The sequence below is a fragment of the Phyllostomus hastatus genome, unplaced genomic scaffold (genome assembly GCF_019186645.2).
Source record: "Phyllostomus hastatus isolate PE091 unplaced genomic scaffold, TTU_PhHast_1.1 phas_contig_58, whole genome shotgun sequence".
Lineage (NCBI taxonomy): Eukaryota > Metazoa > Chordata > Mammalia > Chiroptera > Phyllostomidae > Phyllostomus > Phyllostomus hastatus.
This window is the reverse complement of record NW_025333916.1, coordinates 1,437,450-1,509,538: the sequence shown is the minus strand read 5'-3', so window position 1 is coordinate 1,509,538 and position 72,089 is coordinate 1,437,450. Positions and strand designations below refer to the sequence as shown.

Here is a 72,089-nt window from a genome sequence, read left to right as displayed (position 1 = left end):
GAAGAACTAAATACCTAATGTATATGTATGTGTATATATATATATATATATATATATATATATATATATATATATATATATATATATATAAAATTATCACATATTTCTACTCGAAATAATTATTTTATTAAATATAATTATCTAATGCCTTAAAATATTAGTAGGTTATCAAGAAAGCCAAATCAGTGAAGATTACTAATACAAGGCAAGGTCTTGTTAACCATACCAAAATTAAAAGATAAATCTTATTCACATGTTTTTGGACTTTATATTTACAGGGTTGAAGAGAGAATGTTTTTGTTGATAGGTTAATCTTCCAATGATCTAGCGAGCTGCCATGGGCTCTGCAACCACAGCTAGTGGCTCTCAGTTTAGCAGCACACTGGGACTTCTGGACAGCTGAGTGTTGGGTGATAAATGGCAGAAGGCAAATCTAAACGGGTTACTGGAAAATCAATGAACAGAGAACAGCAATGTCAAGTCATATATCTTTTATATGAAGGATCAAAAAGTTTTAAAACTTGAAAAAACAGTTATGAGATTTAGTCTGAATAAAAATTGGGTATTGTGATCAGTTAATTAGTTCCCTACAATTTAGTCAATGAGCTAGTCTTCATTCATGTTCTTTTAGAAAACACTATAATTTTAATTTATTTCAACAAATCATTTACACATTTCAATATTTCAACAAATCATTTACACATTTCAGCATTTCAGTATTTTATTTTATCCATATGTTTTACTATTTTACATACTATTCTTGTACATGAATTACTGAAGTAGAAACACTCGAAATAAAAACAAACTAAATAGTTGATATGAAATTAATCAAACAACTATGGGTCATTCTAATTATTATTTTTCATATATTTAAACAATGTATTTAAGTTTCTATGGTTAATGTTTGTCACCATATTATTATTATCAAGAAAGTTTTAGTTATAACAAAGTGAAAATAATACAGGCTATCAAAATTATGTGGCCTATAATGAGATAAAAAGTCATGTTTTCTGTTGGATCTACGAACTTGTGTTCCAGCTATAAATAGTAACAAAAATATAAAATAACCTACCTTTTAATCCAGAAATCTATTATTATTGCACCCATTCGGAATTCAGTCCTGTACTTAATCCAGCTATTCATCACATCAACAAGTAATTTCTAGCAGGATGATTAATACATAATCTAGCAGCCTTTTAAACATAACTGAATTTAAAATATATGTGTGAATAAAAATACTAAACATTTAAAACATATTCATAGAATGTATACAATGCAAACATACACATAAATACATATAACTTATGGTATATGTATATAGGCTACTGATTTAATACATTAAAGAGAAGTGAGTATAATCAGACTATAGATTTAATCTAATTTCTTATTGTGTGTACTTTTTAGAACTAATTTAAACTTTAAAAAATTGTTAGAATTTCTTTTTAAAAGATTCCAATTTAATAGAAGTTCTTTCCTATTTAAAATACTTTAAAATAGTTTCACAATTCATTTTAGTTTCTTTAAGAGTCAGTTTCATATTTCAGATGTCAGGGTTAGAAGCTGATGAAATAATATTTTGCTCAACCTGACATGTGCAATATGAATTAATCGATGGCTACACTTTATAAATTACTGTTGGTGAAGCACAGTGAAAAGAAAATTGGTCTACAAATATCTATTTAACTACTCAGGTAGTAAATACCTGCTGTCATCTATCTATTTCTCAAGTGTACTGACTTCATTTATCCTGCCTGAGATTCAAGACAGCCTTCAAGTTCATTTCAAAAAGCAGTGAACCCAGAAATCCACCTCAGAAAATTTTGAATAGAACCCCATTCAGTAATACAATTTTGGAGTCCAAAATTCATTAATTCTCACATTTTTTATCTGATGTATTTTGAAAGAACTGGACAAAACAGACAAATATAAATAAGCAACAAAAGTTAAAATAAAATTACAACAAAAGTTATGTTTTTCTCTTTGCACCAACTGGCCATATATCTTAATTTACTCTTCAGTAGGTCAGATAACACTCCTTTCTTAATCTTCCTTTACCAATTACAATAACTGAGCTTGCCAGTATCACCAAATGAAATGAACCAATAAATTGAATTGCCTCCACAATCATTTACTCTTAAAGTAGTGGCTATGACATTACTATTGGGAAATTGTTATCAGAAATAGCATGAGCTGCAGAAGTTTCATATTTCAGATAAAGGACTGTACTTAAGAACTAGATTTCATTAGCTGTTTGCACAGGAATCATTATTTCTGCTCATTCCCACTAGGACCTTTGCAATTCTTAATTTCCCTGCCCCCAGTGATATTCTGAGTAATTTCATGGCCGGGTTTTCCTTGGTCTTCATGTCTTAACTCAGATGTCATCTCACAAATGTTTTCCTTGAATTAAATTAGTATAATCTTTATAACATTTTATATTTTACAAAATTATCTTCTTGTATTTATTCAACACTTTTTGCATTTCATGTCAGCTCTATGGAGGTATTTTTAAAAATTAAGACTACTGTATTTTGTCATATATAATGCACACTTTTTGCCCAATTTTTTGAGGGAAAAATAAGGATGAGTATTATACATGGGCAGTACTAATTCTGTATCTATATAAATGTTTTCAGTTCTTTTATTTATGCTTATACATTAAAAGTGTAACTCTAGAAAGCAATCATGATATCTGTATGCAAAATAATACCCTGAATACAATAATTGGTTTTGATTCTAAATATAAATAAATTAAAAATTGAATTAAAAAATTAAATATTTTTTCCGAAAAATTTGGGCCAAATATGTGTGTGTCATACACAGCAAAACATGTAGTTTTTTAGAGAAATTTAAGTTCATAGCATAATTGAGCAGGTAGTTTCCTCCATTGTCAACATCCCCTTACCAGAGTGGTACATTTGTTAGAATTGATGAACCTACTTCCAGAAAACATAATCACCCAAAGTCCATTCTGTTCACACTTAGTGTTTTACTTGTACAGATTTGCAAACATACATAGTGATATGTATCCATTAATAGTGAGATATAAATTTATACCAAAAAACTGCACATTTTTTGCCCTGTCTGGTATTGCTCAGTGGATTGAGCACCAGCCTGCAAACCAAAGCGTCACTTGTTCGATTCCCAGTCAAGGCACATGCCTGGGTTGCGGGCCAGGTCCCCAGTGTGGGGCACATGAGAGGCAACCACACATTGATGTTTCTCTCCTTTTCTTTCTCCTTCTCTTCCCCTCTAAAAATAAATAAATAAAATATTTTTTAGAAACTGCATATATGTAGTTTACATAGTTTGATGGGTTTGAAAGCATGCATGCACCTACGATACCATCAGCATAATCAAGGTAATAAACATCTACATCAACTGCAAAAGCTTTTTCCTCCCCATTTGGTTTTGTTTGATTGTCTTGTGATAAGAACACTTGAATTGAGATCTACCCTCTTAAAAGAATTTTGAGTTCAATGCAGCATTGCTGTCTATAGGCACTAAGAAATACCTGCACTCCCAGGTTCACTGCAGCATTATGCACAATAGCCAAGATAGTGAAGCAACCTAAATTTCCATCTTCACATGAATGGATAAAGAAGGTGTGGTATCTACATACAATGAACTATTATTCAGCCTTTAAAGAGAAGGAAAGCCTGCCATATATGACAACATGAATGAACCTGGAAGGCATCATGCTATGTGAAATAAGCCCATCATAGCACAAATACTGCAGAATCCTACTTATATGAGTTATCTAGCACAGTCCAACTCACAGAAGCAGAGTAAAATGACAGTTGCCAGAGACTGGAGGAAGGGGGAAATGGGGATTTGTTTAAAAGGTAGACATTCTGAATGTATATATTTGAAATAGCCTTAGACATTACATTTTGTAAATAACTTTCCCTAACAAGGAACTGCATGACTTCTTTAATCCTAGGTTCCCAAAACCCATGGACACAATCCATTTGAGGATACATTCTTTCATCACAATTTTTATTTAATGCTGCAGAGTTACACAGAGCAGTGGAAATGGAGGCATGCTTGTGGATAAACAAACACTAAACACACTAAAAGAACTAAACCACTTTATATCATTTCTTTGTGAATTATACTCTTCAGTAATATTAAAGGATAAGTCTGTACAAACAAGTAAGACAATTTCTTACAAAACTTCAGGGACTTCTCTTTTAGAAAAACATATGTTTGTTTATATGGTGTTCCATCCTCCCCCAAGAGTTATTTTATAGCCTAGAGGCTATAGAAACATTCTATACAGGATGAAAAGATTTGAAATAGGAAAATGGAGGAGATTTACAATTTTCTCAGTAAGGAGATTCTAAATCTTAAGGCAACTGTATATAGCGGTATGATATTATAGTAGAAATGAGAGAAAGTGAGTGTTTCTCAAAGATGGAATTCTAGGCTATTAGTTAAACAATTTCTGCAAGATTTATTCATTTTTATGAATGTGAATAACAGTTCAATTTAATAGTAAGGTGTGTCCTCTGACACCAAATCCATACTAAGCAATATTATATAAAGTTCTCAAAATCATATGCAACCCTTGCAGCCTTCTATGCTGTCTAACTATCCTCTTTAACTCTGTGTATAATGTTTACTTCTAATAATTGCATTTCTTATCTTTGAAATGATTCAACTCTGGGTGATAAAGTTATCATGTAAAATGTATGAATAGCTCTCTTAAGGTTTAGAACATTTTAGTGCATGTCAAGCTTTGAAAATATCCTGTGGGTGTAATTATGCCACTACGTTCACATTTTGAGTTTTATACCATCTCTTAATTATTTGTTTTTAAAAGGATGTCCTCATCATGTCATAAGCTATTCTTTGTATTGCTGTCCATACCCATAAAATGTAGTGAAAGTGGAACAAAGAATCACTGACTGACTCAGGTTAGGATGTTAATTGATCTCTATTTAAACTGTAATGTCTACACACACTGTATTCACTCTGTGAACCCACCCAGCATTGTTTCTATAGTTCCTGGAGTGATTGAACTTGAAACACAGATCAGCAATGCAACAAGATGATGGTTAAATGACAGTAGCATGCATAACCATGCTCATCTGCATCTTCTTTCTCCATAGTCATACCTTGAACCCTTAAAGAAAAAGCTCCAATTTGGTGAAAAAAATTTTTCTGTGATCTCAAAGCATAATGTGATTTCAATTTCCTTCCTCATTTAAGAATTAATAAAATGTTTTCTTTCTTACTTTTTTCAGATAGAATGACAGTTTTCAAAACTGAAAGTTGATTTATATTTTGATTCTTACTGTTGTTTCCTAGTAAAGTGTCAGGCCTCCATCCCTACATGAGACCTCATGACCAGAGCAATTTCTTAAAAGTCTGTTTACAGCACAAGGGAAGAAATTGATACATGGTCATGATTAGTTGCTCTGAGTTAATAAATGGTTGTATTTCTAAGAGGTAACAGCTTGGGAAGAAACTCCTCCAATGATTCAGATAGACCATGTATAGGTGAACATATATATCATTCTAAAGTGTTTGGGACAGCAGGGGGTCTGTGGGTATGAACATGGAGAGAAGCAGAAATTTTCCTCCCCAGAATGTATCTATTTGCAAGGGTTTGATCTCCAAAATATATAAGGAACTCATACAACTCCACTCTTGGAAGACAAGCAACCCAATTAAAAAATGGACAAAGGACTTGAACAGACACTTCTCCAAGGAGGACATACAGAGAGCCCAGAGACATATGTAAAGATGCTCAATACCGCTAGCTATCAGAGAGATGCAAATTGAAACCACAATGAGATACTACTCACACCAATCAGAATAGCCATCATAAACAAAGCAACAAACAACAAGTGTTGGAGAAAAGGGAACCTTAGTGCACTGTTGGTGGGATTGCAGACTGGTGTAACCACAACGAAAAACAGTATGGAATCCTCTCAGAAAACTAAAAATGGATCTGCCTTTTGACCCCTCAATTCCACTGTTAGGATTATATCCTAAGAGCCCTGAAACACCAATCCAAAAGAACCTATGTTCCATAGGTTCATCCCAATATTCATAACAGCATAATTTACAATAGCCAAGTGCTGGAAGCAACCTAAGTGCCAACATCAGTAAATGAGTGGATCCAAAAACTGTGGTACATTTACACAATGGAATACAATGCAGCAGAAAGAAAGAAGGAGCCCCTACCCTTTGTGACAGCATGGATGGAACTGGAGAGCATTATGCTAAGTGAAATATGCAGATGGTGAGGGACAAATGCCATATGATCTCATCTTTAACTGGAACCTAATCAACAAAATAAACATGCAAGCAAAATATAACCAAAGACAATGAAAATGAGAACAGGCTGCCAGTGACCAGAGGGGAGAGGGAAGGGGATTATAGGGAAAAAGGGTAAAGGGTTTGCAGTAACAATTATAAAGGACACATGGACAATAACAAAGGGGGGTGGAAACAGGTGAGGGAGGTGCGGAGGGCTGAGGTGGTAGGGAGGGGTGGGGAAAAAGGCAGAAAACTACTTGAGCAACAATAAAAAAGTTAAAAAAAAGTGTCTCTTTGACATGAGAATTAATTATATTAGGTTGATTGTTTTCAAGAAATAAAAAGCTCAGCATGAGCTTTCTAACTTTCGTTTAACTGTCTAAAAGAATTTAGATAGAGGTTGCAGTCCAGGAAAAAAGAGCTATCACTAAATATAATCACAAACAAATACGGTTAGGTGTGTTAAGGAGAACTGCAGGGCTCAGAGATCAAATTTATTTCTGTGCTCCATTGTCTCTGCATGGCCCAGCAAATGTTTATTTACCAAACATTTGTTTTTCCAATTCCATGTTTGGAATTGCCTTTTTCTCCCTTAAAGTTCCATAGTCCTACCCCTTTTCCTTAGTTTAGAATAACATATAAGCCTCAATTGTCTCAATATCTGTGGGCCCCATAGTCTTATGTAGCCCCCATACATACAAAATTACATTTGCTATCCATCTGTTAATCTGTCTTATGTCAATTTAATTTTTAAAACAGCCAGAAAAACCTAAAATGGTAGAGGAGAAATTTTTCCTCCCCAACAAAACAAAACAAAACAAACAAAACAAAACTTAATAAAAAGCTGATACCAAAAAGATATGACAAAGAATTAATATAAGGTTCAGGATCTCGACATCAAAATGACCTAGGCTATGTACTTCTTCCCTCCCTTCCTTCCTTCTTTTTCTTAAAACTGCATGTATTTTTAAGATTTTATTTGCTTTTAGAGAGAGGGGAAGGGAGGGAGAAAGAGAAACATCAGTGTGTGGTTGCCTCTTATGTGCCCCCTACTGGGGACCTGGCCCACAACCCAGACATGTACCCTGACTTGGAATCAAACCAGCATCTCCCTGGTTCACAGGCTGGCACACAATCCACTTAACCACATCAGCCAGCACCCTTCCTTCCTTTTTTGAAACCTATGTATGTATGTATGTACGTATGTATCAAGTAGTAGTGTACATATTGTAATCTATCTTCATGTTTATATAATGACATGCAAATGCAAGCACATATGTAAATGATGCAGAGTTAGCCCTCATTCAGAAATACTGTCAAAAGTCTAAATTGTAAGCTCTGTATGATTGAGAAGCTGGGTAGGGCAAAAGGATCCTTTAGATCCTCCTGTAATAGTCATTGGGAGATAGTGTTCAGTTCCTGGAGATACTTTAGGGTTGTGGTTATTTTTTATCAAGAGGATAGCTGTATTCTTAGGTGGGCTGGGAAGAATCAACATAGAAAGAAAATAAATAGTATAGAACTTTCAGAAAGATCCTCCTTTATTCTTATAGTTGTGGAATAAGTATATCATATTTTGTCATAAGCATGAGCCTAGAGTATATATGACTACTAATTTTTAGAAGGATGTTATTTCTATGTCTATGCTCTTGCAATTAAAAGCAAAAGGCATTTATAAATTATTATAGTCCAAAAATCACTCTAGAAATGCTTGTAATCAGAGACCAACATGTAGGCAGGAAACCATGACTCTGTTTACAAGTGGGATCTGGGTCTTTGGAACAAGGGAATTATATTGGGTGGTGCTCATGGGAACTAGGGGAACTGACAGCCTGTTAATTACCAACAGTTCCTAGTAGGATACAGAGAGGAGCTGGCACCTTCTTAGAAAAATCCATAAACCTTTCTCCTCTAGTAAGTATTCAGACAAGGCAAATAAACTGTCTATAAATGTTGTTCTCTTTTTACAGGTATTATAAATAGTATGTTTTCATTTACAAAGTACTTTTCAACCATAGTATAAATGGCTTTAGCATTGGGACTTGGTTTTATATTCTGTTCATTTATTTTCTCTCCTTTTCTAGGGATTGTAAATTCTTAGGTTTAATCACTTAAATGCATTTTCTCTTTCCAAAAATGAAGTCCAAATCCATATTCACATGAATAAAAACTGACTTATTAGAATAATGGATTTGAAACCAAATCAAATGAAATGCTGCTAGCCACTGAGTTTTTCCTTAACAGTTCAAAATAAGAAAATTGAATTAATATTTAACCTTTCATTTCTGCAGCCTGTTTGAATATTAATTGTTTAAAGAGCTACAAATATACTCTTTATAAACATTATTCCATTGCTGAAAATCACATTGCCAACCAGTGTGTATTTTTTATTAGTTAAAAAAATTTACCTTCTAGAGTCAAACAGAATGCCTCAGGTGGTTTTTAATAGGAAATCACTTGCTAGGGTGGTTGTGAATGAAAGTACAAAGGACAGGGGCCGTGTTTAACAGGAAACCATTTACAACCACATCGTCATGACTGTCTTCTGTCTCAATGGAACCATCAATATTTATGTCTGAAGTTGTTATATAGATAATTCTTAATATTCAATGAATTTATTGGAGTTAGGAAAAGAGGGAAATATGTCAAATCTACTGAAATCTAATAGTTTAAGACCTGAACTAGACATTACAGCTCAGAATAGAATTGTTGAGCCTTACTTTAAACAAGCACAATTAAGTACTGAATTTACTCTCCATAGTTCTTTTGGATAATTAATAAACTATTACTCTTTTGTATATCTTGCTTCCATCAACTGAAAGTATAGTAAAATTATAATAATAAAAGAATTTTAATAACCAAAAGCATAAGAATTATATGTAGTAATAAAGACAAGTAGTGAGACTTTAGACAAAGTGAAACAATGCTCTTTATTTCTATTACTTTTGCTTGCACTGATTGAATATCAAAATGAGTGGAAGTTTGTTTGTTTTTTTTTTGTACGCTTAAAGGATTGGTAAAAATTATCATAGCTGTGTAGTAAAAGCAAATTCTGACAGCCATGCTCACAATCTAGGACTATTTTGATTTTTCCTTAAACACTAGTTTTGGTGGTCACCAATCATCTATGACCTAAATATTCAACGAGTCCTGTTATGTTTGATCTGGTGGGTGGTAATTTTTTAACTGACTATTTACAATTAAGAAAATCTCATTTAGAAATTACAAATGTTAAATGTTTCTCAACAAACTATAAGGCATACACCTAAAACTTCATGTGCCAGGAAATTAGTAAAGGTTATACCTATTAGACAGGGCATTTGTTCTTTTCATTGCCACAGTCTACATCTGTTCCTATCAGTTCCCTCCACTAAGACTGGATGTTGTTGGCATACATCATCATTCTTGTATGAATTTTTTAAATAACAGAAGAGCATAGCTTCTGTATTACTTTCCCAGGGATGCTGTAACAAAGTACTACAAACTGGGTGGCTTAATAGAGAGATGTATTACCTTAAAATTCTAGAGCCAGAAGTCCAAAGTCAAGGGATTGGAAGGGCCAATGTCTCTCTAAAACTTGTAGAGGAACCCTTCCTTACCTCCTCTAGCTTCTGGTGGGTGGCTGACAATTTTTGGCATCCCTTAGTTTGCAATTTCATAACTGCAATTTCTCGGCCTCTGCTGTCCTATGGTATTCTCCTTAGGTGACTCTGTATTCTCATGGTCATCATTTATAAGAATGCTAGTCAATAGATTAGTTGCACATCCTACTCTAGTATGACTTTTTCTTAACTAATTACACCTGCAATTACCCTATTTCTAAATAAGATCTCATTCTAAGGTACTTGAGATTAAGACATCAACATATCTGCATTTTTGCAGGTTGAGGGCACACACAACTCAACCCATAAGAGCTTACCATTTGGCCTCCCAAATGCATCTTTTCAACCTGCAAAAATCACTCACCCTGCCCCAATAGCAACATCAACTCTAAACCTTAGCTAAGTATCTAAAACAGGTGGCTGAGTTGAATTATATGTTTCATCCAGAGGCAAAATTCCACTCCACCTATAAATCCTCGAAACCAGAAGACAAATGATTTGCATAGAATAGACATTTACATTCAAAAAGGGAGAAATTGAAAGAAAAAAAAGGGGAGGTTATTGGCTTAAAGCAACCGGCAACACAACAGATCAAATTTCATTAGGTTTTAGGCCTAGGAATAAGGCTCTGTGGCTGGGTATGCCTCCTCCCTGGGCCTGCGGGAGTGGCTCTGCTGCTCTGCACCTGGAGCAGCTCATCTTCTGGAAACTAGCAGTCCCAACAGCCCAGGCCTTTGCATCAGTGACTGACTTGGTTTCATCCTTTCTCCATTTCATTCATCTCTGTTTCTTTCAGTCCAGGCTGGCAGTGTTTCTTCTGATATAACATTAAAAAAATTTTTTTGTAAGCTTCCTGTATATTTCTTGGGAGTCCAAGCCATCAGACAAGAGGGGTTTTCATAGATCTTTCCTAAATAACCACATCGCTATTCCTGGCTTCTGCTGAGATGTTTGACTGGATCCATAAATCACATACCTAATCTCTTCAGAAAACCGTTGCCTAGTCACAGGCTCTGCGCTGTTTCCAGAACACACAATCTGGATAGGCTGAGAATTTTCCAAATCATCATGTGTTGGTTGTTTTTTGGTTAGTGGTTCCTTCTTCATTTTATCTTTTTTTCTTGCATTTTACTATTTTTCAGCAAGAAAAAAAAACAAGGCTGTGTCTTCACAACTTTGCTTGGAAATCCTCTCAGCTAAATATCCAAGTTCATTGCTTATGAGTTCTCTGCCACTTTATCCAGTTACCTCCTTACCTCCAGTTTCCAAGAACATGTTCTTCAATTCCATCTCTTCCTTTAGAAGAACCACCTTTATCATCTATATTTCTGTCAATAATCTCTTCGAGGCAATCTAGGCTTTTTTTACCATGTACTAAATATTCTTCCAACCTCTACCCATAACCTGTTTCCAAAGCCACTTCTACATTTTTAGGTACTTGTTACAGAAGCACTCTAGTTCCTAGTACCGAAATATTTATTAGTGTTTTTAGGAGTACCATAACAAAGTACCCCAAACTGAGTGGCTTCAAACTACAAAAATGGAGTATCTCACAGTTCCGGAGGTTAGAAGTTTGAAATCAAGGTATTCAATTATGGGTCCATCCTATAATAGTATGATTGCATCTTAACTGATTTTACCAGCAATCATTTATTTCCAAATAAGGTCACATTCTATAGTACTGGGTGCTAGGACTTTCTTTTGGGCAGGAACCCAATTCAACTAATGATAATTTATTTACCCATATCTTTATCAAAAGTGAGAGAAACAAAATATATACTGAGAGAGCTGCTTGATTTTTCTTGAAACTTGACCACTTCTCACATATGTACTTCTTGCCTGGTGGTACCTCTAAGGATTTTGGTTAGTGGCTTGTGGCCAGAAAAGGCTTATATGGTGCGATATTGACATAGCTGGATATAAACTCACCAATAATTCTCCAGGCTTATAAATAAACACATTCATATGTATTTCACAGTAGTTAGTTGACATAACTAAGTAATACTGCAAATGTTATATTTAATATGCAATACAAGATTCATTAAGATGTTTAAAAGGAAGCAACCCTTAGCTCAAAATGAGATATGAGCTTGAAAATAATACATGATCTTTAGATCAGATAATAGTTTTCTCAACTAAAAAAATCAAGTGTAACAACATATGTTGATAAGGGAAATAAATCAATAAACCAACCCATGCAATAAAATGTCTTTTGAGATTATTACTATTTCTTAAAATCTGAAGTTTGTTTTTCCAATGAGTATAAAAAGTCTAAATTATCAAAGCACAACTATCCAAATGCCTATTTAATTGACATGAAGATGTTTTGTACATGAAAAAAAAACATGGAATGAATTGTACTTGCTGTTAAATTGTGTGTGTGTGTGTGTGTGTGTATAAAATTGAGAATAACTGTTTGGCACCATGATATCATGCACAGTGAAAACAATAAATTCTATTCTATAAATAACTGGTGAAATTTAATCTTCTTTAAATATAATTACAATGAGTTTTCTCAGAATCATTTAAAATTTTTCCCTGTCTTCTCTCTCTTCCTGTGATCATCATTACTATATTATAATATTGTGTTAGTTTTCCTCATGACCAAACAGACTGGTGCTGGTCAATTAGTGTCTAGAATGATATCAACCTTGAGCACCTTGTTATTACACCATGCGCTGTCTCAGAATGGAAGTGGGCGACAGGGAAATATCTAATCTGGGGAGTGACTAAATTTTAAATAAAGACAGATACACTTTGAGAAAGTAATGATTTCATTTGCAAACTTTTCCTAATATATATTTAATATATATTTAACCAATATAATAATTTAACCATCTCGAACTTCTTTTTTTACTAGGCTGAATCTGGGAAGCGTATTGGGTTAATTTTTTAACAAATCACAAAAGAACCATTATATACAATATTATAATATCCACTGTTAGCAATAAACCACTGAAAAAACCCAAATAATAAATGATTGTTTCTTCTCCTCATCTCTCTATGTTGTTCCTGTCGGAGATGCTCATTCTTTATCCTAGATATGGAGCCCAGCCTTCAAGGACTCATCCCCACCTGCCTCAGATGGCACTGTGCTGCAAGTCCTCAGGTTCTTTTTTGTTTGTTTGTTTGTTTGTTTGTGTTTTATTTCTTTTTTTCAATTTTAATCATTGTTCAAGTACAGTTTTCTGCCTTTTACTCCCGTTCCAGCCCACCTACCCATCCCTCCCCAAGTCCTCAGGTTCTTAACAGGCTCCTCTTGTCCTGCTGCTGTCATTCTTCACATCCACTCTATGTCTCCTCTCTGGCCAGCTCCATAAGTTTAAAATGCTAACATCATGTCTCACTGAAATTTCAGAAAACTTCCCCATTTCCTTCTTACAAGTTGTCCACTTCTCTAAGGAATCATATTTATAAAATACACTAAGACAGATTGCTTTAGAGGAAAAATCAGAGTGTATATCCAGGTTTTGATTCTTATAAAATTTGATGGATTCTCTAAAAAAAAAAAAAAGGAAGAACAATTACAACCATTAAGTTCCAAACTATATGAATCACAGTAAATAGCAAATTTCAGAAAATTGCAAATACTACAAGATCACATAATTCAGAAAAATATATTTTATCAAATGACTCACTATCTCTATAATACTAGTCACATGAAAACAACTTTGTAAATCACTATCAATGCAGACATAAAAATACAATACAGTCTTCTAGCATGGTTAATGAATTTTATTATTAAGCCTTATTTAGAAAAGTTTCTTTCAGATTGGAACTTGATAATGGAAATGTCACATGAACTCTAGGGTTATTTCCAAATTTGGCAAGAACATGAGAGAGGGCACAGCCACACAGACACAAAGAGTGAAGTGAAGTATGGGAGTGGGACTGAGGTAGACAAAGGAATTGGAAAATGTTTAGAGTCAGATAAGGAGGTGGGTCATACTGCCAAATTCTAGAATTGGCTAGAGAGCAACCAGAATGCTTTTAAAATAAAAGGTCTGTTGACAGATCACTAAATCTAAGGCAGATGATATTGTATACTGTTCAGCTCATTAGCATTAATATCAGCCACATTGAAATTTAATCTTAGTGCTGTCCTTGTGAATCTGAAAACTTGTTAGCAATAACTGAAGAATACACAGAAGTACCTGTGATATCACACATGCACATACACACCGCACACCTAAATTAATGTGTTTTCCCCAATTTAACTCTCCTTTAGTTGGATTCCCAAAATGACTATAGTTATAACAAAGGTACCTGTTAAAACAAAAATTACAGCAAAATTAAACTAGCAAGGACGACTTTATTCAAGCCTATTGAAATGAATCAGAGAAAACAGAATGCAATCTAAACTCAGCTCCACTGAAACATGTGAACTCAGCTCTACTGAAACAGAGGGCAAGAAGGTTTTAAGAGCTGAGGTGGAAAGGTCATCTGTATTTGCTAATTGACTCTACACAAAGTCAAAATAAACTTTCTCAAATTTCATTGACAGAAGGTAGTTTTACAACTTAGAACAAATGTCTACCAAAGATAGGATCCTACAGCCTTGCAACAAAGATGGGAAAAGAGGTGCACCATTTTCCTTGGTGATTGCATTGTATAGATGGGTTAGAGATCCTTGAGAAAGACATTCCTGGGCAGCAAAACAGGAGAGAGTCTTTTAAGATATGTACTTCTCAAAGGGGAAGAGCAAGAATCCACAAGTTCTAAAACAAATGCTCTAGCAAAAGGGAGTTCAGTGCCTCTTGTCAGGAAGAAGAGTGTCTAAAGTTTAGTGGAGTTGAGGGGAAGTTTTAAGGCTATCTTGATTATACCCAACATAAGGAGAATAGTGGAAGAAGGAGGAGTCTAGACAGAAAGACAGTGGACTGTAGCACTGTTAAAATATTTTTACAGAAGCATGTACTATGAGAAGACACTGCTAAGGCAACCTTGGTGCATTTGAAGGTGCCCAAGTGAAGGGTGCTAAAGTTTAAGGTTTCTTTCACATTCCAATATAATTACCACTGTGAAAGTATATGGGACATTGAATTAGAGTCAGGCTCAAATCCCAGATCTGTCATTTATAAAACACTCTCTTGGAAAAATTGTTCATGCTTTCTCTATCCTTTATTCTTTACATCTACTTCAACAGCAAGTTCTAAGATTTGGCTTCCCAGATGGTTCTCATTTCTTCTCTTCCATATTTGTAACTACTCTGCTGGTTGAGACATCATGACCTTTCATATGCACCCTTGTCAATGCCCCTGAGTCACTGTCCTTCCGTTGTAACCCATGTGATCTCCACACCACAGCCATACTTACCTTTCAAAGTTGTAAACAAGTACCGTCACTTTCCTGTTCACAGCTTCAAAAATATTCCCATTTCACTTCTAAATAAATCCATACTCCATCCCATAGCCCACAACAGCCCAAATGAGTTGTCTTCTTCACTTTGTGCACTCCAGAGACACTGATCTGCTTTTATGCCTTGAGCATGTTAAATTTTGTCTTGTGTGAATATTTTTTTTCAGATCCTCACCAGAGGATTTGTTTACTGATTCAAGAAAGAGGGTTGGACAGCGGGACGACACTGATGTGAGAGACAAACATCAATCTGTTGCCTCCCACACATGCCCTGACTGGGAATCGAACCCATAGCTTTTGGTGTATGGGACGATGTTCCAACCAACTGGGCCACCTCTCCAGGGTTTGGCTGAGCATTTTCACAGGCTGATTCCCCTACAAAAAACAATATATTTTTTTACATTCTATATTTTTAAACATCAATATAGATAGAAACAGTTATAGAGAGAAACAGTTAAACTTATCTTGATCATAGTTAGGTTAAATAACTATGTGTGTATTTATCATCTTGAATTATTTTGTATGAATTATTCACCTACTGTTTAGCTTATTATTTCTACTGTGCACAATTTTCAAATGCTTTTATTTAAATTTATATACATTTACATATATTACAAATGCATTTCTCAAGTTTTCATATTTAAAAAATTCCATCATTCTTTCTTGATAAGTTTCCAGAGTCCTTTTTTTAACCATCATTGTATTTAGGTTTACAAATAGTAGAAGCTTATGTTCATTGTAGTTGTTCTATTTTTCTCAGAGAAATGATAAGAAAAGTCACTAGCTGAAAGTTAGGATGAAAATAAACTGTTAGTGTTTTCAGAGAAAAAATAGGATGAGAAATACTAGGTTAGGAAAGGAGGCAATGGAAATAGGGAGGTTGCTGGGCCACACTAATGGATGATTCGACATTGATATATTATTCAGCAAATATTTATTGCTTCCTTCTATATTCTAAGTACTCCTCTGGGCACTTGTGATATAACTATAAACAAAAGATATTTCAGATCTCATAAATTTTAAATGAGACCAACTGTAATTTTCATTAGCCATGTCTATTGGGCAGGTTCATTCATAAATAAAGGGAACATGGAATTAACTAGAGCTCATATTTTGTCAGATATTGACATGAGATGAAAAGAGGTAAGGAAATTGAGGGTAAATGGGGAAAAGTAATTTTAATAACGAACCATAGAATGTTAGCTGGAAAGAAGGAAAGTGAAGACACCAGATTTGTGAGAAAAAGTGAAAACTGGCAGCATAAATGAAAGGTGGGTTGTGATGGACATCAAAAGATTGCTCATGTGGGGGCATGAGAAGAACAAGGCTAGATAGAATAAAAAAGTTATTTAAAGAATGGGATTCTTGAATTTGAGATTGTCGTGGCAGCAATAATTGATCATAATAATGTGAATCACACTGATTATTGATTCTTTTGTAAATTATAACAAATTAAAGCAGATCACAAACTTCAGTATGAGTCCTGAGCTTTCATATCTTTAATTACTCCCAGATTATTCAAATCTGTAGTCAGAGAAAAACATAGAGGAACTGACACCAGAGACAGAATCAGCTACATATCTAACAGCACTATAAAAGCACCAAGAATTATAGCAAGGCTAAAGTTGGACAGGGTGATGGCAATCCAGCTCTGAAAGCTAATGTTCTTCTTTGCTATGCAGGGCAGTGCACAGCATAGGGGAGCTATTGTTAAACACTGGGAACAGAGACTGTGGCGGTCCTCAAGGGGATAGTTAGCAAATTTATAGTTGATGGCATGTGATTCAGAGCTGCGTGATTTTGTTTTTGTTTTTGGAGGAGAGATGGCTTAGAGGCATCAATGAGAAATGCAAAGGTCTCTTCCTCCACTGTCAATCCCAAGGTCTGAGTGCTCTGAAGAAACTAAATACAATAACCAAAACATTTGACGTCAGCAGGCTTCGGAGAGAAAACAATGCGGATTCTTAAGGAAGGTCCAAAACTCTTAGGAGTTTTAGTGATCTCTAGAAGTTCATGACTTCCAGAACACAAAGGGGAGCATCCGAGAAGTTAGAGATTGTGGGAGTTGGGGTCAAAAAATAGATTCCTCAGGGCCACAAAAAGATGCAATGATGGGACTGTGGACTACCTACCATAGTAACAGATATGTACCGGTAGGCTTACTGTTATTGGTATCAGCCACTTAAAAATATAAACTGTTTTGTTTTGTTTTTTAATAATAGGCACTCTCTGAAAGAAGATCTGATTGTTATATTAAAGCATAAAAAACAAATTGGATTAAAATTTAAAATAATTTCTATTAATAAATTACAAAATTTACATAAGGAGTGTCCTAAAATTATACTTTTAAATATTTCCCTGAGCCATAACCTCTCAGGCAGTGATGTCTCACAAGACCAGTGGTCTCTGTAATTGGCTCCAACCCTGATAGAGACTCCAGGCTCTCCACAGCCAACAAAGATATTGTTATCCTTTTTCCTCTGTGAATAATGCAGTATTTGTTCTCAGTGTTTAACAATAGCTTGCCTATGCTATACACTGCCCTGCATAGCAATGAGGAAAATTAGCTTTAGAGTCTCAAAGACTTGGTCTAATTCCTGCCACTGTTACTCCCTAGCACGTGACCGAGAACAAAGAGTCTAGCTCTAATTGTCAGCTTCTCTGTTTGTAAAAGTGGCTTACAATAGTACCTGCCAAATGTGGGGGTTATAAAACTGATATAATCCATATACAATCAAAATACTTGGCATTTATTATCTATATAATAAATACTGCTACCTTCTTCATGTATCTTTCCCCACCACGCTCCTATAATGCAGATGCTATTACCATCACTTTATAGATGAAGAAACTGAAGGAACACTGCTAACAAATGACAGGACTAGCCTGATTCACAGACATCTTTCTCATACTGCAGTTTGCTTCTTTTCTGTTGGCACAGTGACAGATTATCTTAACTCTCAAGGTTGACTCATGAGCAGAGAAGGGTTGGAGTCATTGGTCTGGAACTTCTCCAAGAAGAGCCAATGTGAAAGGAGTCTAGACTGGCAGAGGGAAAGAAGCCTCTGTCTCACCTCAGTGTCAGGACTAGGCAACACCCAATGTCCCTGTGATCCTGGTTCCTCAGAAAACTAGGGGCAGAGGGTTACACATTCAAGTTAATACCTAGGGGAACCAAAACATATGGACATTGTATAGTTTCTGAACAGAGATCTATCAGCCAAATTCTAAGACATCCCGATACGAGCACTAATAAAAACAAATAGCATAGATTAATTTTTAAACTGCAGGCTCCTAAGATTTAGCGATATGGAGACTTACAAAGTGGTGTAGCAGTTAAGTTACACGTACACAGGATTGCTTCAGCAGCTGTTACTTAGAAAGCTATTTAGAGAACAGACTAGAAACACGGTACAATTTTCCTTGAAGCTAAAACTAGTTATATCTCCATATTATTAATAAAATTATGTCTTTTAAGTGAAATTGAGTAAGGCTAAACAGATTGCCTGTTATACTTTAACTTTCAAGCAACATTCAAATTCATTATTTTTCTTGGAATATGAAAATGTGGTACCTGCATAGATTTATTTTTTTATTATTTCTAAAAGAATAAATAAAACTAAGCAAATCCTAGTCTCTTCTAATGAATTTGACAGCTTCTTGAAAGAAATATCCTTTCTCCATCTATGTTCAGGTATTGAATTGTGATAAGAAAGTGAATATGTTATCATGACTAGGAGCTTGTTACTATTATGTCAGGTGATTTTGGGCTAAAATTTTGATACTACCACTTGAGAGAGTTTAAACAACTCTCTAAGCCTCTGTTTCTGCTTCTTTAAAATGATAAATGATATAATTAGTTCATAAGATTGTTGTGTTGATTAAATTGGATAATGCCTTAATATAGAAATTAGCATATAGTGATTACTCAACAGTATTTGCTATTAGTGACAGTAGGGATAATTGCTCTTCATAAAAAAAAGGAAATTAAACAAAAAGTGCTGCTTAGAGAATGCTATCTGTATTTTATTGTAAAGAGAGCCATATGCAGATCATTTCTAGCTTCCCCAAGCAATATCTGATGGAAAGTATGGCCTGCATGAAGAACACATTGGCTTGGGGCCAGGCATTGTATGCCTGCTATTACTTTTAATCAGAGAGAAAAATTCTTTTTACCAAATAATGGAGATGATGCTATTCATAGAGGTCAAGATTATGGAGGAAGAAAGTTAGAAAATGGCAAAAAAAAGTATCCTATCCTGTCTTTCCCTGGTTACAGAGACCAAGCCCTTTCTTCTATACCAAGCTGCCTTGGAAAATGTCTCAAAATGGTAACTGAAAGTTTTCTTTAGATAGGCAAACTTTCCATCTAAATGTTGGAATACTTTTATAGCAAAAGAGGGTATAAAGTATATTTCGCATTGCAATGGTAACATTATACTTTCTGAAAAATGGGAAAAATCCGTAAATCATAATTACTAGGGTCTCTTATTATTTGAGAAATATTATTTATTTTCCCCTAAATATAAAGATATTTATTTACTTTAAATAAAGTAAATCTACCATTTTTGTAAGTCAAAAGTTATCCAATATTGGCAGCTTTATAAAATTCCACCAAAACTAGATCTGAGCGTCACTTTACTTCCTTGTTAATTTGACATTTTAAAATATTTTCAAAATAAATTATATACTGGATGTATCACTTGTCAATGCTTGTCAAGTGATATACTTGAAAATGTGATTTATATTCCCTTAGCAAATAAAAAAGAGGATAATATTTTTATAGTTAAAGTTTAACTAAAAATTTACCTTTTTATCCTAAAGGAATTTGCTGCATGTATGTGCATGTGTCTGCAAATGTTAGATAAGATTTATGGAAAATTAGCAGAAATGAAATAATATTTAGGGAAGAGAGAAATGTTTGAGTAGTTACAGGAGATGAACTGGAAAGTGCTTGTGAATGCATATTGATAAAAATTATCATTTTAACTCCATTGAGATATTCTCTTTCCCTCAAATTGCTTCATTGTCTTTAAAACACATCCCATTACAGATGAAAATATGAAACTTATCAGTATTAAAAATGAAATAATATAGCCTAAAAATAGAACTTATTACTAAAATTTATGACTCAAATGAATAAATAAATATCCTACTTATAAATTTATCAAACAAAATGTCATAAGCTAAAAATATGCCTTCATGTAATTTTTCCATAAAGAAAGGTACTCTATAGTGTAATTAAATTTTTACTATTAGTAATGCTATGAATATTAGTGTTATTTTTGAGGCAATAGGTCAGGAAGACTAATAATATTTTAGAAAGAAATATTTATTCATGGTTATTTGTAATGAAAAGAATACAAAATCTGCCTAAGTTTATTGAGTCTTATATTTGTGAAAATCTCAAGATAGGAACATGCTCTGTAGCACTTTATCCTATTAATTCATAATTTATCTGGCAGCAGAAAATGTTTAATTGTCCTCAAACATAATTTCCCATTTCTGCCAGGTAGAACATTGTGCTCAGAGCTAGATAAAGAATTAGACATGTGCGCAATCTATTTGCATCAGCTCTTCTCCTTAATCTAATGTGTAATTTAACACTCCTGCAGTCTTGCTCTTAAAATACTATTGACTTTCTCAAGGGACGAGCGATAGCAGGAAAAAAGTCCCAGTACCCAACAAGTAAATCATGTGCTCAAGAATTGTTGCTATTCCAGTAGTGCCTTCAGACCTTTGAGCTAATGAAAATCATTCTGTCAAGGGCTCAAGTTACCTTTCTTTACTGATTCTTAACTTAGATATTGATTTTCAAATGTAGCAAGGCAGAAACTAGGTTAATTCAGTGATAGCTTCAGGATAGCCAGATACTTCATTTTGCAAATGATGATATTTAGATATGTAACTAAAATATTTGAAGAGGATAGACACAAAAAGAGATCTTTTATCTTAATATTTTTCTTTTTTAAATCTGGGGCATGACTGAATTTTGGGATGAATCAGAATCATTTTCCTTTGCTCATTACTTACTCTTTAAGTGATAAAATTAAATCTTGGAAATTAAAATACATTTTTGATTTATTTTCATAAAGAGCTAAAACTAATGGTTCATCCTAGCAACTTTTCATTCTGATCTCTACAAATATCAGACCATGTAGCCCTTTATATTTATTGGGCCCTTCTATTCAGATACCTACCTCATTGACAGAAAATGACAAAAGCACATCCCACATGGATATTTAGAATAATGAGTAGCAACAAGTTAAGCTTGAGCCAGCATCTTAATGCTGTTAGTGGGATATAAAATATGCAAGAAACACTTATACAATTCAGGACAAGGTGGGATGAGCCTGGTGATTATCTGAAGGGTTTAGTATGAGAATTTCTAAAAGGATTCTCTTAGATGGAAATTAATATGATAATATTAATGTGAGATGAGACTTTGACTGGAAGTCACAAATCCCACTTAACTACAGAGAGACTTTTATTTGGGTGGAGCTCATGTAATTGTAAATGTAGCAATTTAATTTAAATCATAATTTGGTAGAATAATACAAGAATATAAAAATCTCTAAGAATTAATTCAGTTAGAACATGTTATAACTCTAAGAAGAAGAATACAAATCATCCTTAAAACTGTATTCCACAAAATACATTCCTTAAATTTGATAAAGATACTTCTTAAATTTAACATGGACAAATAAAAATATGATCATGAGTTAAATAAAGAATTCACTCCAATAAAAAGCAAACCAAAAATATTGTGTGAATGAAAATAACTCATCCATCTTCCTAATGGTGTGTACATAAAACCTTTATTACAGCACATAGTCATTCCCTCATTGGAGCACTTTAAAGTAATGTATTGAGTATCTCCTATGCATTCTAAGCACTGGGACTACAAAGATGTATTAAGCATTCAGGATCCCAAGGCCCTGAGGGGATGGACAAGGAAGACAGACATTATATTTCATGATAAATAGCTTAGCTATGTTATGTATGGGTAGTTGCCAGACCAAAAATGTTGATCATCAAACTCAGTCTGAGAGAGAATTGGGTTCCAAGAGTTTATACTAAAACTGAGTCAAGTCAATAAAATAAGAATAAGATCTAGAATGGAAAGGAAATATTCTTTTAACAGACAGAAACACACATATTATGCTTGTTCAAATTTTACATCTTCTTGTAATAGATAACTGAAGTCAGGAATTTTGTCATTTTTATTTTTATGTCTCTGACTTTGTAGAATTCTTACACACAGTTTGTGTTCAATCAAGATTATTAAACAAATTAAATGCTAAATAAATAAATTCATCTGATCAGTCAGTGAATGTGCACACACATACAAAAACTTTTATTTAGTTGATAATACATATATTGAATGAAAATGTAAGCTATCAAAGAATAGGTTGAAAACAGAAAAAAACATAAAGCAATAAAGAAGTACACCATGTTAAAAAATTATTAGAAGTGATGTTGACATGTCAAAAATAGGAGTTTGGAGAAAAACCAAAGGCTATTTGAATTAAAAGAGGAGAGAGAAAGAGAAATGCAATCATGATGTAGGAGTAATCAGGAGGTATTATTGCTACATGCTGTATTCCTGCTATTGATGAGAAACCTGCCATGGCATCATATCAAGGCTGAGCAATTTGAATGAACACAGAAAGACATAGTGAATGTCTCAGATACAAGATAGATGATGATCATTAACATATAAGAAAATTAATTAGAAAGCTGAAGTGTGTAATGAGTTACCCTCCTGGAAAGCAGAAACATAAGGAATTCATCTGTCTACAGCTTGGGACAAATGCTGTGACTAAAGAAAACTAGAGAAAGAACATATTTAATTCCCCAGGTCCCACTTTATTTCTGACTATTCTGTCCAGAAGGATATTCATGAAGCTTTGAAGAAAGTAACAAATCATATTTGGGGGAGCTTGAGTCCAAATTAGAACAGAGGGCCTTAAGAAACAGACACATGGATCTAAACACATTGATTTGGGCCAATTACATTCACACAAGATTATTATTATCTAGAGATAAGATACCTGAACTGAGGTCAGTGAACTAAGAGGAAAAAAATGGAATGGGAGAGATAAAGAAATGGAATGGAAGACTGGAGGTGAAGAAAAATAACCCTGATAGAAATAGAGTGTAACCTTCAAAAAACAAATTTTGAAATTTTCATTGTTCTCAAAGAGAATTCTGTAATGAATAATTTAAAATATTCTTCTCTTTAGAAAGAGTTGCAAATATGAAGGGAAGCCAACTTGGTTTTTTCTAGAAGTGGTCATAGAAAACTAATGTATTTTTATGTTCCTTCACCTATTCATTTCTCTGCTAAGCAATATTTATTGAAGGTTTTCCATGTGCTGGCAAGAGTAAGAATTTAGAGTTTTCAAAAAACAAAATTGCATTTCATGTGAAGTACCACATTTGGGCTCAAGTACTCAACTGTAAGCATGAATAGTTTTCTAGTCTTAAAAATGGGAGGGCATATACTTTAAAAAACGTTTTAACAATACATATTTGTTCCAAAAAGCCATTGCTAACATTTCACACCGGTCAGAATGGCCATCAAAACCAAATCAACAAACAGCTTCTGGAAAGGTTGTGGAGAAAAGGGAACCCTAGTGCAGTGTTGGTGGGAATGCAGACTGGTGGGAATGCAGACTGGGAATACTGTGGAAAAAAAATACTTGGTCTCAAAAAACTAAAAATAGAACTGCCTTTTGACCCCTCAATTCCTTTGTTGGGATTATACCCTAAGGACTCTGAAACATCAATCCAAAAGAACCTATGCACGCCAATGTTCATACTAGCACAATTTACAATAGTCAAGAGCTGGAAGCAACCAAAGTGTCCATCAGTAAATAAGTGGATCAAAAAAACCGTGGTACATTTACACAAAGGAATACTACATAGCAGAAAGAAAGAAGGAGCTCCTACCTTTCTCAGCAGCATGGCTGGAACTGGAGAGCATTATGCTAAGCAAAATAAGCCAGTCAGTGAAAGACAGATACCATGTGATCTCACCTATAAGTGGGACCTAATCAACAAAAAAAACACAAGCAAAATAGAACCAGAGACATTGAAATAAAGAACAATCTGACTGTAGCCAGAGGAGAAGAGGGAGGGAGATAATGGGGAAAATAAGGGGAAGGGTCATCAAAAACATGCATGAAGGATCCATGAGGGTGGGAGGTGGGGTTGGGTGGGGTGGGGGAGAACAGTGAGGGGAGATGGAGACAATTGTACTTGAAGAATAAAAAATTAGTAATAATTAAACATTTTCTACAAAAATAAAAAAAATAAATCCTCTTTACATTCTAGATCTTTGGGGTGAATGTTTGAGATTTCCTTAAGAATATAGAGTCTTCTGAGGAAGCATGACAACTCTTCAAATAGGTAGAGTCATAGCATGTGAAAAAGAGAGTAAAAACAGGGTGTAGAAACCAATAGGCAAATGGATTATTTGAATAATTTAAAATTAAGAACAGTACATAATCTTTATTAAATAATCCATGAAGAAACTAGAGACTACCTATTGATGATTTCTTGGTGATAGTATGATGGGCAAATTCAAATGACAGTTCATATTATGTATAAGCCTAGAATAAAAATATTCTTTTGAAGTTTTATAGTCCTTTATTGGTCTCATGTTTAGAAAGTTATTTGGAGGGTACATTGGCTGAATAGAATGGGTTAATTTTTTAATAGAAAATGAATTCAGATTTTTGAAACAATATATTTGAGACCAAAATTGTTTATAACTTTCAGAATGGTTTATTATGAGAAAAAAGACTCATTTATATTTCCTATATGACAATAGGTTCAAACAATGTAGAGGCCTTTCTGCTAGACTAGACAAATAGATTCATTTACTGGATAGGGTTAAGAGAGGAATTTGTAAAACTTTCATCACAGGACATCTTTTATAATTGTACAGTATCTCTTTGGGATGTTTGAGAGAGTCAACTGTGCCCTCCATGTTTTGCACAGTATCTAATATACCTATATGGTTTCCTTTCCATTCTTAAGGTATTTAAAAATTTACTATTGCTATAATAGTCTCAGTTCCATACAACTACTGGAATAGCTTCTCCATTGTAATATTTTGCACAATTTAATTTCATGATGGCAATTAGTGCTTTATTAGTTATCTTCTGTTAAAAAATCACTAATTTTTATCCTTTTGACATTAGTTATGCTAGACTATTTCAATAAACTAAATATTATATATTCATTTTAAATATGTTCTAATATATATTCTGTTATTTGTGAGTCTGTATTATTAAATATTATCATTAATATTTTTAAGAATATGAGATATTTTATCATCAAATATCATAAAAACATAAATGAAAATACTCCTCTCTCCTAATACTATCTTTACTATATCATCCCTGGCTGGCGTGGCTCAGTGGATTGAGCGTGGGCCTGTGAACCAAAGGGTCACCAGTTAGATTCCCAGTCTAGGGCACATGTCTGGGTTGCAGGCCAGGTCCCTCAATAGGGAGCATGCAAGAGGCAACCACACATTGATGTTTCCCTCTCTTCCTCCTTCCCCTCTCCAAAAATAAATAAATAAAATTAAAAACTAAATCAAACTGAAATTATTTAGAAATATATTTTAACCATAAAATATATATTGCAATTTTTCATTTAATTAAATGCAGTATTTACTACAACTTTTTTCTTATTTACTTTCATGAAATATAAACATATTTTACTTCAACTAGGTTCACTTGGTTTACCAATAAGCATTTAGGGTAGGTTAGGAATAACATGGCAATTTCTTACTGTAAGCTTTTAACTTCTTACTCAAATACCTTTAACTACAAGAAGCATGAACCCAAACCAGCTGACTGTCTATCTTTAAAATGATTTCATGAGTTCTAACAGTTCCTACTTACATCCCAATGGCAATAATACCTAGCAGGCTACCCTTAGTTGTAAGAAAAGTTGAGAAATTAGGAAACTTATCCAGACACATTGCTGCCCTCACAAATATGGCTTGGTGTTAATAAAGAAGAAGAAAATGCCCATAATTTATGCAAATAAATGTCTGTCATAGAACTGAAGTGACTCAAAATTTCAAGGAAAAAAAGCATATGTGGAGTTACTATCTCAAATGATAGGCTAGAGAAAGTGTTCCCTTAAAAGTAAGCTATCTCTTATCTAACACTTATAGCCACTGTAGTCAAATGTTCTCAATTTCAAATAATTTTCTCAATAAGAAAGAAAGGGATAGAGTCAATTCAACAAATATTAACTGAGCTACTATTATAAATAATTTATTTAGGAAAAATTTTAAAAATTTTTCAGGCACATTTCAGCGTATAATAAATAAATACTCAAAAAATGAAATAAAGTCCTCATCTCAGAATGCTCTGAAAAATGTGACAAAAGATACATAAATAACTATAAATACAGTGATATAAATACAGATTAAAGCACCTATAACATTACATTGGAATAAATTTAAGAATTTATTCTCATGAGAATAAAGGGAGGAGAGGTCAAATAAATTAAAGGTAATGTGGGGTCAAAGAGCACACAAATTTTTCAAATGGGTCAAGGTTTTGCAGAATGTAATTTGTGGAAACCATTCATTTTTCTAACAGATGTATGTAGACATGGTTTCATAAACTTTAAAAGAAACTCAAGAGGGTAATTTAAAAAACTAAGTTTTATGTTCAGTGTTCACTGATCCATTAAATTACATTGTCTCCCATTCCCCACGACTTAGTTTGTCATATTTATAACTTAAAGATATTTCTCAGAACCCATAGATGATTATTATAGTACTAGAAATGATAACCCTGTGGAAAAGATTGTAGCAGAAGGTTAGCAGATGATTCAGGGGTTATGACATTGGTTAATAAAACACATCAACTTTGATATTGAAATACATATGAAACTAAATGATATTAAATGGGCATATGAACTGTTTAGGTTATCTTCCATCTTTTAATATTGCACCATTGTACACCCTATATCCCAAAATTGATATCCATGAAATCAAGGCCTATTAATTCATTTACCTATAAATACACAGCATCAGGACAAAATGCTTCACAGTAGTCTGTGATTAGATTCAACCTCAGTGATTATAGGCCTCTCACTTTCATTACTAAGGTTTTTTCTGGCATTACCATTTGCACAGCAAGTTATAAAAGAAATTAGTGAACTAAAATTATCATTCTAAAAATATCCTTAGAATTGTGTATCCATTCATGAACAAAAAGAAAGACATAAGAAAGGAAGAAAAAATAGAAAAAAAAAGGAAAAGAAAATATAGAATCCTGTTAATTAAATAAAAAAGATTGAATTTTGAAAAGAACCAAAAGTAATAAACTAATACAACCATTTAATATTTTGCTTAATATACAAATTAGGTGACATAAAGGTAAGTATGTCCAGCTCTGAGGCAGGGTTTCGGGTTGAGAGTGTAGGGATCTAGCAAAAAAGAAAATAAAAAGAAAAGAACTCATAGACACAAACAACAGTGTGGTCATATTTTTAAGAGGGGAGAGGAATGGGTGGAGGTGGAAGAATGTATAAGAGGGATAAATGGTAATGGAAATATGTCTACACATGACATGATTTGTAGTCGAATGTAATGGATTTCTCTTTTCAAATAATACTCTCAGAGGCCAACTACATAAGGAAGTAATGGCTATAGTGAATCAACCATAAATTTACATTGGTTAAAATTCATTTGCCCACATCCTTTCAAAGACTTGAAAAAAATGAAGCTAACCACAGACAGGAACAAACTATATACTATAAAAACATTCAATAAAAATAAAAAACTAAGATTTCTGAGAAAAGTAATTTTTCCCATTAAAAATAATTTGTAAATAAATAATTGAGCTGCTCAGAACTTTAACATGCAAATTTCAAAAATTATAATGCACATGAAAATAAAAATGATGCAAGTGTTTTATATTGAGGAAGAGATATCCTATTGCCATCTGTATTACTTAATTATTTCTTATATATTTCTGAGAGTAGCACAGGATTTAATAGAAGCTATTCATTTTAAACCCATGTTTATGTTATAAATGGAGAAGAATCTCATCAAAATTTTTACTTATTTATAATAAATATAATATATTACATAATAGCTCAAATATTAAGCTAATCTTGAAATTCAGTTTTTAGATTGAACTCTTAGTTGAAAATGAGCTTAACATTAATCATCGTGAAGATTTCTTTTAATACTAACTTCTGTCCATTTCATCTTTATTTGAAGATTCTGGTCACTTTGGAAACATTTAACAATTCTTACAAAGGCTCTGGAAAAATCTAATAAAGCTCCTTGTCTGTGGTGCTGGCCTTGTTCACCTGGCTTGAACTTCATCTACTTTGACTTGAGAAATATGATTTTCTATTTCACATAAAAGAAAACATGAGGAAAAGACACTTTAAAATCACTTTATTAGTTTTGTACTGTATGCAAATGAAATGTAACAGATAATCTTGCCTTTCATGATGCAATGGATAGATTCATAAGTTATCTATAAATACGACTCAAAACATTGAGTTTGCACAAGTCACCTGGTTGTTAATGCCCTTTGAATTTTAGCTAGAACTAGTATAACTGTATTTTGAAAATACGACTTTAAGAACCCAAATAACATTTTAAGTTTGTCATAAGAGGACTTCATGACATCAGAACATTAACTTTTTTCATTTTTATTTTTTATTGATTTTAGAAAGAGAAAGAGAAACATCAGTTTGTTGTTCCACTTATTTATGCATCCATTGGATCACATAATAACTTAACCAAATGAGCTGCTCGGCCAGGACTTTAACATTCATTTTTTAATCATGCCAGGTAAAAAACAATCCTAGCTCTTCCAATGAGAGATGTGTTTTGTTGAACAAGAGACTTAAGTTTTCTAAGTCTTGGTTTTCCATCTGTAAAGTGGGGATGACATTTATCTTGCAAGACTTTTTGAGAGCCCGATAAGATAATAAATGAGAAGCATCATAATGTCTAACCATTAAAACATTAAAACGTTATTCACCTTCTCTCCTAGCAGCTAAAATGTACATTATGTTCGTTATGCATCATTTTGAATTATAAATTAAAGTGAAATATGTATATTTTGATTTCAACAAGTCAACCATATATCATTTTTGCAGACAATAATAAGGCTGGCATTTGATATAATGACTTTAAGAGTCAGCAAATATAAGAATCAGATGATGTCTAATTGACTGCCATTAGTCTCCTCCTGAAGTTCATTGTTAGCTTTCTTAACTTGAAATCTACAGTGTAGAAAGCTCTCTAAAATATACTTTGTTTATAAAATTAGTCTGATAGAAAATATAGTAGTAGGAAGTAGTAGAAAAATTATGAATAAAGTTGAAAGCAGACACAACTCAGATTCAGAGAAAACATTACAATTAAAAATTCCATTTGAGGGATATTTGTCCCTAACAAAATCACTTAGATACTTAGATAAATAGCTAATTGTTTTGATGTAAGAGATAATGCATGTTCTTGTTGCTGTTATTATTTGTTTTAAATATTTGAAATTTTATTCTTTTTTGAAATAAAACTATGGAACACTCAATTTCTACTATGTTAGTAAGTAAAACAGAAAATGGGTTAAACAGTATTTAAAAAGCAGTACCAGTAAACTGTACTGGAAGTGTTATATGTGTTTTTAAAAAGTTGATTTTAATTCATAATCTGCAATTGTTAAATGTTCAGGACTTAAATGTTAAAATCTTACATTTAAATATACTCTTGTATAATTAGAAACCCAGAGTTTCTACTGGCCTCACAAACCAGAGAAGTAACTAAAATGTACAAGGGTCAAAATATAAATATTATTATATACACTTATAGTTTTTAACATAAAAGTTTAATGTTTTGAATATTTTTTATTTTACATTTGAGTTTTTATTTTTTAAATTGTTATTCAAGTACATTGTCTTCATTTTCACCCCACCACACTACCTGTGTCACCCATCCCCACTTCCCACCCTCAAACCTATCCCCTTTGGCTTTGTCCATGTGTCCTTTATACATGTTCCTTGATAGCCCTTCTCCTATTATCCCCTATTCTCCCTCCCCCATCCCCTCAGGTTACTGTCAGTTTGTTCTTTATTTCAATGTCTCTGATTGTATTTTGCTTCATCCCAATTCCAAAACCAGATAAAGGCCCTACAAAGGAAGAAAACTACAGGCCAACATCGCTGATGAATACAGATGCTAAAATCCTCAACAAAATATTGGCAAACCACATCCAGCAATACATTAAAAAGATCATATACCATGACCAAATGGATTCATCCCAGGGATGCAAGGATGGTACAACATTTGCAAATCAATAAATGTAATGCATCACATAAACAAAAGGAAAGAAAAAAATCACATGATCATATCAGTAGATGTAGAAAAAGCATTTGATAAAGTACAGCACTCATTTATGATAAAAACACTCCGTCGAGTGGGAATACAGGGAGCATTACTCAACATCATAAAGGCCATATACAAAAAACCTACAGCCAACATCATACTCAATGGGCAAAAACTAAAAGCTGTCCCACTGAGATCAGGAACAAGACAAGGAGATCCACTTTCACCACTTCTATTTAATATTTTAAATATTATTGTACACATACACATGTATAATCAGCTCTCAAATGTGTATGTTTGTATGGGTATATCAGTTATATTGGGTTGGACAAAAATTTCACTTAGTTTTTTTGTAAAATAAAAGACATATTTCTTATTTTCACCAATAACTTTATTGTTCTGGATATTTTGAGTATGTTGGCTGTCTCCCATGTTGCATAATATTGACTGTTCTAATTAACATCTTAATTTGATTGCTATCAACTTCAACTGGTCTACTGACTGTGGAGCATCATTCATCGAGAAATCTTCAACATGAAACTTTGAAAACTGCTTTTGACACCTTCAATCAGTCACAGCACCTTCTCCATACACTGCACAAATAATTGTTTGCCTTTCAGTTGAATTTTTATTATTCTTGAAGTAATAAAGCATAAAATGCTGAAAATATTGTGTATTTTCTTCCATCATCAATATCAAAATGGCTACAGAAAAATTCACCAATTTTGATGTTTTTTTATCTTTTTTTAAAGATTTAGTTTATTTTTTTTAGAGAGGGAAGGGAGGGAGAAAGAGAGAGAGAGAGAGAGAGAGAGAAACATCAATGTGCGGTTGCTGGGGGCTGTGGCCTGCAACCCAGGCATGTGCCCTGACTGGGAATTGAACATGCGATGCTTTGGTTCGCAGCCTGCGCTCAATCCACTGAGATATGCAGCACCAGAGCAATTTTGATGTTTTTTAAAATCCACACTGATGTGACAGTTGTCATGATATAACTTAACAAAATTATTTTGAAGGAAATTAAAGACAACTAAGTACTACTAAAGCCATCTGAGGAAGAAAAAAAAGGAACAAATGTTTTGGCCAATCCAGTATAACCTCATTAAGGTCACAATGTGTTGGTGTAGCCATAGATTTATTTTAAATCATTAATCAAATATGTTTTTAATAGTGCAGTTGTGTTTTCTAATGTTGGTAAATTTATATAAATTTTTCAGTTTTATAGAGTCTAGATTGAGCTGCCAGATGCTGAAAGTCTCCTTCTGGGTTAAGAGCTTGTTTTACATCCAAACCTTTCCTAGTGAATGCTAAATATTTTCTGAAACTTGGTTGAACATGTAACTGCTTAGGAATTGGAAAAATCTGGTTTGAAGGAGTTGTAACATCTAATATCATATAACAGGTGGTCACTTGCTTCATTAAATACAGACAGTAGTTTATCACTCCACATCTTTCTTGTTTACACCTTTTATCAATAAAGTAACAAATCTAGAGTTATCATGGTCATAGTAGAATTGTACCATTTTGCTATTTCTTTTCCAGATCAGCTGTGGTAGAGATCCAGCTGAGATCTGGTATGCTATTTTAGCTTTACTGAGTATCCCTCAAACACATTTTTTCTCTGAGGTTTGCAATAAATATTGGTATTTCTCCATGTTTTCTTGCAAGGATGTCCAGCTGCACAGCTTCTCCATTTGTGTTGTTGGCAACACATGCATGAGTCCCAGCATCTGAAGATCTGGCCCCTTTAAAGATGAGTGAATGAAAACCCTTGTAAGACACTATCATTTTGTGAAAATCATCTGATTAAACTGGTCCCCATAGCAGGGCACATCAGAGTTGGCTGTCCACTCACTTTGAAGTCCATTCTGCCGATTGTCTTTCTTCAGTTGACATGTTCTCTGGTACTGAATGAAATGTGGTGGGTGATACTTCTCCTGGGTTGCAGCCTGATCATTCACATCTCCCTTTGGGGATGATCTACTTCTGGTGGCACAGTAACTTGCAGTTGTTCATGTTCTGAGTTGTGTTGTGGTAAATGTCATGCCTCACTGTCATAGGAGCTTGACACAGCAGATTACAAGACAGCATCTCCTTAAATGTTAGGTATTGATTTCCATTATGAAGAGAGCTGTCCTTATATTTCAGCTTTCTCTCCAATTGGGTCTTCTTTTTTTGGTCCCATGTATCATGATCAGGAGTCTCGGCTATAGCTTTTGCAGTTTGGGATGGCTTATCATTTACTGATGATTGTTGAAGTCCACAGTGGAAGAATGTTGTTGTTGCTGTCATCATGCTGTGATGATAACATGGAGACAAGGAAGCTACCTGGGGGCTGATTATAAGTGGCTGTAACACTTTGGCTCCGGTTAGAACCAAAAGGAGGCTGCAGAGAAGCAGGGAAATAAGAGGAGGACATGATGAGCTCACTGGTGAGGAGACAGAAATCTTTGCTCAGTGTACTGGGGGCATGGGTAGTAAAGGAAGACTGGTCTGCCTAGAGAAGTTGGAGGTTTCCACAAAATACAGGCATTTATATACATGACTGTCTTGAGATTTCTTATACTAATTAAACAATACAGAAGCAAAAATAATGTTGAGAAACAGAAAAGATGTACTCTTTCATACAACACTTAAAAGTACCTGACAGGACTTCTTATTAAAATGCAATTAAGAAATAATTTGAGTATATAGAAGTTTACATTAAGTCCTGTAAATTCTTTGCTATACAAATGGGCTATAATTTGGGGGTGATAGAAGTTTCTATCCTATGTGAGTTTATAAATATAATGTAGATGTTTTTGATTTATAAATGACCAAAGCTTCCTTAAAATGTTTACTTTAAAAGCATTTCAATTATTTCTTTTGTCATAAACTGATAGGTAAAAATAGATCAGCACCATAAGATAGAGATCAGTGGTCACAAGATGTTAAACTAAAAGTGTTCTGTTTATATCTGCTTCAGACAAAAATATTTTAACTGAGGGGTGTGTGTGTATAAGAGAAAAAGTAGGTAGTGGAGGGAAAATATCATGAATTTTGAAATCAGGAGACCTATTGGATGCCCTTGGACATGTTAGGTCTGTGAATGTGGATTTTTCATTTTTAAAATGGCAGAACATATACCCACTTATGGTACTATCCACATGTGTGTTTCTGTCCAAACATACCACATACCATGCTCCAACTCTCATGGCCATTGTGGCACATGGATATTTATGGTGCATGCCATGGACTGTTCATGGTCGCTTAACCTTGTCCCCACTACATATCCTGCTAATACAGTCTACTACTATAATTTGGCTGTAAGAGTTTTTTTGTTGTTGTTAGGAAGCTAACCATTCTAGGCTCATGCATAATATTATTTTATTACTGTACATGCATAATACCAGGAAGTACTTATTTTTAATACTCATTTTTCACATTTGAAAAAAGCCTAAGAAAAACTTGCTGTTTTTTTTCTATGACACGCACACAATGGTACACAAACAAGTTAGGAGAGTTCATCTGATGTTTGTACCATCATCCTGAGTTGTATTGTCTTCACCATTTTTATAATGTATGCATTTTTTCATTTATCCATAACCAACAAAATAGGTGTGATTCTTACTCATATTTTGCAAATGAGAAAGTGGAGCACAAGACAGTATCTTATTATCAAAAGCATTGTATCAAAAGCATACAATGCAATATCTAGATGATGTGTCATAGAATTATACACTTAAAACCAATATAATTTTATTAACCAATTCACCCCCCAAATATTAAAGTGGTAGAACACCAATCTAACTCCAGGATCATTTGACACAAGAGCTTCTGCTCTTAGCAACTACTCTGTCAGTATCTCTGAAGGACACAATGGTTACAGTTTAAGCGACAAGAGACATGTGACTACAAATCATAAAGATAAAATAGGGTTCCTTTCCAATCTTAAAACAAATATATTAATATCTCTCACTTGTGAAGGAATTTAATATTTGAACTGCTATTGCTTTGAAGTACAATAAGTTAGGACTATTATAATATCGATATTCTGTTGTTACATAGATTCAAAAATAGCTAAAGATAGTTTTTTATGGCAGAATCTAGAGGAATTTCATTCTCATTTTCATTTATGAATGGAACATTGAATTAAAAATACTTAAACCAGTAAACTAATGCTCAAGATTCTTATTGCTTTCATTCCACATTTCTTTGTCCTATATTAATTCCCTATTTCAGAATGTAAATTTTATCAGAATATCATTCGGAATGTCATTCTTACCAGAAACATTTTTTCAAACTTTACCATGGACACAGTTATGCACATATATAACTGATTGCTGTTAATCAGTAATATACAAGTGTGAAAAGAGAAAAATAAAATATCTTATGAGTTTATGAATATGTTGAAATTTTAAGAATGTTGGTTATTACATGTGACATTCAAATGGGTAATTTGTGTCAATAATATTTACCTATTTTTATTTATCTATATAATCATCTATGCACACACATTTACTCACACATGTATAATATATAGGTGTATGCATACATATATGTATGTATTTAATATGTACAGATGTATGCACATACATATAAACAGAGAGAGATGATGTAACAATTTAGCTCCAAAAACAATTATTGATAGATACTTAGAGGAGTAAACTGTATAAATGCTACTATGGAAACAATGTTATCCTTGTCCTACAGGGTATTATAATGAAGATAGGAAAATAACAAAATAATCACTGTCAACAAATATTTAAAACACATCTGACCTGGCTGGTGTGGATTGAGTGTGGGCTTGCAAACCAGAGGGTCACCAGTTCAATTCTCAGTCGGGGCACATGCCTGGATTGTGGGCCAGTCCCCTAGTAGAGGGCGTGCAAGAGGCAACCACACATTGATGTTCCTCTCTCTCTTTTTCTTCTCCTTTTCCAAGTTCTCTAAAAATAAATAAATACAATACAATACAATAAAAATAAAACACATCTAATATATGTATTGTATATATCAACAAAATATATATATACACACACATGCACTTTTTAAGTAAATTAAAATGCAAGTAACAAGTGTAGCTTTTTATAGAAAACATTTTCAAGACAGTGAGTCTTATGCAGGAAAAACATTAGATGTAGATAATATAACTCAAAGTATGAAATAAGTCTGAGAATACTACATGAAAACACCATATGAAAAACACACAATAATTTTTATAAATCTTTTCATAAAAGATTCTCAGGGAATCAACTTTTGGAGAGTAGAAAGGACATACTTAAAAATATTTCAGTGGAAGACTTGGATATTAAACAAATTAAACTAATGAAAATGTAGAATGCTAAACAGCAGCCTAAGGCGGTTGGAAAGAAATCTCACAGAGGAGTCATAGCAGAGACTTATGTTGAGCCAGAAGTGACACTGAAAAATGTTTTGGAAATTGGAAGAGCAATACATATGCCTCCCTTTTCTGAAGCCTACTTTTGTTTGTAGGACACTTCATTATCAAGAGAACGACCTCATCAACAAAATTTGTTTCCCAGTGTGGTATAGCAGATTGAAACACTGGCCATAATCCTTCAGTCCTCTTATATTCATGCCCTTTGAATGTGGCTTTGGATTTGGTTGGCCAATAGAATGTAGTACAAGTGACCGAATGCCAATGTTGAGCCTAGGGCTCAGGAGTCCAGTCACTTCCACTCTGCCCAGCTGTCATGTATACAAGTTCCAACTGGCCTGCTGAAGAGCAAGGGGTGATGGAGAGTGAAACATTCTCCCATCTGCAGTCATTCCACATAAGCATTTCTCACTGGCTATATTGTTGAGCTCAGACACATGAATGAACCCCACTGAGATAAGAAGAACTGCCTAGATAAGATTAGACCAAATGCCAAATCACAGAATCACAAGTTAAATAGGTGATTGTTAAACTACAGATATGCAGAGGTTTGTTACACAGCAAAAGCTAACTGATACACATGGTCAACACTCACCTGACAGGGGAATAAGATTGCTGTAATTTGTCATACAGGTAATCTAAATGCATTCCTACCCTATATAAAATAGGTTTAATTGAAAGTTTACTCAATTATAATATAAGCTTCTTTTTCACCAAACTGCATTAGTCAAGTCCAAGGTTTCAATCTTGCTTCTTTAAGGTCTAACTTAAATATACACTGTGATTTTAATTTACAGTGAGTTCCGGATTCTGCTCCTAATCAAAGCACCAGGTGGCTTTGATTATCCAATTCACTATTGGAGTAATCATTATAAAACTGACTTGTGGTTTTAAATCATTTTGTATTAGAATGCCACATAACTGTCTAAAATGTCAAAGAGAAGAAAGAAATTTTTCTGCAATTTTTTTAATGTTTTAGGCAGGTTGAGTGTAACTCCAAATTGAGAAGCTTTCTAACATTTCACATAGCTGCCTTTCTGTGCACAGGCTTTCTGTGTGTGTGTGTGTGCATCAAATAAAGAATGATAATATAAAGCAAACTGTCTTTCTTATTGTCCAAGGTTAATTAAAGCCAAATGTGCCTTCCACAATGCAGCTAATGTTCTTTAATTAGTCTGTCTTGTGCAGATGTGACAAAAGGGAACATGCAATTATAAGGGAATAAAAAGTACACATTGTACTAATAATTGTCCACAACATGAAATACTATTTCTTTTCCCCTGTGAGTAACTTGATTACTTGACAAATAATCCTCTCTACAGCATTTAAATATGTAATGTAATATTACATAAATGAAATGATGTAAATTATTCATTTATAATAATATATACTTACAATTACCTTTATGTTTACTGAAGCATTTTTATTTCCATTTACCTTCCTTCCATAGTTTTAAACAATGCAAAACTACAGGTTTTTAATGTTTCCTACAGGCATAAATTTTAAACATAAAAATGGGTGTTATTTTACATGCAGAAGAGCCTTAGTAGCAGTCATAATTGGTTTTGAATGTTAACCTTTTCTCTTAAAATGGGCAAATCTCTTTACCTCACTAAGATTAATTTTCTTCAGCTATTAAATTGGGATAAGAAGACCTACAGTGGTAGTGGATGGAAAGTGGTTGGAAAGATAACATGTATAAAGTGGCCAGGTCACAGATTGTCTTTCTTATAGTGCCCAATTATTAGGAAACAGAAATAGAATCCATTAAAATAAGTTTAAGTTTGCAGATATGAATTGTTTCTTGATTTCAAACTCTCTTAAGTTATTTCCATCTCTCTTTTTACTTGTTTACCAGAGAGCACTTTCTCCCCTTAGAATAATGATATTGCGTGTTAAACATTTGGGGACCTCACTCAACCAAATGCTAATATATCTGGGAAAGAAACTCTCTAAGTAAAGTAGAAGTGTTTAGAAAAGAACAACTACTGTCTTCAGGGACTGTGTTTTCTGCCCAAAGGAGGAATCTGATTTTCCCTAAAGTGATGATGAAAAGGATAATTGAAAGGAAAAGAATGAAGCAGAGGTCACATGGCATTCCAATTTGAGTGGCACTGTTTTTGCAGCTCTGTTCCAGGGCCCATTTTTTCAGAATTCTTGAAGTCGACTGTCATTTGAGGCAGAGGCCCTGTGATTCTCACGTTAGCTCCTGTGGTGTGGCATCAGGGGAAGTTGCTGCCCCAGTGCATGACTGCTTCATGGTTGTAGGAATTAGTCCTGGACCTTGAGTTAGAATCTGGTTTGGCCTTCAGCATTTCCATCAGTTTTGCAGTCACTTAATTCACTTAATTCCCTGCACTGAATGTCTTTCTTGTTAAAATACGTAGAGAGTTTTCTATCACTTGAGTTAAAATAAACCCTGACTGATAAAGCTTCAAAATATTTTTGATAAGGCAATGAAATTGCCCAATGGAGTGGGATTGTAGGGGAGAAATAATGATGGGGAGGTAGATTACATTCAGAGTATGGGATTCTTAAAGACCTTGATTCTAAAATTCATGAGAAGCCACAAGAGACCTTGGAGCAGAGAAATAGCATGATCAATATTTATTTTAAAAATATGACTCTGGAACCTGCGCATGGAGTAAATGGAAGGATGCTAGTAGACAGGAAGCAAGTGGTTTGATCTGATGGAAGCTGTTGGTGTTGGTATCAGTTACAGCCAGGAATAAGAGATGATCCTCTGAGAAAATGACACTTTCATAAACAGTAGGCATAAAATTGTTTTTAGTGTTATTTTTAAAATAAGCAAGAATAACCCATATTTTTTTTCATATTACAGCCAACAGTTGTCACTTTAACACTTTAAGGGGACAGTTGACAACGTGGATATGGTGATATGTAAATGGACAGCTAGGAGGTTCAGATATCAAGTATCATTTCTCTGATAGAGTGTTCTTGGAAAATATACCAGTTCTTAAATCTTAAGTACACCAGTAGCTTTAACTCAACCAATAAAGCATTGGCAGAATCAAAAACAGCTTAAATACTCTCTAGTAATAAAAACCAAGTGTCTAGTCTTGTATTATATAAATACTCTCTACAAATTAGTTTTCTTACTTTCCATCATACCTACAACAGTGAGAACACCTTGATACTCCAAGCTGACATTAGGCGTGCTCAGATATCAGAATCATAAAGTGCAGAGTTCTGATTTTATCATTTTTTAAAAATCAGAATATACATAAATAGGAATCATAAATTCCTACTCAGCAACCTGTAGCAGGTTTAGAGATAAATACTTACTGGCATATTTTGAAGCACTGGAATTACCAGCTATGGCCCCCTTTGCCTTGCATTTGTACCTTCCTCCAGCACACTTCACTTACCCCCAGCCTTGGTATATCCAAGAGATAAAATCTGATTGCTGTAGCCACATTCCTAAAATGCATCCCACCCCATATAAGTCTAAAAATACTTTAAATAGTGCAATATATTTGGCCACACAAGGTTTTCAGTATTATTATCCAGCATTATTATCCATGTAAGCTGATAAATTGTTTATTTCAGGACTATTTACTTCAGTAATTGCTCTGGTTAAAAATAAGTGAAAATGAATATGGATAAAAGAACATTACAATTGAATCCAAACTTTGTATTTGACTATGCCTTCATATTTATTATTTTAAATTAAGTTTAAATTCATTATCTATATAACCAAAATGGAAGAAAAAAGCCCTCATTTAAAAAGTGTATACTCAATGCTAATTTATTACATTCATCAGTTACAATAAATTGTGTCTACATGTTTATTTAATTTTACTTCATATTTAAATATTATATGAATATTTATTTTATATCTGCAGTGAAAAGTTTTGCATTAAAATAATTCATTTTTATTATAATACATTAGAATTTAGTTAAATAGGTGTCTCTGTATGAAGGTACTTGATTAGGTGTATGTGGGTCCTTGAAAAACAGTCATGAGGTCTGGGAAACATGGGGATGCATAGTTGAGGCTTTTAAAATACTACAGTTTTGACACTGTTGGGGTCATGTGATTGCTTTCTGGCTAACTGAAAGGTAATGTCAAGAGAAAGGGAGGAATGAAAAAGAGCACAGCCCGGCCTGATGTTCCTGCTGGTTGAAAAATCAATCCTGGCACCTAAAGGGAGCAAAGGAGGAGAAGGAATTTCCATATCTTAGAGAAGTGCGGTGTCAACCAGAAGCTCAAGCAAACACAGGTGAAATTAAAGTAACTATTTTTGGATTGTGTAACTTTCAACTTCTAATTTGGTATATTCACACCAGCTATTTTCATAGCCCTTGTCAGGCCCACAAGCTTAAGGATAATTATTTGCTTACAAAAATAATTTCATAAAATAATCTAAATGTTCAGCCATTAAATAAAAAAATAACATAGTGTAAAACAAATGCCTTTGTTGAGTGTGCACTCAGAGTTTGTAGAGCTAAGGTGTCTGGTGGTAGTTTTATGTTATTTCCACCCAAGATACAAGGAACATTTCACTAATCACTTCTAACAACCCTCACTTGAACACACACACACACACACACACACACACACACTCTCTCTCTCTCTCTCATTCACATTATGAAGAGAGGGGAATATGAAAAGAAAATCCAAATTAAAATTCCAACTTATTAGCACATAGGCTAAATCCACACTATGACACAGGGCTGGTAAAGGCTATGATGCAGTACACTGTGTAATGAAAAGCCTTATTCCCCCCTTTTTTTTAACTTTGGCTTTATTTTCTTCATCTGCCTCCCTAACAGAAATCAGAGTAAAAGGGCAAGAGAGATCATCAGATATGTATGGCCAACTTCAGCAAATGTTAGTGATATGAAAGTGGATGATATACAATGAAAGCAGAAAATATAAAGGAATGGAAGAAGCACAACGGCTTTAGGGCAGTGCTCTCACCTACAGAGTACAATGCTGTCAATTCCCTGGACTCAGACAATTTGATTGACAGCTTCCCCTTCATACAGAAAGTGCTGGAGGGAGTGGGGAGTACAGAGGAAAACAGAAACACTATCCTATGTCTTTCTTGCCCCTTTCCCCTCACATGGCATATTTTTATTCATAAGCTTGTTTATGCCTTGATAAAAATAAACTTCCCTAGAATAATTAGTCCACTGATTATTTGTATACAGGATTATAGATTTAAGATAGATCCTCTGTAATGTAATGTAATGTTTCTAAGGGGAAAAAAAGCCACACTTAAGGAAAAAGCCCTTAGCAAAGAGATACAAAATTTTAGCATTTTGCCATCTCATTTTGAACTGCATTTCTGGACTTCAGGAATTCCAAATTATTCCTCTCGTTTGCAGACAAAGCAAAGTTCAGTGAGGCAGTATTCTTCATTAAGGGAGATTTAACTGAGTACTGGTCTGGGCCAACTGGTATGAAGTTGGAATGAAGAGAAGTAATTTAAAAGAGCACAGGATCTGTTTTAAGAATAGTCACTTGTTCATGATACAAAATGAATAATTTAGATGGCTGTTAGCCACAATTATTTTAGGCGGGCAAAGGCAAATGGAAAATTGTATAATTTTATGAATACTAAAAGCATTTTGTTTGAGCAAGAGAAATTTATGTACTTGCTGAACTGAACTACAGTATTAAGACAAAAGACTATTTGTCTGCTTGTGACTCATCAGTTTTAAATGACAAAATAATCTATTTTTTATAATTTTTAACACTTTATTATAAAAAATTATAAAAATATACCAAGCATCCAGCTTCAACAGTTAATAAGTCATGGTCAATATTGTTTCAACTAAATCCCCACTCAATTTCTCCAATCAAACCCCCCCCAGATTATTTTGATAAAGATTTACATATCCTACCATTTAATCTGTGAATTTTTTATAATTATCATTATGTTCAGTTCTGATCTTAATTCTGAGTTCTCACTGGACTGAAGCAAAGAAGTGAGCCACATATACCAATATATCACCATTCTGTTGTTAAAGTTCAAACTTTTAACATAAAAAGTTGAAAGAATTATCCACATACCCACCACCCTCATTCATCAGTTGTTAACATTTTGCCATATTACTCTTAACATGTACACATGTCTACATAACCAAAATACCATTAGCATAACTAAAAAATCTAGCAGTTCTTTATAAAAACATCTAACATTCAATTCTTATTCAAATGCCTCTAATATGTTTTTAGGAGCCAGTTTTTCTATCCAGATCCAATCAAAGTTCATTCACTGAATTTGGTTGTAATGTTTCCTTAATCCCTTTTACTTTATAACAGTCTCCCAGCTTGTTGTTGCTTTGACATTGACTTTTTTAAAACACCCAAGCCAATTGACTTATAGAAGCATAGAAAGTGAGCCACATTTACCAACATAAATCACCACTCTGCTTGTCTTCTATGAAAAGAGTATGGTGGCTAATGGTGAGATCAAGGTACTGAACATATTTTAGGTTGCCTGAAGAGCTTATAATCATTATTTCTGTATATTACCTACAAAAGGGCTCATCGAGTGCTTGTTAAATGAGTTCAAATTATCTGTGTTTTATGATCAATTACTCTAATAAAATTCATGTCCACATCACATGTGTTCAAACACTCATACAACCTGTAACAGCACCTTCTTCATATTATCAGAATAAAATGTGACAATGAGGGTAGAGCCCTCCACACAAGTCCTCGCCTATGATCTACTTAAATATTTGAACTTTACCTTAAGTATTTGAACATAATATTAGTGTTATTGATTATTATTGAAAGTGACTTTGTAATAGTAACCAAAAAGGAACGAAGATCTGCAAACTCTTCTGGAGAAGCTTGCCTGCTCATCTATGGATAGAGAACAATTTAAAACCTTCAAAACTCTTTAGATCTTGGATTTATTTTTTCTGTATCCACAAGTATAAAAAGTAACCTTTATCTATTATGCTTAAACCATAATCATAAAACTGTAGTTTTGTGTTCTTAGTGCATGCATGACCTCCAAATGTTCTGGACACGAACCATGTATGTATTCTAAGGGTGATTATCAATAGCTATTGCTCTCTTCCCCCTGAAAAATCTGCCTAGGATTAATTACTGAGGCAGTATGCTCTTTCTCTCTAGAGTGGTAATTTTTACATATGAGTGTCAAGTTGGGAAAGAAACTGGATAGATTGAGAGGGTTAATATAATTCATTATTAAGAAGAGTGCACCAATAAAGAAAAATATAAAGATGAAGTAAAATGGCAACTTTTGTCAGATATTTCAGTAGCATAAATCACTTTCTCTCTTACAAGACTAGACAACCTAGTGGGTAATGGACTCTGTCTCAAAAAATGAACTGATTCGACAGCAGTGTAATACCACCTACCTTAGTTCTAAAATATAAATGCTGATTTAAAGTCCATAATTACACAACTAAATCTATATAAAATATATAATAAATATATAATAATACACATACAATTAATGGATTCACAAACATAGTACCTAAGTACTTATCTTCCACCTATAATTAGAATATATTGCATTTAACTTACCACACAACATGTTAACCTAAAACTCAATATACTTTTAAAATTTTAGTTTTTCTGACTATATAGGTATGGGTTTATTTCTGGACCCTCTATTCTGTTTCACCCATCTACATGTCTGTTTTCAGGTTAGTACCATGCTGTTTTGATTACCATGGCCTTATAGTATCGTTTGATATTGGGTTGAGTGATTCCTCCAACTTTGTTCTTCTTTCTCAGGATTGCTGTTGCTTTGTTGGACCTTTTGTAGTTCCATATAAATTTTTGAAATATATGTTCGAATTCTGTGAAATATGAAATTAGAATCTTGATAGAAATTTCATTCAATCTATAGATTGCTTTGGTTAGCATGAACATCTAATGATGTTAATTCTTTCTATCCATGAACAAGATATGTGCTTCTACTTATTTGTACTTCTTCAATTTATTTCTTCATGTCTTATAATTTTCCAAGTACAGGTCTTTTACATCCTTGGTTAGATTTATTCCTAGGTATTCTTTTTGAAGCAATTGTGAATGGGATTATTTTCTTAATTTCCCTATCTGTTAGTTCATTATTAACATAAAAATGCAACTGATTTCTGGATATTAATTTTGTATACTGCTACTTTGCTAAATTCATTTATCAGTTCTAGTAGTTTCTTGATGGCATAAGTGGGGTTCTCTATATACAGTATCATATCATCCGCAAAGAAAGACAATTGTACTTCCTCCTTTCTAATTTGGATACCTTTTATTTCGTCATATCTGATTGCTGTGGCTAGGACTTCCAGTATTATGTTAAAAAAGAGAGGTGAAAGTGGACAGCCCTGTCTTGTTCCTGATCTTAAGGGGAGCGCTCATATTTTTTGCCCATTGAGTATGATACTGGCAGAGGGTTTGTCATGTATGGCCTTTATTACGTTCAGATATGTTCCTCCTACTCCCACTTTGCTGATAGTTTTTATCATAAATGGGTACAGGGTTTTATCAAAAGCTTACAACATTTTAATGTAATAAAATATGTCAACATTTTATTTTCTTTGTTTTATTTTCTTTTATTTTTTGTTTATTTCTGGGCTTCTTACTTAAACCCAGTAATTTATTTTCTTTCTATATATCACTAATTTCCAATTATAGAGACTTTATAGTATATTTTAGTATTTGCTAGCTCTAGTTCCTTCTCATAGTTTTTCTTTTTGAGTGTTCTATCTACTCTCATGTTTCTATCCTAATACAAAACTTATTTTCAATTTGTCCAACTCCATAAAAAGGTTTTTGGGTCTATTTTTCAGGATTGTGTTTAATTTACAAGGTAGTTTAGGGAGAACTGGTATCTTTACAATTTTGACTTATCTCTGAATATATATAAAGTTCTGAGGTGATAGAAAACAAAGAAAGGGAGCAATGTCTGGATAATTAATTGATGTGAAGGTGCCATTTTAGTTTTTATATACAAAAAATTCTGTCTCAAATAACTTTCAGATCTTTCTATCATCTCTTAACTGTTGTTGGTGTTTTGTTTTTCCTCGTTAATGCAGTTCAAGCAATACATAAAATGCTTACTAGCTAATGCTCATAAATAATGCAAAGTATTTACCTACAAATATTGTATGGCTCAATCAATATTCCAGATGAAACAAATTATCCTAGATTAGCATCTGATTGTCTTAAGTTTTCTTAAATTGCTACCTTAAATTTAGTGGATTCTAGAAATAAAATATACGTTTAGACATAAACAGGAAAGGGATAGATTTTAACCATGTGTATTTTATCATTTCTTCTTTATTCCCCTAGTATCTGTGACCACCATCTGCTCAATGTCCTATTCCATTTGCTTTCCCTTTTAATCTGAGTCATAATTCAATAATTATCATACCTTAATTAAAATAGAACTTTATGATATTATCATTAATGCTAAATGCTGATTTCTTTGGGGCCTATATATTTCATTTGATAATGAACATAGTAGTCCAAGTAGTTGCTTTTTCTAGAAATATATTCATGCCAGAAAATAATCAGAATATATTGAATCCTATCTAGAAATCAGAACCAATTATTATTAGCTGAATTTAAATTGTAGTTATATGGCAGATGGAGGCCACGTAGATGTTTATTTATTTTATATACTCTACCTGTTTTCTGTACAATACATTGATGGTAACCAACCATCCAGGTGTGCCCAGGACTATCCTGTTTGAGCACTAAAAGCCAAGTCCAGGAAACCTCTCAGTCTCAGGCAATCTGGCACAGCTGGCCACAACATATTCTACAAAGACCTTTATTTTAAAGAGAAAATATGAATTGCTTTAAAATATTTAAATACTGTATATAAATATCAGTAATGTAGTTAGTATCATACAGTGTTCCCACATTTTGAGAGAAACAGGATGTTTGCAGTCTATACTAAGAATTATTTCGAACCTGTTTTAAAAGTGCATAGGTTCAAAGAAAGAACTTACTGCATTATAACGAAGATCTATGATGCAATCAAATAAGTTTTATTTTTCTAAGCTACTTTCTCTGTAAGCCTACGCTAAATCAATACTTCTCAATTTACTTTCAACTTTAAGGCTTTCACAACTAATGCAACAAAACAGTGCAAATCACAGAGAAACAAACTTCTGAAGTTTTAAAATATGGAGTTTAGGGTAGAGTGTATGCTATAACCATTGCTTTGAAGAAAAAAATAAACTATTTTCATATCACAAGAGAAAAAGTTTTTACAGAGGTTGCTAAAATGTTTGCATCTTTCCTCAACAGTATCTATCAACTCTGATGAAATTATAAATATCTCAGAATTTGCCAACACACAGTATATTGTTCTTGAGTCTCACTTTTGACAAAAAATCACCTTTTAGAATACCGTGAATTTCAAGGAAATATTAAGACATATCTTGGGAGAATTTCAAAGAGTCAGGGAAAATTCTAGTAGACAAAAAGCTTAAATGTGACCTTTTCTTTAAGTTTGGGGGAAATGCAATACTGTAAAGACAAATAACCTGTTTTTGAAAATATCACCAGACTGACAATTATTCAAGAAAAATCTTACCAAAGCAACAATTGAAAAAATGTTTCATCTGTCTTTCAGGTCAAAGCACATTATTCACCATGCTACAAGAATATTCCAGTTGGGCCCAGAAAAAAAAGTTGAAAACTGTCACAATACATAAAACCACTAAACTCAAAATTCAATTTCCCTAAACCAATCAAATAAACTTCAGAACCAAAGCACTCTGCATACTCATTCTTCCATAATCACAGATTATTAAACTCTCTCTCTGTGGCACTGTCAACCTCGTATTTCTGTTAATAACACTTTCCATGTTCTTCTCCTACTGTATCAGTCCCATCTACCCTGCTGTCTAGGCCAGGGGTGTCAAACTCATTTTCCCTGGGGGCCACATCAGCCTCAGCGCTGCCACCGAGTAGAAACAAGGTGCCAGGCTGGATAGAACAAGGTGAACGGCCAGATTCAGCCCACGGGCCTTGTGTTTGCCACCTGTGGTTTAGACATTGTTTTCAGCTACGTCTGTAAACCACCTCCATGCATCCCTTACTCCTGTGCCAAGTGAAGTGTCCTGAAACTTTAATATAAAACATGTTATGCTTTTACTGTATATAATTACCATACTGTAATTACATATATCTATATCATCACCTTATACTTATAATAATAGCTAACTTTCATTCAGTACTTTTTATGTTGCAGGCATTGTGCTAAACACACTCATTATTTCACTTTTTCAAAACAATATTTCAAGGTATTTCTTACTATATGTTTATTTTATATATAATGAAATCAGAGAAATAGATGGGTAAAGTTTCTTGCTTCATTTAGGCAGCTAAAAATGGTGAATTGGAAGCTATAAACCAGAGTCTACCATGTTATGTGTTTTACATATATAGTTTTCTACCTTCTTGTCCAAATGTAGCACTCAACTCAGGTTTCTGTGGATGATTTTAAAAGATGTAGTAACAAAAAATTAGGAAGTGTAGTGTGACCAGAACACTAGTCCATATACTTGCCAAACCTCTAAACAAAAGTGGAAAAACAATACAGAAAAAGTGGTAAGTTAGAGGAGGATCTCATTAACAAGGTAGCTTCAGGGACTCCAGAGATTTCCCAAACCCTGTCCTTAAATTCCTCACAGAAAGAGTTTTTTTCACTCCAGGAAGACAACTCAATTTAAAAAATGGGCAAAGGACACTGATCAGACATTATGAATGTCTGACATTATGGTATTATGGTATTATAGACATTATGGTATTATAGACATTATGGTATTATAGACGTTATGTCTATGGTATTATGACTACCATAATCCAGTGTGCTGGGATTATACCCTAAGGATCCCAAAATACTAATTCAAAAGAATTTATGCACCCCAGTGTTCATTGCAGCACAATTTACAGTAGCCAAGTGCTAGAAGCAATCTAAGTGTCTATCAGTAAATGGGTGAATCAAAAAACTATGGTACATTTACACGATGGAATATTACACAGCAGAAAGAAAGAAGGAATTGCTATACTTTACAACAGGATGGATGGATCTGGAGAGCATTAGGCTAAGTGAAATAATCCAAGTGGTTAAAGAGTTTTTCACCATATGGTGAAAGACAAATACCATATGATCTCACCTATAAGTGGAACCTAATAAAAAATGGGCAAAGGACTTGAACAGACATTTCTCCAAGGAGGACATACAGAGGATCCAGAGACACATGAAAAGATGCTCAATATCACTAGCTATCAGAGAGATGCAAATTAAAACCACAGTGAGATACCACTTCTCACCGGTCAGAATGACTATCATAAACAAAGCAACAAACAACAAGTGTTGGAGAGGTTGTGGAGAAAAGGGCACCCGAATGCACTGTTGGTGGGACTGCAGACTGGTACAACCACTATGAAAAGCAGTATGGAACTTCCTCAGAAAACTAAAAATGGATCTGCCTTTTGACCCAGCAATTTCACTTCTGGAACTATATCCTAAGAACCCTGAAACACCATTCCAAAAGACCTATGCACCGCAATGTTCATAGCAGCACAATTTACAATAACCAAGTGCTGGAAGCAACCTAGGTGCCCATCAGTAAATGAATGGATCAAAAGACTATGGTACATTTACACAGTGGATTCTGTGCAGCAGAAAGAAAGAAGGAACTCCCTTTGCAACAGCATGGCTGGAGCTGGAAAGCATTATGCTAAGTGAAGTAAGCCAGGCAGTAAAAGACAAATACCATATGATCTCACCTTTAACAGGAACCTAAACAACAAAACAAAGAAACAAGCAAGATATAGTCAAAGACACTGAAATAGAGGACAGGCTGACAGTGATCAGAGGGGAGAGGGGAGGGAATTTCAGGGAAGAATTGGAAGGGTTTACAGGAACAAATATAAAGGACACATGGACAAAAACTAGGTGGGGTGGAAATGGGAGGGAGGTGGGGATGGATGGGTGGGTGAACTGGAATGGGAGTAAAGGACAGAAAAACGTACTTGAACAATGATTAAAATAAAATTTTAAAAAAGTAAGCAAAATAAAACTAGAGACATTGAAATAAAGAACAAACTGACAGTAACCAGAGTGGGTGGAGGAGAGTGATAAAGGAGGAAAATAGGGGAAGGGCCATCAAGGAACATGTATAAAGGACACATGGACAGAGCCAAAGTGGGGTAGGATTAAGGGTGGGAATTGGGGATGACTGGGGTGGGGGAGAGCAGTGGGAGCAAAATGGAGACAACTGTGCTTGAACAATAAACATATATAAGAAAATTAAAAAAGTTTTTTAAAGGCCTCTCAGCAGGCACAAAAACAAACAAAATTTAAAAATAAGCATATATGTATTGTTTGTAGGTATAAAATTAGAAAATAGTGTTAGATAAATAATAGGTAGAATTAGAATTAGGAGCATAACGGATTGAAAAACAGAAACAAAGATAGATGAGAAGCAGATAGAAATATAGCAAGGGAAGCATCATGAAAAAATGACAATGATTGTGATGTTACAAAGGGGAGGTAAATTGGCAAAAGAGAAGAAAAAAGAAAAAATATTCACAAGTTACAGGAAAATAAAAAGTATATGTGAATTTAGCAAACACTGAAAATGCAGCCCCATTAAAAGTATGCTTATGGTATTGGTTTCTTTTGTTTTCTAACCTTGACTAGAAAGACCAATCTAATTTAACCTCAGTTTGTATTCAGTAAGGCAAACAGTTGAGATAAAACATATGTTTAATATACTTTCTTATATGAAAGTAATAGCCACAAGTATGTTTCTATAAATTCTCTCTTCTCATTACTCCTGGGTATTTCCAAAATAGCTTATATTTTGCTATGTTGATACTCCCGTTATTTATTTTTCTGTTAAATTTCAGTTACTCTCATACCACCACAATTATAACAAATTGCATGTGATTTCAAATCTCATAATTTATTGCCCATTTTTTTTGGTTTTGTATACTTCCTCAATAATTAATGCCTTTCTCAATTTTATTCCCTTTTGCAGTTCTGGCCAGATATACAAGCATTATTTTCCTTCAGACTGCTAGTGCTGCATTTGCTGCTTGTTTTAGTATGCACACTTTTATAACATGCCTTCTTAATGGTTTTTCATATACAACTCTTTGTCATTTTCATTCTCTTTGTGTGCTTGTTCTTTCTGCCAGTGTCCTCCTCGAGTTTCACACTCTTTCCTTTTACAAGCTTGTTTTTCTTTAAGGATATTTATTTCATATCTGTATAAAACCCGTCTATCCTAAACCATTTTCTAATTCCTTACAAAACTAAAATCCATTTCATGTGTGCCTCAAGCTAAGTTTTTAGTTCTATGTTCCTCCACACCTGGGCCTAAATGAAGCAGAAGCAGCATAATGAACTCGGACCGAGTTTCAGGGCTGGCTTACATGGCAAAGTGAAGTTGTTGTGCTTCCATTGCACTAGGTGACAGCGGCCAGGAGGCTGTCCGCTGCTAATGGAATATAAAGCAAGTGGAGGGAGCACTGTATCAAAGCGATGCTCACCAATGGTGAAGAGAACGTTGTTCAAAACAGTCTCTCCTCCCTGCAAAACTATTCTGATTACAAAGCATCGCAAACAAATTTTAAAATCTAATCTCCAATATGCAAAACTCCAAAACCACATCTCCAAGGGAAATAGCAATTGATTATTACAACTCACTTCTATTTATTCTTTTTTCAACTTGATAGCTGACATTTTAATTTTGCTTCGTATATCATTGAGATATTGGAAGCAAGATTAGAAACACAATTACAAAGATAGTCATCAGACTTACTTTCTGGCATTCTCCCTGAAACATACTCACAAATAAAAACTGCACTGGACAGGCATATAAATAGTGAATCTACGGCTGCACTCTCAGTCTTTATTCAGAGTAAAGGTTGATACCTGGACATCTGTGTGGATAATCATGGATAATTAATCTTGTTAGAGTGAAAATTGCATGAAAATATTAAATTTATCACAGATATAAGGTATTATTATTGTAGTATGTTAAAAAATTATCGCTTAATATCAGCTGTGACAATTAATGCAAATTCACAAATAATTATTAATTATTCTAGATATTTACTCTTAAGATAGCAAAAGCTTTAAAGAATTTCCTATAAATTGTAGAAAAGATTAAAAAATGCTCAATGCTATTGTGCATTTTAATTGCTTTTTACTCATATTCCCACAACCTCATGTAAAATTAATCTAGTTCATCAACCTAGCTCTTTGCACCACACTGCACACTGATGGGGACTAAAATATTTTAATGAAGGACCCTATATAGAACAGTGGGAGGTAATCTATTCTACATGATTTATGTAGGAAGTGTGTGAGACTCCTTTGTCAGGTTTCCCTATCATTTTTGCTCCTGGTTCTAATGAATATTTACTTACTTCATACTGGGGGCTTCCACGTATGCGGCAGTGTGATACCTGTGTCCTTCAGAAAGATTAGCCGGACATTAAAGAATTGTCCATGTTGTGGCTTTGGAACTGAACGAGTTCTCTGATGGCAACATTAATCACTATTTCCTGGGTGCAGCTCAGGCTGGCAAAAGAAATACTTTGTTGTATCATTAAAGAATCATGAAGCTATGTGAGATGATCCAACTTTGCTGAGATAACTGCAGTCTTTTTGGCCCTGTCAAGAATAGGGTCAAATTTAGAAATTGCATGCTGAATATCAGTAAAAATTATTACTAACAAATAGCCTGAAAACAGGAAATTGTGGTATCCAATTGTCTCATAATTTTGAAAATCTACTTATTTAAATATTTCTGATTTTGCTTTGTTTTTAAGTATGGATGATAAAACAGTAACACAAGCATTTGAAAGTGCTTTAAGCATACATAGGCTAGCAACTCTTTTCTGAAGAGCATATAAAAATTTGAAGGTTCTTTTCTCCAATTAGCCATAAATACTGAGTTTTTACACTAATTACCAGATCAGACTATGCAGACTATAAAAGATATGCAGGTAGAATTATTGCCACATTATTTTTATTATTATAAAAACTCAAATAGCTCTAGGCATTAAACCCACTAAAAACATAGACTCAGTTACCAAGAGTGAGAAAATATCATTTCAATGAGCTCTCAAAATGTCCACACTTTTATCACCTGAGTTTACTTAGTATTTGCTCTTTTTTCTCTTGTTTTGTGCCATTTAAAAAAATATTGTCATTTTAGGATGACTCAAATCAGGCTCACAGAAAATGGGTATGTGAGTGAATAAGTGTCTTTTCTGACTATGACAGCATTCTTGTTTTAAATATATGGATAGTTGATGGGGTGGTGAACACACAATATAATATACAGATGATGTATTATAGAATTATACACCTGAAACTTATATAATTTTATTAACCAATTTCACCACAATAAATTCAATTGAAAAGTTTAAAATTTAAAAACAAATAAAAATATGGGCCCTGGCCCAGTGGCTCAATTGGTTGGAGCATCATTCCCTACACCAAGAAGTTGTGGGTTCGATCCCCAGTCCAGGTATATAAGAGGTGGAGGTGGATAGCTGGTCAGTGTTTCTCTCCCACATTGAAGTTTTATTTTCTCTCTCTCTCTCCCTTCCTCTCTCTCTAAAATCAATAAATATAAACTAGAATGAGGATTATAAAATAATAATTAAAAAATAAAAATAAAAATGTGGTACATATTAGCTGTTCATTTACATTACATAGACTATTGTGCCTTCTCATTTTACAACTGAATGTTAAGAACACAAATTTAATTGTATTTTTGAAATATATTAAAACAATTTTTGCTAATGATCTCAGTTCTTCCTTTGACTTCTTGTTTCTTGAGTAATCTTTGAGATAAGGTATAAGTAGATGATGGAGGAAATGCAGAGCGTAAAATAGAGAGTTATTATTCCTCCAAAAGCAAACTAACATTTAACAAATGTACTGATATATGCACTTATTTTCCTTTCTCCACCCAAATTGTATTTATGATTGATAAGTTCTTGAAAAAGATTTTTCCCAGAAAGATGCATGCAGGGATGTTCTAGAGATGAGAAAATAACCTCAAATGAAGATTAAACATTATCAGTAGAAGTCTGGATTTGAATTGGATCTCAGCTATCTTGACATCAGTCCTTTCTTTAATTTACTGATCCAGTGACTTATGAGACCCTCTAAAAGACAATAACAAAAAGGACAAGATACAGTATTATAAAAAATAATTATTCTGCAATTTCTGTGACAGGACTGGGCAGGGGTGAGGGCTGGGTGGAGGTGGACAATGGAGGGGAAAATGGGGACGTTTGTGATGGTGTCGGCAATAAAATAAAGTTACAAAATCTTTCATAACTTATAAAGTTAACCTTTTCTTGTTATTAAATATATCTTCCTGGACCATAAGCTAAAATATTCATATTATTTTCTAGAGTTGAGTTTGGCTAAATCAGTTATTTAGTACAGAGTTACTGATAAAATGATTTTCAAAATAGCTTGTCTTCATGGCTTAATTCTTACTTAAATAATATTTTTGCTGTATGTGACTTGATTGGAAAATTCCACGAAGTTACTTGTATAAATAACTACTTGAATTGATTATGTCCATTGGCATACCTCCTTAGAAAATCTGAAACACTCAAAGTAGGATTTGAACTGTAACTTTTGTTCTCCAAAAGTGCTCTCATTCTTTCCAATATTTTAAAATAAAATGGAGCATCATGATTTTTACTGTGTTACAGCTAAGGAATGATGTGAAATTCAAAAGACAACACAGGTTATTTGAAATCATCCATGAGGGACTTATTTGAAGATTTACAGTCTACTGAATGAATGCAAAATATTCTGAAGCAAAGTTAAAAAAAAACTAAGGTAATCAAATCAGGCTGCATATAGTTATAACTGCAATACTGATAAAGATGTCTCAGTATTACTCAGTACTCCCCATATATGATAAAGAAACAAATGACTAAAATGAATTTAACATATACAGTCCTTTGGAGAAAGTATCCTATACCAAGGCTCATGTAGGACTAGGGACACACTTCTTATATGTCAGCTATAACTGGTCCCTAGATCTCTTTGGGCTCAGAAGTACACAAGTTTTTCCAATTCTGTCAACAACCATAACACAGACATCAAAAAGGACCTTGAGCCCCAGAAGGAAACACAGCACTGGGATATACCTTGAGTATAGCCTGTTGAGAATCCAGGCAGAGAAACCAGCTACCCCATAGCAAAACCACTGAACCACAGCATCTGGGACATAATATAATCATGACATTTTACACCATAAAGTTTGTGGTGATTCCTTGTGCAGAAACATAAAATTAATACAACAGATATTAACATAAATATAATTTTATCTCTTTTTTTTGCTTTTACAGTTTCAATCTGTTCATAATACCCACAAATTAAATTTAATTTAAATATGTACACTTTAAAAACTATGTATGTAGTAAAAATGTATTATTAGTTATTTTATAAAAATGGCTCATTTTATCCATAACTCTCTGCATCTCTGTTTTCACAGTCAAAAATGCCTCAATGCAACACATCTAAGAAAATAAGAGAAAGCTCTGACTCATTTACTTTCTCTGCAAAGTATTCCATGTTATGTCACATCATTCTATTATTTCCTGTTCAGATTGTTACCAGTTTGTTTATACTGAAATGATGCTATAATAAACATCTCTGTTCCTGAATACTATATATTGGTTACTTATTGTGCATAGGATAGAAGATCATAGAGTATGATTTCTGGTCAGAAAGCATTTGCCTCTTTTGATTTAACAGATAATGTCTGATAATATTCCAAAATATCTGTACCTATTTGCATTTCCTATTATTGTTGTATATGATTTTATAATTATGGATCATTTATATTTGCCTGTCATTTGTTTGTTTTGTTTCTATCAAATATTTGTGAGTTTGTTTTTGTTTAATTAATTTCAAAGATTTATACCTTGTAAACTATTTATCTGAGCTAGAGTTGCACTGTTTCTATCAATGTATCTTTTACTTCACTTTATTTAATGGTACACTTTTTATAAAAATATTTTTTGCAGGCTCAAATTTTTAATTTTTTATTCTAACATAGATATAATTCCCTTCCAGAGTTTCATTTAAGCTTTATTTTTAACTTAAGTCTTTTAACCCTTAAAATTTAATTTTGAATATATCTGACTTAATGACCAAACTATATTTCTTTCCAGATGATTAACCACTTGTATCAGCAACTTTTACTAAATAATTTATTTCTCCACCAAATTGAACTGCCACCTAGACATGGATGTTTTAGTAATACTGCTAAAAAAGCAGGAGAATCTTTTTTTAATATTTAATTAATTATTTTTTTTAGAGAGATAAAGGAAGGGAGAGAAACAGCAATGTGTGGTTGTCTTTTACATGCGCCCTACTGGGGACCTGACCTGCAACCCTGGCTTCTTGCCCTCACTGGGAATCAAACTGGTGACACTGTTTCATAGGCCAGCACTCAGTCCACAGAGCCACACCAGCCAGATCTTTTTTCAAAATTATAAAAAGATTTTAAAAGTTTTAAAAAAGTGTTATATAATTTTAAATTGTTTACAATGATTGAATATCATTCATTAATAATTTATGATTACCATAATTAATATATTAATTATAGAAGGGTAAGGGACTAGTCAAAGCACATGCATGAGTGGCCCAGGGACATGGACCATGGTGTAGGGATTGACTATGGGAGTCGGGGGGGTGGGCTGGGTGAGGAGGGTAAAGGGGGAAAAATTGAGATGACAATAACAGAATAACAATAAAAGATGGAAAATACTATATATGAATAGTTCTTAATGAGGTAGGTAGTATTTTTGTTTAGCATATTCATTTGCTTAGATAAGTCTATTTGATTACTGGGTTCACATGTTGTGAACTGTTTGACAGATCTAAGATTAGTAACATGCCAATTAATTACACTACTTTTCTGTCGAGCAGGTATCATTAGAACATACACCGAAGATGAAAAGACATTTGTGGCAATAATCGTTAGCTACTGTCCAAAATACAGGAGCTTCTCTTTCTCCTGGAAAAAGTTGGAATACATTTCCAAAGCCCCACTGAACTTACTTCTGGCCAATTGAAATGTGAGCAGAAGCAATATGCGCCTATTCCAAACTAGTCCATAAAAGCCTTGTTTGGAAGCTTTCCCATAATCATTTACCTTGTCAATAATGAGAATGGAGGTAATTCTGAGGATGACCTGAAAAACAATGTCAACCATGCATAATTACTGGAAGGAGGACCACTCTGCTGACCTTTTACTTGCCCTGCACTATCACATAAATTAGGAATAAACCTCTGTTATATTCAAACTGCTTTAAGAAAATTTTTTGTTTATTTGCGTTTTATATTTTTTGCTCAGCAAGATAGTCTACTTTCTAATATGTACAAATTACATGTCAATCAATTTCCTGTCAAGTTTCAGATGCATCATTAGTTCATTTAAACTTTAGAAAGACTCCAAAGGAGATGCAATGATATTATGAGAATTAAAATACAAATGTACAATGTTATAGTCAATCACATATCAATAAAAAAAGAAATGTGCATTTTCAATTCTTCTTGTATTATTTTCTAATTACTATGTTATTACTTTATCCAAACATCTAATGAGTAAGATATTAGAGAAGCTGGTAAACATTATTCTTAAAAAGGAAGAAAACATTGAATATCATTAAAATGGCTCAAATTAAATATATTTAAGAATGAGCTGTAAGGAACTTGTATCTTTCAAAATGACTCTTCAATGCCTAAAGCAGTTTTCTAGGCACATTTTTTTCAAGACATAAGATAAAGAGGAGGTCCCATTTTAATGAAAAAGACATTTTTAAAAATAAAGATCTTATTTATTTATTTTTAGAGAGAGGATAAAGGAAGGAGAAAGAAAGGGAGAGAAACTTCAATGTGTAGTTGCCTTTCACACGTCCCCTACTGAGGACCTGGCCCACAACCCACGCATGTGCCCTGACTAGGAATCAAACTAGCAACCTTTTGATCTGCAGGCCGGCACTCAACCACTGAGCCACACTAATTAGGGGAACAATGTTTATTTAACAACTAGCAAGTGATAAAGCCACGATTAGAAACCAGGTGACTTAACCTGAAGGTTTACGCTCTTTAGCAGAATGCTATGCTGAGTTCTTTGTACTTTATATGGTCATAGATACACTGTATTAGACACGTAGCACACCTTAGCTACCATCTTTGCCAGTCTTCTAATAGGACTTCATATCAAGATACATTAAATTTAAATCCAAGACAAGTTGGAAAAAATCAGACCATGGGGCTAGGTGGGGTACAAATAAACAGGCCAGATGTAGGAACTAGGCAGACTGACAATAGTCCTTGAAGTTTACAGTTACTATGCACTTCAGAGTAAGAGTCTAGCTAAAAAGTCAAGAGTCAAGCTATTAATGTATGAGCAGACCATTAATCAGTTACTAGAAGACACTCAGGAGCATGCAAGGCATGAGGTGAGGTAGTCTTTTAAGAACTAGAAAAGTAATAAAAAATAGATAAGAATGTTACACAGATGAATTCCTCTTACGAGGCCAGAAGCTGGCATAGAACAGCTAGGACTATTGAACTCTACTATGATAAAAAGGCCCAACTTATAAAGAAAACTCTCCTCAGTCAAAATGATCTGTGTGTTCATATGGGTAGGCAGAATTATTATTTTAAAACTCTAACTGAACAACATTAAATAAAAAAACCTAAAAAATATACAATGGTTCAAATAAAACAGAAGATCATCTATTTAAATAACAGTCCAAAACAGGTGTCATAAATCATTGTTGTTCTTCTCCATGAAGATATTTAGAGACCCATGACCTTTTCAAATGGGGTTCTACCACCCTCTGGGGACTTGTCATTATCTGTACCAAGTTGGGAGAGAGGAAAAAAAGAATGCACATAGGAGGTGTTTGAAGTGACTTTAAATTTGTATTGCTTTGGGAAGATAATATTGTTGTAGTCACAATCTTACTTTAATAAAAGTGACATTTTTACTAGAGAGTATATTCTATCTATTTTAATAGGTATTTTAGATCATCACTGCAATTCACAGTGCAATCCCAAAAACTCCAATGGTCACACTGAACTACAAAGGAAGTTAAGAAATGTTGGCTAACTGCATATCCAGAAGAGGAAGTTGATTTTGTCATAACGCTAATCTGCTTAATTTAGTACAAAATACGCAGTTCCAGATTTGACCATTATCTGATCTACAGAAGCTAGGCTAGACTACCAAATTTAGGGGTTGAAACATGGACAAATGCCAGTATTGATACTTTGCTAGCATATAAACTATTCAACATTAATATAAATGGTAGTGTTTGGATAATCTATTCTTTTATTTTTCACATCAGTATATGATTTCATCTGGTATTTTAAGTGTTGTTTTGAGTTCTCTCCTGCCAATCATTTGGGACTTTTAGTAAGAACTTCTTTAGCTTCTTAATTTTAAATTAAAATATTTTGCACCATGTAGACACTCTAAGTAGAAACCGTATAAGTGCAATTAAGCATCTTATAATGGTGTGTTAAGGTGGGTAAAAAGAGCTATGCAGAAGCTAATGCAAGGATATCAAAAAATGACAACCAAAATGGAATTCTCTAACAATAATTTGTTTTATGGCTTTAAATATAAAGTATTTGTGCTTCATCCTAATCATTAAAGGTTACTGATGCTTCCACATACCTAAATTATATGCAAAACTAAATAAGCATCCCAAAGTAGTCAACAGAAGAATGTTGAGTCATACTAAAAAATAGATGCATATTTCTATTAGAATAAAAACATTGTTTAAAAGAATATGTATTACATTTTGTAAATTAGAATTATATGATTTATAAAGTCTTACAAAGTATTATCCTTTAAGGTCTCCTCCCACAAATTTCATAAAATATAGCATGCAATTTTTGAATAATATTTTAAATTAGGCCATCATACTTTTCTTGGATATACCTAGTAGTCAGTTTTTGAAAATATTGTTAATATTTATTAATGATGCATGTATGTACTCAGTAAAAATATGGATCTAATGGTATAGAGGCACCAACGGACACTATTTTAAATGTTTCTTTTGAAGAAACAGAATAATCTTCCCATTTATTCTTCAGTAAACAAATGTCATATGGTATCAAGTCTTCCTGGCTGGAACATTCTCAGCAGTGCAATACGGCACTGAAAATGATTGATGGATTTTATCTCATATTTAATACACCTGCCTTCAAGGTCAATTGCAAAGACACAAGAGTTCAGTGTTCCAAAACATTTAGTTATCTGACATCAATACATAAATTGAAGAAAATTTCCACCCGTACTTAACTATACAATCTTGTTAAGAACTGTACTATTCTAACAAACACCTTTATTCCTCTGTTTTTCTCCCTTTATTTTTAAAACCTAGTAGTATGTAGTATTTTATTATAGTTTTCTCTTTTTCTATATTTGAAGAAATTTTGAAAATTAATTACAGTAAGAGAAGACAGAAAAGGTAACTTCATTTACCCCAACTTTCCTAAGTGTAACATTCAATTTATTGAAAGTTTTCCTTTCAATAAAATGAAATCAAATTATAATAAAACAGATCAGTGCAAGAAAAATATTGTATGGCAATAAAACATAATTGCTAAAAGTAAAAAAATGATAAAAGAACACAAGTAGTAAAATAAATTAGTGAAATATGAGGTAAGTTAGAGTAATATAAACAGAGGGCAGAGGAAAAATATAAATGGTGCGAGTCAAGAAGTAGAGAAAATAGAGGGCAAAGATAAAAAGATAAGTCAAATAAACCCAGAACACCCAATACCTCTGTGTGTTAACAGGCATTCCATATATTGCAAGGGGTAGAAGCCTGCTCTGTCCTATTAATCAAAAAAGTAAGTTTATGGGAAATACATTATCCCTATATGAGAATAGGCTTTGTTTTGTTCCTTCACCTCGAACTGTACTTGGGACATGGCAGATATGTACAAATATTTCATTTGTACAAATGATGGGTCCTTTCTTTCTTTTTTTTTTAAGAATCTTTTTTTTTAAGAGTAGACTTTTTTTAAGATTTTTATTTATTTATTTTTAGAGAGGGAAGGGAGGGAGAAAGAGAGAGAGAGAGAAACATCAATGTGCGGTTGCTGGGGGCTGTGGCCTGCAACCTAGGCACGTGCCCTGACTGGGAATCGAACCTGTGACACTTTGGTTCGCAGCCCACGCTCAATCCACTGAGCTATGCCAGCCAGGGCTGGGTCCTTTCAAAAAGAAAATTTACATGCTCTGATTTTACTCTTTGGAAAACAGAAGTTAATAGACTTTTCGTTGCTAACTGAGCTAAAAAAGTGACAAAATCTTGTTTCCTGAATGAATTAATATTTTTAAAATGCTATTACATTCTCAAATGTGTTTTAAATCTTCAGGTAAAAACATATTTCTGAGTACTGAAAGGTGGTTCAGTATACTTACCTAATGAAATTTATGTTAGGATAACCACAATTATAGGGTAAGTAGTTATTTAGTCTGATGGTAAATATTTAATATATGTTCTCCTAGAAACAAGAGAGCAACTAGAGTTGCTTAGTAGTAAATGCTTAAGAGCACTAAAGTATCTTTAAATAACAGTACTCAGTACTTTAATAACAGTACTTTAATAACAGCTTTAAAAGAAAAACAAATGGAAAGAAAGAAAACTCGGGGTTGATTTATAATGGGATGTTAAGCCTTTTAGCTCAGGGTCATTAGTTCAGACCTGCTCTAAGTCATCAGTCAGTGACATTTTTACCAATTTATGGCAATAAATAAAATAATTTACTCCCCCAAAAGCAGTTTTATTACAAACTGGTTGAATCAGGACATATATGAAAGTCATAAGAGTTATGATTATTCTAATGATAATTCTTACTGAGTGTGTGAGCCCAATGGCCTACATCACAAGCATATCCATGTGAAGCTTGATCCTGTGCATTGACTAGAGATCTTCACATTCACATTGTCAGGCTTGGATTTGCCCTTCATTTCACTTTAATAATACAATAAGTATAGGGGCATTTGAACAAAAAAGTGAAAAACATTCCAATAAAGATTCTTAATTTAGTTATAATAAAATAAAATAATACAGTAATGAAATAAAATATTTAAGGCATGGAAAGCATCACTCATACTTAACTATGAAGTTATAATGTAAATGATCACTCTAGAATATTGGTAATACAGACATAAAATGGTTGGAATATACCTAAAATAGCTAGTGGAGAAAAATATGAGTCATTCATCAATTCTCTCACTTTACACATGAGGAAAATGATTTCTTCACAATCCAAATCCTTGCCCATGGTAGTGCCCAATAATGGCTAGTAGCTAAATACCGGGCTGAGAAATACCAGGTTTAGAATCTTATGAATTCTAGTCCACTTTTACATTTGTGAGGCATTATTACATGACGTGAAAAAATAAAAGTTTAGTGGAAACGTCCTATGTGATTCCTCTATTTGAATTTTATTTAATTTAAAACCATTCTCCTACCTTTTTAAGACTAGCAAAATCACATATCGCCCTGGCTGGTGTTGCTCAGTGGGTTGAGCTTTGCCTGCAAACTGAATGGTTGCCGGATCAACCCAGGGCACATGCCTGGGTTATGGGACAGGTCCCTGGTCAGAACCAATTTATGTTTTTCTGGCACATCAGTGTTTCTTTCCCTCTCTTTCTCCCTGCCTTCCCCCCCTCTAAAACTAAAAACAAAACAAAACAAAACAAAATGTCTCCTACTTGTTTTTAATTCCCATCATTTTCAGCAGCAGGAAAACTTTTCAGACATTTTGTGTGGACCCTGATGTACAGTTCTGAAGTATAATTCGATATGCCTTTACCAATACAGACAAGACTTCTGCTTCCATATGTATAAAACTGCATCTAATACTAATGATCAAATCTTAGGGAGTCTTGTATTTATACCCAGATGAAAAGCACATACAATCATTTTCTTTTTGGAGTTAACAAACTTCATATGATTTATTTTCTAATTATGTAATGTCCTCATATTTGAGTGATCTATAAACAAATATTAAGGAAGCTGTTAATCTCTTTGAAAGATTAAAAATTAATATCAAGTAAGGATATGTCACATAGTAGGGACAAAATATATTTTGTAGTTAAATTACTTTTGGATCTTCTTTGTAGATAAATGTATTTTATTTTAAAAGTGTCTGAAAAAGAAAATATTATGACAGAAATCAAGCATAAGTAAATGAATGCAAATTACTCCATACAAACTTCTACCCTTACTTGCTTAGTGTCTGAGAATGGTATGAGTAATATTGATGACAGTGTGAACCTATTGTACCTGTCATTAGATATATTGAATACCATACAAGATCTATTAACTATGGAAATATTTTATTATATATTTTTCTCACAAATTTGAATAAAATAAAATACAAGCTTCACAAGTCATGGATAAAGCTGGTTCTCTTATAATTTATAAGATTGTACTTTGTGGTTTCTGTTGCTATTTATTTCAACATAATTATAATCTCCCATGGTCACTTGCAGTTTAGCCAAGTTTAAAATATTAATAAATTTGTCATGTCCTTTTAAGCGCTGTCCTTCACAGTAGAAAACAATGAAAAGTATTTTACTGTTAATTTTCACAAGCATCATATAAATAAGATAGCACAGTCCTTCATTACTTAATGACAGGGATATGTTCTGAGAAATGTCATTAGATGATTCCGTCACTGTATGATCATCACAGAGTGCATGTATAAAAATCTAGATGGTACAGCCTATTACACATCTAGGCTACAAGTCTGTACTGCATATTACTGTACTGAATGCTAAAGGCAATCATAACACCATGGTAAGTATTTGCATATCTAAAATTAAAATAGTATGCTAAAAATACAGTATAAATGGTAACAAATGGTATACCTGCATAGGGCACTTTCCATGACAGAGTTTGCAGAACTGGCATTGGTTCTGCATGAGTCTGTGAATGAATGTGAAGGCTGGGGACATAACTGTATACTACTGTAGACTTTATAAACACTGTCCCCCCAGCCTTCCTGTGACTTCCTTCTGACAGGGTCAGAAATGGAACATCAAAGTTGACAACGCTGCTTCATGAGCATGTGGGCTGGATTGACCAGAGGTATTGAAGAGAAACGGGTGGGAGAAGACATAAATCACCATAATAGTGACAGTCATGAGAGTGACAGGTGGTGTGAGGATCAGAAGGAATAAGATATCAAGATGGAGAGATAAAGGAACACAGAGATTGTCGTGGCAATGGGGTTTTGCCTACTGTATGTGGAAGTGGTGGTCAGGTTAAGGAACTCTGTGGCGTTCATAAAAAAAGAGGATGTTTAACATGAAGAAAGTGTAGGACCAAAAACTCAACATTTTGTCTTCGGAAATTTGTTTTCAGTTCCATTGACCCAATCAGGCACAAAGGGCTCTCTCTGCTATTGAATTGATTGACAGAAGAAATAAAACTTATCTATGTTTTATATAATTACAACATGAAAACATTTCTAAAGTACAGGGACAGGTGGCTCTACACTACCACAAAAAGTTTTTACTAGAGTGGCAGTGGCATTTAATATTTGTTAAGGTAGCTCCTGTGGACCTGTGTCCTTACACAGGACTGTGGATGCCCCAGAAACAATTCACAGCAATGTACTCTGAAGACCATCAAGCCAGATCTAGAAGGGGTTTCATGCCCTTCGAATAGGTAGCACTAAGGGGACAGTTCCCCTGAGCTGAAACAGGTCAAAGGTTGACATGTTGGGACATGACCTGTGCACTCAAAATTGAGGTGCCAATCTACCGCCAAGCTCCACACACATTGCTTCCATCAGAGAAGAAAATTAACCTGAGCTACATATGCTTCTATTCCTTACAGGAAATTTAGCTCCACTATAATCAATGGGACCATTATTGGATATGTGGCCTGGCCTTGACTGAAATGTCATTACACAGTGCATCACTGGTATCTATAGAGCATTTATCATGTTTGGACAATAGCAGAAAGATCTGGGTAGTGTTTGATTTGTGTTCATGGGAATTTAAGTGGCTGTTGCTGTTTTGAAAACCCAAACTAGGTGGTAAAATACTACAACTTCTGAAAAGAAGTGTTTATAACAAGCAAATTCCCCAGAATAAAATATGGCATGTCTTCAAGACAAGATGGCCTGAAGCATCTCAGTAAACTACTGACATTTGCATCACATGAATGAATAATATTCATTTCCTTTACTTTCCTTGCATAGTTTCTCTCATGTATTCTTTTCTTCTGCTCTGTTCCTTTCAAATATTCTTCTACTTCTCCAAACTTGTTTCTTTGACATCCTTGTGATCTGTTAATTTAGTATCTATGCATATTTCCCTGGTGCTAAGCTATACAAAATACATACTAATGTGTGCATAATCATATGCTTCCAATTAATAGATCAATCAATATCATATGCAATCAATACCAAAACATGTGCATAAAATGTAACAGATGTTATTTAAAATCCTACATGTTAATGTTTAATGTATGTGACATGTAAATGTATATATACATATAATACACATTCATTTCTGCCAGAGGGAGCTAGGGGGAAGCTCATCTTTATGGAAAACACATTATTAATATTGACAGCCAAGTCACTTGGTATGGTTCATGCATCATTAAGGACTAAGTATATTTATTCTTTCCAGAACTTCTAATTATTTTGTTTCTGTTGACCACTTAATTCTGCTCCAAGGACATTGAAAATAATTGTAAATAAATGAAAAGCAATAGAAAAAGAGCTTTTGAAATCTATCATTAAAAATCATTTATCTTTAAAAGTATCTACAAGTGATACAACCAAATATAAATTGTAGATGAATTGATTACATATTCAATTATGATCCAACAATTTCAATAAATTGTGCTGTAGTTCTCTGGAAAACTATTGTTAGCTGCACTGTTTTACATATACTATTTTATCAGGCTACAAATTGTATATGGGATATGATTACAATCAAATAAAATAGCCTATGTGTAAAAAGAAAACTGTAAGAACCAATTTATTTTAGTAAAGTCAAAATTAAAATGCATTTTATTTTTACCAGCCTGTGACAGAGGCTTAGCTAGTGTGCAAAACTTCAAAGAATCTCTCCCCGCTGTGAACATCCTTAAAAATAACCAGTTTAATCTAGCTCCTTTTTTTGCTTTCTACTCCCTTTTATAGTTTCATTTTTCCACTGTGTGCCACAAATATCTTTCCACCTAAAGAATTATGAATTAATGATCAATATTCAACAATTAGGAAGGAGTAATCTAACATAAGATCACATTTGCTTTCATGTAAAAATTAATATTTTAAAAAGATGAGTGAAGTTGTATTAAATATATTTTATTTGAATTTTCAAGACATACATTATATATTCATTTGGGGCTTTATTTTAATCATATTTTAGGTCCAAGATGAAGCTGAATCACATATGGAGATGAGATATGTTCTATTTACAATTATAATTATCTTTCATTTCAAATGTTGAAATTGAAATAATCCAAATTATATATGACTTCAGTAGTTCTCAACCTTGGATACAGATACGAATAACCTGGAAGGCTTTTACATATCTTCATATCAAGTCAATACTTAAAATCAATCAAATCAAATTTCAGGGATTTCTTAAAAGCCTGTCAGATGATTTCAATATGCAGTCAAGATTCAGAAGTGTTACTTTCATTGTGCCAATTTTTCTTTTGTTTTTGAGGTTTACTTGAATAAAATATGAGCAAACTACTATTCGCGCATCTCACATGTTCCAGTTCCCCATGCTCCCTGATGACATATAATATGTTTTAAGGTAATAGCCAAAAAAGCCACTGAGATTGCACATACTCAGAGAGAATAAGATATATTTCTAATGGTTTCTGATGACTGTTAGCAATTCTTTCCCCCATCCAAGAATTTTCTTTTGCACCTTCCTTGGAAGGGAAAAGGCTAAAATTGATGTGCTAAAATTTAAGTCCTCTACTAGACAAATAATAGCTAGACAATATGTTTAGAATTCTAGAGAATAGTATTTAATCTTAGTAGAGAATAATAGCCAGAATGCAAACATTCCATTTTAGAACAATTGAAAAAAAAAGAAACAGTTTTAAACTCTCTAAATTTTATTTTTAAATTTTAGAAAGAATTGTTAGAGCATTTGATATTTTTCTTGGCCAGATGAATCATTCACACAGTTTTCATTCCCATGAAATTTATAACAATTCTGTTCAGAATAGCTATAAATAAAAAAGGTTCAGTATAACATACAGTGAGAATTTTTTATTGGTTTTCTAGCAATGTTGCAAGAGCCAAGATTTAATTTTATCTTTCAACAAAAATTTTACTATTTTGCCTTTTATTATAGGATTTCAGTCTTAATTGGAATTATATGAACAATTACTGTAAATTCATACTCTATCCAATTTAGAAATAATTGTGCAGAAGAGAGGAATTGATGACAGATTAATAACAAAAACTTCAGACTTAAATTTATATTAAAAGTCAAGTGAACATTATATGAAACTATATGTGTAAAGGCAATAACATTTCTAAATATCTTGCAATGACACAACCAGAAATAGTTTACCAACTATATGAGCCCTCTATGACTCTTTCAAAATGACACATAAAATTAAACATCATTAAATGGAAGAGAGTCCTACTCATTAATAAAAACCATTACTTCCAGCCCTAGCCAATGGCTCAGTTGGTTGGAGCATCATCCCTACACCAAAAGTTGACAAGTTTGATTCCTGGTCAAGGCACTTATTTGGGTTGCTTGTTTGTCACGTGTTGGGGGCATACAGGAGGGAACAGATCGATGTCTCTCTCTCTCTCTCTCTTTTTCACCCCTCTGCTCCCCTCATTCTTTTTCTTTAAAATCAATAAACACTCAGTTTTCTTAATTCTCAAAAGAGAATATATTATATGGCTCATGTGTTCATTATTATGAATGAATAGCATAATATAGGGAAAAGATTTGGTCCCGTGTCATACTCATTAAACTGTAGTTATTTTTTCCCACAAGTTGGAGGCTTTTCAAGAAACATAAGATTACACAAGTGAGCAGTTGCCATCCCTCTATATCAAATTACTTCCCCTTAGGAAGGTTTCCCCTTAGGCTGCTGTAGCCACCAGTATACCAAAACTAATCATTTCTCTGAACAAAGAACAATTCATCTTCAAAAGAAATAATTTTCAAAATATAACAGAAATAATGCAAAGGGTGAGGTTGCAAACTATAATCATAATCAGATATCTTTTTCTGGCATTGTATAACTAAAAATGCAAAGAATACAGCAAAAAATGAAGCCCAGGCAAAGTATGCAGAAATCTGGGACTATCAAGATCCTTCCTGGGGGCATAAAGATAAGCTCTGGGTCACTTTAATATTTGAGACTCTAAGTACTCCATACAGGGCACCAATTCCACAGTGAGAGTCATTTAAATCCTAAAATGTTTTCATATTTTATTTAAGCAATTACCAAATGCACACTGGCATTTTCTAATAGACTGTGCTCCATAAATCCATAAAACCCAACTATCTACTATGAGCAACCTAGAAATATCCAACTAAAAGAATTCCAAAGATAAAGTAATATTTCCACTAATTAATACTGTCTGAAGTTCTGATTAGTACATTTACAAGATTTGACCTCAGGATTTCTCCCCGGTCTGCATGTCTCCTGGAAAGAGATAAGTTACATATCAATTGCTATGCCTTTCTTAATTAAAGTTAGGTAAGAGAATATATAATTTTACTCATGTATATTAAGATCAGATTTATAGCATTTTACTATTCTGACACCAATTTACATTTGGTGGTGGTGGTGTGTTTGTATATAGTGTAGATATAAAAGAGTTTTATTAGATTAAAACAGAGAGTAGAGAAATATGTAGTGCACATCCAAGAAATCTATCTTACACCTTATGCCGGGCAAAAATAATCCATATTCATAATTGCCAGTGTCCCAATGGAAAAGAATTTTGTCTTCATATAGTTTTGCATATTTAAAGAAATAAGGTGGAAAAGAGCAATATATGTGAATTGTGACCATGGAAGTTTTATTGTCAAAATCATGGCCTGTTCAGACTAGGTCATCTAAACAATTACTACTACCAGCTTATTCTTCCCTTGAGCTAACTCTGATCTACTGAGCAGTTTCTCCACTAAACTCTGAAAAGAGAAAGGGAATGAGCCCCAGGGCCATTCATATCTTTCCTCCACTCACCTCCTGGAACTTAGAGGTTGTTAAACATTATTTCCATCTGTTCTGGAAACTAGGTGGCAAGGATATCCACAATAATAAAGAGCACTCTATAGGTTCTGAGTGACAAAAATTAAAATTTGGGGTTGCTAATTTATTATAGCATTATTATTCACAAGATATAAGGTTTTGTTCCTTTTATTTCATTTATTTTTCATAGTTGTTCACTTCAGTTGTCCCACCTTTTTACCCATTCTCTATTCCTTCCACCCCAATAGCCACAGTCAATCCCCCCCATTGTCTGTGCCCGTGAGTCCTCTATTCATGTTCCTTTGTTTCCCCTTCCTCTTCTTTCCACTGTTATCTGCCTCTTCCTCCCTTTCCCCTCCAGTCACTGTCAGTTTGTTCTTTATTTCCAAGTCTCTGGTTCTATTTTGCTCATTTGTTAATTTTGTTGATTAGGTTCTACTTATAGGTGAGATCATATACTATTTGTCTTTCACCACCTGGCTTACTTCACTTAGCATAATGCTCTCCAGTTCCACCAAACTATTGCAAAGGGTAGGAGTTCCTTCTTTCTTTCTGCTGCATAGTATTCCATCATTTAAATGTACACAGTTTTTGATCCATTCATTTACTGATGGGCACTTAGGCTGTTTCCAGCACTTTACTGTTGTAAATAACACTGCTGTGAACATTGGAGTGCATACGTTCTTTTGAATTGGTGTTTCAGGATTCCTAAGGTATATATAGTCCCAGCAGTGGGATCACTGAATCTAAAGGCAGTTACATCTTTAGTTTTTTGAGGAAATTCCATATTGTTTTCCACAGTGGCTGCAGCAGTCTGCATTCCCACCAACAGTGCATGAGGATTCCCTTTTCTCCACATCCTCACCAGCACTTGTTGTGTGTCAATTTGTTTATGATGGCCATTCTAACAGGTGTGAGGTGGTATCTCATTGTGGTTTTAATTTACATCTCTCTGATGGCTAGTGATCTTTTCATATGTCTCTGGGACTTCCGTATGGCCTCCTTGGAGAAGTGTCTATACAGGTCCTTTGCCCATTTTTAATTAGATTGTTTCTCTTCCTGGTTTGAAGTTGTGTGAATTCTTTATATATTTTGGAAATCAAACCCTTGTCCGAGGTATCACTGACAAATATTTTCCTATGTGGTTGGTTCCCTTTCCATTTTGTTGTTTTCTTTAGCCATGCAGAAGCTTTTTATTTTGATGAAGTCCCATTTGCTAATTCTTTCCTTTATGTCCCTTGTTCTAGGGTATGTATCAGTGAAAATATTGTTGCATGGATTATATGAGATTTTCCCACCTATGTTCCCCTCCAGGACTTTTATGGTGTCATGACTTATATTTAAGTCTTTTATCCATCTTGGAGTTTATTTTATCCATCTTGGAATTTATTTTGGTGTACAAGTTGGTGCTGCAGTTTCATTTTTTTGCATGTAGCTGTCCAGATCTCCCAACACTATTTATTGAAGAAGGTATTTTTACTCCATTTAATGTTCCTGCCCCCATTCTTTTCAAATGCCTTCTGATTGTTACCAATATATATTCCCTTAAGAAACTCAGATTTACTCCAATATAAAAGGGTCAGAATAATGACTCACACAACAGGAAATCAATCGAGGCTTCCATGGCATGGTTCTGCTTAAAATGTACACTATTTAAAAAGAAAAAGCGTTTTAAGTACTGGTGATGAAATGTTACTACTTTCAAGGAAATTAATCTTAAAGTTTAACATTAGGCAAAAAAAACCAAAATTTTTCTGGCTCTGCTATTGAAAAGTATCATCACCTTTGTAGACTAAGTCAGATTAACACAACTCTGGAAGTAAATTTCAAAATTTAAAATCAATGTAAAATATACAGAACTTTAAAACATATTTTTATGCATTTTATATAAATTAAGACTCATTCTTATGGATATTGTACTTTATTCTGCCATCTCATAAATACAGAAACAATAAATAGTAAGAAGTGGACAGTAGAGATACACAGGAAGAGGTCTGGGGATAAATAGCTTTTATTACAGAGAATAAATATGGAATAACTAAAGTATTCATGACAATAATTTAAATAAACAAGACAAAGAAAAATACATAAATGTCACTAGAAGATGAGATTACATCAAAAACTATCATTTTTTAAAAAAAATCCTCACCCAAGGATATGATTATTGAATTTTTTTAAGAGAGGAAGGAGGGAGAGAGAAAAATGTAGACTGGCTGCCTCCCATGTGCCCTGACCAGGGACCTGACCCGCAACCTGGGTATGTGCCTGAATCAAACCCGCAAAACTTTTGGTATATGAGATGACGTTCCAATAAACAGAGCCACCTGGCCAGCCATGGCCAAAACTATCATTTTTAACTTCAATTTTTTGAATGTTTGAGAAGAAAAGAGAATAATAATTGTTTGTTATGATTTTATTATAAGAAATTTAGCTAAATGTTTATTTTCATAAATCTGTATGAAAGCAGTGTATATTGCTTACAGAATAAGCAATAATAAGACAGTGATTTATAGTTTTGCTGTATACATTTGTCAATGGGATGCCAAATAATTGAATCACAACAATGAGATAACTTGTTCTTCTTTAGAACCAAATAACTTTAGATTCCAACATTAAGTTTCACTTTCCTCCTATTTAATAAATAGGAGGAAATTTTTTTCTATTATTCTTTAGAGAAAAAGTAAAGAATAAGGGGATCAAAGTGACATGAGAATGAACTTGGCTTTAATATAACCTGTATTTTGTTTTAACTGGCTTGGTGGCTTTGAGCAGAGTTTCTGAAGTACAAATTAATGTAAATGTATAAATTTCTTTAGAAAACTTTATTGTGAATTTTCCCTGCACATTTAAATCATTTGTATATAACATCACTTACCTATAAAAATATAACTATAGATATCTCATGTTCACAGATCATACAATAGTAACAAAAACAAAATTATCAATTGAATATGATCATAATTTAAAAATCAATAAAATATAAGTCAAAAACATTGATTTAATGTCTTGGACAATACAGATTTGTGAAAATATGTATGCTTATTCTACCAGGGATTATTTTAAAAATTATTCTTTTACTTTTTTTCTCAACTAAACTACTAAAGAATTTGGTCTTACCTTATTATGAATTTAACATGTATATGTCATCTTCTTCTATTTCTCATTATTATGAATAATTAAAGCTATACATCAAGTACATCAAGGTGACAGCATGATTGTAAACACAAATATTAATAATAAATATCAGCACTGACATGAAAAGGCAAAACACATTTATAGTCATTTTCTACATGATGGTAAGTTAGTTAAATAGTCTGAATAACAACAAAAGTGACAGAATTTAATAATTACACATGGCTTGACTGTTTATATAAATATGTTTTAATCATCACCTCAGATAATAAGTCACTTAACTTCTCTGAACCTCCAATTCATCTTATGTTATAGGGGTAAAGAGAGTTGTAGACTTGATGATTCATTAGGCCTTCAATTTTGTGTCATCTATGACTCAGTGAAACATATGACTCAGTGAAACATATTTAACATACAACTATTGAATACTTGATGTAAATAAATGTGCGGGGTTTGAGAATTTACTATTCTTGAATATTAATGAGTTAGCACGCTACAGTTTCTTAGATGCTGTCAGAAGAGACTCGAAGTTCCTAGGACAAAGCCAAAGACTTTACTACTCGTGACCAGGGAGAAATGCATACACTTTATATTTGTATCATTTTTGATTCAACCTCAAGTCCCATTAGGGACAACATGAAGTGGTTCAGGTAGATGAGATAGATA

The 72,089-nt window shown here is 33.5% G+C and overlaps 1 pseudogene; it reads right to left on the bottom strand.

Moving 5' to 3' along the window:
* Positions 1-31,818: 31,818 nt before the first annotated feature.
* LOC123824914 lies at positions 31,819-33,818 on the bottom strand (annotated as a pseudogene).
* Positions 33,819-72,089: the final 38,271 nt, after the last annotated feature.